Source organism: Cryptomeria japonica, chromosome 7 (assembly GCF_030272615.1).
Source record: "Cryptomeria japonica chromosome 7, Sugi_1.0, whole genome shotgun sequence".
Taxonomy (NCBI): Eukaryota; Viridiplantae; Streptophyta; class Pinopsida; order Cupressales; family Cupressaceae; genus Cryptomeria; species Cryptomeria japonica.
Window position 1 is genome coordinate 538,041,064 of NC_081411.1, and position 72,089 is coordinate 538,113,152.

General features: G+C 35.9%; 1 protein-coding gene across 1 annotated transcript; it reads right to left on the minus strand.

The window, feature by feature from the left end:
- Window positions 1–826: 826 nt before the first annotated feature.
- Window positions 827–60,078, minus strand: LOC131031127 (uncharacterized). Its single transcript, XM_057962165.2, has 4 exons — window positions 59,788–60,078; window positions 2,335–2,574; window positions 2,092–2,212; window positions 827–1,794 (listed from the first exon to the last, which is right to left on the minus strand). The coding sequence occupies exons 1-4, from the start codon at window positions 60,076–60,078 to the stop codon at window positions 827–829; spliced, it is 1,620 nt and encodes a 539-aa protein (XP_057818148.2).
- Window positions 60,079–72,089: the final 12,011 nt, after the last annotated feature.

Consider the following 72,089-nt stretch of genomic DNA (forward strand, 5'->3'; position numbering starts at 1 on the left):
CTTCCAATAGTAAGAGGAATACCCAAATAAACAAAGGGAAGAGACCCAACCTGAAACCACAGAATATCAACAATCCTCCTCTGAATGGATTGAGGAGTATTAAAGAAGAAGATGGAATATTTATGCTCATTGACTTTCTGACTAGAAGCAGCAAGGTAAATATCCAAGGTATGCCAAAAAGATTTAGCTTCCCTAATACGAGCCAAACCCATAAGAGTAGTATCATCTACAAATTGAAGATGTGAGATTTGTGGCAAACCATTGCCCCATTGCCAACCATGAATAAGGCCCTGAGAAGCACGAAACTTAAGAAAATGGCCAAGACCCTCAACCATAATAATGAGCAGGTAAGGTGAAAGAGGATCCCCTTGGTGAAGACCATGGGAAACCCCAAAAGGCTCTGAAGGTTCACCATTCCTAATAACCGAGAAAGATGAAGAAGTAACACAACTCATGGTCCAATTCACCCACTCTATGCTAAAACCAAAGGCTAACAGAATTTTCTAAAGAAAACTCCACTTAACTCTATCATAAGTTTTGGCCATATCCAATTTGATGAACATAGAACACTCCTTTGAGATCGTCATAGAGTGAATAACCTTAGAAGCCACCACCACCCCATCTAGAATTTGTTTACTAGCCACAAAACCCTCTTGTTCCTCAGAAATCACAAGAGGAAGATAAGTTTTGAGCCTCTCTGCAATCAACTTAGTGATAATCTTATATAACACATTACAGAGAGCAATCGGGCAAAAAAGTCAATTTTATCAGCACCATCCTTTTGGGGGATGAGAATCAAGAAACTAGAATTCAAAGCTCGGAGCATCTACTTACAACAAAGAGATTCCCGAACCACCTCCATTAAATCCAGATTAATAATATCCCAAAACTCTTGAAAAAATTCAACAGGAAAACCATTCGGGCCTGGATCTATACCTTTGTTCATTCCGAAGACAACATCCTCTAAATCAAGCAGTGAAACCAAATGAAAGAGAGAGACATTCATAGCATTGGTCACCAGAGAGGGAATACAAGAAAGAATCAAATTATCCTCATCCATAACAGGAGGGGAATCTTTAGTAAAAAGATCAGAGTAGTATTGACGAGCCTCACAAGACATAGCTGACAAAGATGAAATCTGAAGCCCTTCCGAGGTAATCAGAGAGGAAATATACCCCTTATTATGATGAGCCTGAACAGAGTGGTGAAAAAAAGCATAATTCCTATCCCCTTCCTGAAGCCAATCAAACCAAGCCTTTTGTTTCCAAAAAATCTCCTCACAAATCTCCCATTCCTCCACATTGCACATAGTTTGGGATTCTTCTTTTCCAAGAGCATTCGAGAAACCATTATCCCATATTTGGTGAGTAATCAGAGCAAGACGTTCCAAAGCACTCCTCTTCCTGGACTTAATATGACCAAAGCATGACATATTCCATCTCTTAAAGTGATATTTGACATATTGAAGCTTCTTGATAAAGAAATACATAGCTATGCCAAAAGAAGGGCCTCCCTCTCTCCACCACTTAGCCACTAATTCATGCAATGAAGAGTCCCAAAGCCACATAAGCTGAAATTTAAAAGGAAGATTTTTTGGAGCAGCAAAAGAAGAAGCAAAAAATTTAATAGGCCAATGATTAGAACCTTTCCAGTCTAGAATTTTGGAAATAGTAACCAAACCGCCGCCAACCCAAAAATAGGAGACAAGAAACCTATCCAACCATTCAAAAATCACTTCCTCCCCACTCCATCTATTATTCCAAGTAAAAATCCCATTAGAGGGCTTAACATCCACTAAAGAAAACCCATCCACCTGAGCTCAAAAAATATCAGAAGATGGACCCAATCTAGGCAACCCTCCTCTATTCTCCTCCAGACTCAACATAGAATTAAAATCACCTCCCAAGATCCAGGTAAGATAAGGAGTGCAAGAGCAAAAAAACCTAAGATGTGCGCAAAGCTGGATTTTACCTCAGATATCAATTGGAGCATAAAAATTAGTAATAAGAATAGTCCCCTTAGAGTCCAATGTGGAAGCAACCATGGAGATAAAAGAATGACTATAAATCCACCAAAGGGGAGAAATCTTACGAGGATCCCAAAAAAGAGCAAGACCTCCAGAATTAACGTGAGAGCCAATGGATTGACACTGACCAAAATACCAGATACGAGAAGCATACTTAAGCATGACATCAATAGAAACCTTAGTCTCCTAAACACAAAAGATGTCTGAACAATGAACATCAATCAAATTATGAATAGCCTTTTGACGGGAGGTGCTATTCAACCCGCTTACATTCCAGGAGAGAACAATCATGGGGGAGATGGGGAAACGTGAGCATCAATGGTCTTAACAGACCTAGACTCCACCAATAAATCTCTAGTAAGTTTAATCTTTTCAAGATCCTTCTTTCGCCCAACTGTAGAAGAAGGAGCAAAAGAACCTTTCTTGAGAGGGTGTTGTTGCACGCCAAGACTGTGAGAAGAACCCTTACTCCTGTCACAAACTGCCTTAGCCAAATCTGCAAGAACCATGTCATCTTTCAAAGGCTCCTCCATGGTCACATTTTGATCCTAAAAAACATGTGGAACATGAACCATAATGATATCCTATGAAATGTGGGAATCAAAACCTGAATCTTTATTCGGAACAACATCCACTAGAATTCCCTCCTCTAAGGCCAATGAATTCAATACCTCAAACTGATTGAGGGCCTCATCAGTTTGCCTATCTTTGAAAGATCTTTTCTACCCACGATTTGTTGCCCAAGATTTAATAGGAACAAATCCTTTGTTGTCGTTACCCAAATCAGTATCACTCACTAGAGCTTTCCATGTGTCTGCTTCAGCCTCCTTAGGTGGTGAAGAAGGAGAGGACCTATTAGAATGGGAATTTTTATTAACCTTAGGAAATTGTCATTGAAGATGTCCATATTCATGATAGACATGATAGCGGAAAGGCAAGGACTCATAATCAAGCGACTGAACCCAAAAAGAGGAGCCAAGACAGATTGCAAGAGAATCTGGCAAGGGGTTATTCAAGTCAATTTCCACACAAATAAGAGCATAAGAAATTACCTTATGATCAAAGGGTTTGTTGAGAAATCATAGCAAGCTTCTTAAGTAGGGCAACAATCCACTATAGAATATCATCCCTCCAAAACTCTAGTGGAAGTCACGGCAGGCGAACCCAAATAGGAACCCTAGAAGGTAATTCCTCAGCAAAATTAAAGCCCATATGCCAGGGTTTGATAAATAGCCCCACATGATTATATAAATAGGGTCCTCCCTCAAAAACTCAATTTCAACCAGCAAGGTTGGAAAAAGAGGCCATAAAGTAGCTATTCACAGTAAGCATAGTATCCATATCACCCTCCTACCATGATTGTCTTATCCAGGCTTCCAATGCTAACAGAGGAATATGACTGCCAAGAAATTTGCAAATGAGATAATGATGAATCCAATACGAGACATCATCCATAACTGAATCCAGAGAAATAACCACAACTAGATGATCTTGACATCTAGGGAAGAAACCATTAACTTTCTTCATTTTTGAACCCTCACCCTCATAAAAAGACTTTGGTTTTTGTGCATGCAAACCCAAAGAAGAACCATTATGGGGCACCTCAACACCAGCTACCACTAGACTGGAATATACCACTTGAATCGCCATGGACAAAACCACCAATAACCCACACACAAAACTTCTCACTCTCCACACCTATAATCAGCACACAAACCCCAATGCACAATAGTATAGATTAGGTTGTGCACATAGACAACACACATGATAGGAAGCATGGCTAGGGAAGCCCTAGCGCATGTAGGAAGAACTCCATCCTGCAATATTCATTTTACCTTCCATCTCACAACTAAAGATTGTTGATACAACCCTAAAGTAACTAATAATTATGATATATTATTGGCAAAGTAATTTAGATTTCTACAATAAATTATGAAATGTTGGAAAATCCGATCCAATCATGTATCGAATATTGTGGCAAATCTTTGAGTTAAAAAAATTAATAAAATAAATTCTTTGCTGATTTAAATAACATGAAAATAAAAATTTATAAAAATGCGGTGATTTAGGTCACCTTAAAAGTTGAACTTATTAGCCAAATTTTGATTCCCAAATTTCAAAAATAGCCAATTGGCTAATATCAGCCACTAAAAAAACCATTGATCTAGGTCCCAGTCCTATGATCATGTCACCCTTATCTTGTGTGTCAAAATAGAGAGTCATAACATCCAAAATAAAGTAATGAAATTGATCAATCACATACATGCAAGCTCTATTGGGGTATTCTATCATTTCACTAGAAGATGTAGGTTTGTTTAAACTTTATCTTATTAGATTATCGATCCAAGGGGGATTTCCTTTCCCTTGGATTTTAACTCCACCATGTCCCTTATTACTCCTTGGCAATTTATAGGTATGATTTCATAGACATCTTTGTCGCAATTTTATTAGGTGTTAGATGAAGTAGCTCAATCACGATGGCATAACCCATAAGCGCAAGCCAAAGGCATCGCATATACCAAATGTTTCTAGGGTTTTTTTCTATGTTTCTCCTCTTTATTTAGGTTTATTAACCACATAAAAAAAAATACAACAAAACCAAGCACTCAATTGGAAAAGAAAATAGAAAAGAAGTATAAGATTTAAAAAGAAAGGAATGATATCAATTATCATCATACATTCTCATACAACATGAATCATTCTAATCAATTATCTTTGAAAGATAACATTAATGAATGATAAATGAAACTCAATATTATATTATGAAAGGAAGACAAATTAAATGTCATGATACAATCTAGTATTAATCTTCAGCATCAGTAATTTTATCTATTCTAATTAATTTTGAGAGTTAAGAAAATAAATATAACTAAAGAAATGATTGACAATTTTTAAAAAAATAATAAATTTTCATTGTAATTAATTACAATGATTAAAATGAATAAATATCTAAATTATATTTTAAGGCACTCATAAAATAATCACTTCATTCTAGAGTTCCATTAATAGGAGGGGTAGAATATTGTTCTTAATTTACATGGGTTTTCATTTATACCATTACCACACCATAGAATGGACCAAGTATCTCCTAGTACATTATGTTGAATGGTTGAATGGACCAAAATAGTGAGAGGGGAGGTAAATCAATATTCCCACACATAAAACTTTTACTAATAAATAACCTTAGCAACTAATCTCATCAACATGAATCAGCAAATGTATAATAAGCAAACAACATAACAACAAAAATGAACACTGGATTTTATATGTGGAAAACCCAAATGGGAAAAACCACAGAGAGGGTTAGCTCTCAAGATAATATAACTAGTTATATTATTGGTACAAAAAGGGTAGCTCATTGTTAGATGGTTCACTACTAGATTATAAAGTGACTCACTGCAATCGAAATAAATGAACTAAGGAAAATTGGATCTCCAGATGCATGAAGTCAGTTCCAAGATAAGCTTAGATATCAACTCATAGAAACTCACCATAGATCTAGTAAAGGATCTTCCTAAACTATCCACAACTTCCTACAATAGATCTGGTAAGGGATTACTACATCACTATGATTGCACTCTATTATTCCAACTGCTTGTAGCAGAACCAGTAAAGGATTACAAAAATACTACTTACACTTTGTCTCTTCTTCACACAGCTTTTCTCATATATCATATTCCACTTGTCACATTGTATACTGCTCTCATACTACTACTACTCTCCTTGTCACAACTCTATCACTTGCACACTTCATACTCTATTCTAGATCACGCACACACTCTCGCTGGTCAATTCCACACTCATGCATATCTGCTTCTTAACATCACATACAAACATATCTTCTATATATATATATATATACTAATAAAGACAAACTCCAATATAATATGTCGGCCAAGCATAAATGATTTACACAATAATAGTTTGCTTGGATCAACACATTATCCAAAACATGCCTTTACCAAAATTAGGGTAACCAAGTTGGCCTTCACTAATATTTGGCACACTTCCTTCACATACTTCATTTACCAAAACATATGCCTCAATTATCGGAACAAAACAAGGGTCTACCAAACCTAAAGATTTAGACTGATAAACATAAATTCCAAGCACAACAACTTCTATTTTCAAGATACAGATGGCATAGATTCTGAATAATAAATCATAATGCAATACAACCATTGAGATAACAATAAAATAGATACAATTGAAACCGAAACTTGATACAAACCATGATAAGTAAAACACAAGATTTTAGAGATAAGGATCTTCTAGAAATAACTCCAGTAGCTCATACTTACCTTGTTGCTTCATATCACATTCATACCTATCTTTCACTATTTCTCAACATCACATACATACCTAACTTCCATTGTTACTTGATATGCCACATTAACCAGATTATCGAGTTTTTGACCAATGAAAACATTCACACAAATACAACAATCTCCCTCTTTGTCATTGATGAAAAAACATCTCAAAAAGAATAATAAAAAAAAAACATATAGGCATGAATATCTGCATGAAACTCCCCCTTACTCATATCTTTTTATTTTACATTTCTTCCTATTTCTCCACTTACCTTTCTCACCCTTTGACATCAAGGACAAAGGTTTCCTTTGATGAAAAATAAAGAAAGAAAAATAAATGTGTTTAACAACAAAAGAATGTCAAAATTGTATGTCAACCAAAAAATGATTCTTAACTACTTTTCTTTTGAAAAATATGCTTGTATTTCGCCTTAAGCTTCGAAAGGAGAACCTTCTACATATGCACAACCAATTTGATGCTAACAGATAAAAATTTGCATTTGACCAACACATCAATAGTATGAGATAAACTATCTAGAATAGATGGATTTTTCTCATACTCAACTACATAATCAAGAAATACTAAAAATTGTTCCAATTTGGCCTCATCAATCTCCTTAACTTTTCTAAAAACACTCGCATGGTCTTCTTTCTTCCTTTGCAAAGATAATTATTCAAACTACAAATAATTTACCCTCTTTCTTTGCTCACCATCTTTGTCACTCAGAAAATCAAATGACTTACCCATAGAATTTAATTTTTCTTCAATAGATTCAACTTTTTCTTTGAACTTCACCATAGCAGCCGACCATTGTACATAATTTGTAAAATTTGTTGACACTATTGATATAGTCTTTCATTTCATTTATACATTCTAATAATTTCATTTTAGCATCATCACACTTCTCCAACATATTCTTCATATTATCATCTTCAGCTTCTAAATCACCTTTCTCTTTCTCTATAACCTCCAATTCTTCTTTAGCGAGAGGGGATTCTGGATCATCCAAATCAATTACTTCTTCCTATCTTAGGTATTTCCATATCTTCTCAAATTCTAGAGAACCACAAAACACAATCTCTTTCAGCGTCCTCTTTCTAGTGTTCAGACCCTCCTTAGCCGAATCAATAGAAGGGGATATCAGTGTTGGCATTATACACTCAAATGATAATGGTTGATGTTTTCATTGATGGAAACCAACTAGTAACAAGGTTCAACAAGGTTTCATAGGTTCTACCAGCAACAAACTTCATCTATCGGCACCGACAGTCACTACAAGGGTTATTCACACTAGCATGTGTCTACAGCGGAACAGATTATACCGACAATCCAAGCCGATTTGGAAATAATATTGTTTATGCAAAATGTATTGTAATGTAATATTATATTTGTGTGAATGACATGGTGTATTGTAAATAATCATATATGTATGAGATCTTGTAGGTCATTTGGTTAAGGAGTAGTAGTATGGGAAGTAGGTAATGAAATGTATGTATGATACTGGATAATTGTATATGCACTTTGATGTATTTATTTTAAGAGTGAATAAGAACAAGAGTAGAGTGAAGACTATTTACCAGCAAGGTTTTGGTAGAGGTATCAGACAAAGCTTAAACTAGTACTGAATCCAACATTGTAGATGCTATTTTGAAGTAATACATTGTTATTGGATTTAACCATCCAATTGTAGTCAGTGGGACTCCATTTTTGTTGAGAAGTGAGCTCTAGGCAATTGGCCTTCCTGCATGTGCAGGCCCCTATTGTACTAAGTAATATTTATTCATATTGGCCAGTGAGTAAATATTGTGGGTCACAAATCCCACCGAGGTTTTTCTCTTACCGAATTTCCTCACCAAAAATATTTGTGTTATGGTGTGCATTGAAGCCCATTATTTTGTTTCTCTTTATTACATTATTACTTTCTTATCGGTATATTAATTTGGGTTGTAAAGTTGCAAATAAGTTTAAATCTTTCATCCAGCAGTTAGACACTGATTCACCCCCCCTCTTAGTGTCTTTGGGACTAACCAAGTATCTAACAATTGGTATCAAAGCCTCATCCTCTATTTGTAGAAGCCTAACAGCTTGAGGAAGATTCTGAAACCAGTACCGATGGAAAGTTTGAGACAATAGTTGAAAGGAGCTCTTGAATATTTTGATGCAAAAAAATTGAAGAATATCAAACAAGACAATGAACTCATATCAACTCAGGAATTCATCAAAGCACTTCAAGAAAACCTAGTCATAGCAAAGAATAAGAGAAAATAATTGTATGTGCAACTGTAAAACCAAGATGATGAAGAAAAGGAAACTCTCAGAGATATTGCAGAGAAAATGAGACAAGAGAACAATAACATGAGGAATGAGATGCAAGATTTAACCATGAGACTATGTAAGGATATTGAAGATAGAAAGAAGAATAAGGAAGATTTGGCCAAAAGACTTAATGAAAGATCAGATGAATCTCTAAGGCTTAGTTATGAAAATGATATGCTTAAAACAAATTTGGTTCACATGCAACATGACAAAGAACTTATGAGACAAGTTAGTACTTTGGAAAGTGAGTTGGTTGCTGCAGATGAATACAAAGACAAATTCAAGAAGAGTTCTGACAAGCTTGATGATATGCTAAAAAGTCAATTTCCTGATGGAGAAACAGTTGGACTTGGATTTGAACATGGAGAAAGTTCTAGAAGTGCAAATAGTCATGATCACAAAAAACTGTTAAGGAATCCTAATGCTTATAAATTCAATGGCAAATGGTTTAATTGCAACAAATTTGGTCATAGAGAAAATCAGTACAAATTTAGGAATAATCAGAATACAAACTTACCCACTGGTCAATATTCCAAATGTAATAGAAATGGTCACAACTTAGACAATTGTAGAATGAATGTGAAATGCTATGTTTATGGTAGATTTGGACATCTATCTAATCAATGCAGAACTCAAACTAGTCAAGGTTATGGAAAAGTTATTCTAAGAAACAATGTAACCTATTATGCATGCAACAAGATTGGGCATATTGCAAGATTTTGTAGAAGTAAGATTGTACCGAAAAACAACAAAGGATCTAATGACAATGGCAAAGAAAAGGTGAATGAAATCAAGCAAGAATTCACTAAACAATGGTTCAAGAAGAGAGATCAGAGGAATGATGAATCTGTCTCTATACCGATAGAATAGAGTAATCCTGCACCGGTAGGAGATTCTTCATCTAGCTAAGGAATAATCCTTAGGGGTAAGATAACTAATTGACGATCATGCATTTACCCTAAGTTGGTGGTAAGAAGTCATATTTCTTCTTTACCGGCTTATATGTTGAGTATTCACTTCACATACGAGGCATTTATTTTGGTTGTAAGTTAACTTTTTGGTTATAAAGCACTTCAATTTCTCATTTTGAATTACCAAGCATTCAAGCATTTGAAGAGCATGAAAATTGAGCACCAACATTCTAGAGGTGAAGCAGCAAAGGTTTTTCAAGGAATCCAAGGTTTTCACTTGCATTCGACAATCAAAGGTATTTATCTTATGAAATGGCTTCTTCATTCTCCATTCCTAAATTCATTGAAAACCCTACTATTGTAGAAAATATCAAGCGTCCTAGACCTATCTTCAAGATAATCCCTAAGATAGAAAAGCTGGATGACTCCATTGGTGCATTTTCCAAAATTCTGAAGGGAGTCACATTTGCTGAAGACCCTAGGGCATACATTCACTGTAACATTGAATATTTAGGGTCCGAGGATTTAAATAACATGTTCATGAATGTTATCAATGACAAAAAAGGTATAGTCAAACCAGAAAACAAGGTTATTGAAGATTTAGGGTTCATTGACATCCTTCACATGCTTGAATTTTCAGATGAGATTGTCCGTTATGTTCTTAGCAGAGTACACGGTGAATTTTTGCAGCTAGACTTAGTTTTAAAAATCACTAAAGAAGCAATTAGGGCTGTTACTAGTTTACCTTCTACCGGCACTAGGCCTGATAAGAAAAAGAAAATTCCAAACAAAGAAGTTATGAACTTAACTAGCGTAACATCAGATAATATATCACTTAGGGTTAACGATATAACTGACAACAATGCTAAATATACAAGTATGGTTATTGGATACAAAGTTTCTCATACTAATAGGCTGAATTTTGTTTCAAGTTTATGCATTCATAGTGCCTATGAGATGATTATGAATAATGCTAAAATTGACATTTGTGAATGGCTGAAAGATGAACTGTTAGAAAATTTGGATAAAATTAAAGGTGATAAGAAGGGATCATTCAAGTTTGGGAATTTGATTGTATGCTTAATGCTATATTTCTCAAAGGAGATTCTTGGTATTAGACACAAGGACTTTGCCTATGATATTTTTGTTGCAAAACAGATTAAGGAGGCAATTACTGACATAGGTTCAGATGGTGACAAACAGGTAAAAGAATACTTCAAGGACTTTCAAGCTAAAATAAGGCAAAGGGTTCTCCAAAGCATTGTTGACAAATATGACAAATAGATATGCTTTGTTGTAAAAAGAGATGAAGTATGGATGGAGGTAGTTAGACCTAGAACTATCTAGATAACTGAGATGGGTTATGAAGTTGATTCAAACATTCTAGAATCTTATGCCAAGATACTCCTAGATGCTCCACCAGAACCGACAGAAAAGATCTTTGGCCTTGCAAAAACTATAGAGAGTGATGTTACTATGGAAAAGTAGAGGAAGAAAAGAGACAAAGTAATAAAAGATGCTTTGAAGTTTGTTGAAGTTGTTAAAAAGGGATTGTTGAAACTTGATCCGATGAAAGGTGTTGCTGAACAAGAAAGAAAATCAGAACAACAACTGGTAGCACATATTTCTCCTATGGATACCTCATCCAATTATGACAATGACAAGGCTACAAAATTCAAAAGGGTGGAAAGGAAGAAAAGAAAACCCTCACCGATACCTACTCCATCAATGAAGAAATCAAGAACACTTAGAAAGAAACAACAAGCTGTGAGAGAGCACAGTGGTCAGAAGAAGAAAGTCACAACAAAGAAGCAACCAGAACAAAAGGTATCTGATACTCTTTGACCAATAGAACTTATAAATGAAACAACTTAGGAAGGAAATCTCGGTAATGTTAGTAAGTTCTATCATTATGAGCATTATTTTGTATCTAGATATATATAAGAAGGTTCTTATTGAGGTTATAGATGTTCTTCCTAATTATCTATACTTGAGACTCGAAGCAAAGAGAATGTCTATTATGGAATTAGATAAGAAAATGAAGGTTGAGGCACTTTTAGTGGTTCATCCTTTTAATTCTAAGAAAGAAATTGATGATTTAATATCTGAAGCTAATAGGACTATTTTTTTGAGTGGTCACCGACAAGTTAGTCTTATGGCCGACAGAGTAAAAGAGATTGCAGATGAAACAACAGATAAGTGGCATATATTGTTTGTTGAGAATGAGAAAAGGGAAGAGAAAGATAGACAGAAAGTTGATAAATCATTTACTAAAGTGTATCAGAAAGAAGATAAGGGTAAGATTAAGGTTGGAAGTGTACCTAACATCGCACAGTTAAGGACAACTTACCACCACCGGTACAGGAAACCCCGCCAGTAGTAGTAGAGGCACCGATAGAAATGCAAAATGAGCCTGAAAATATATCAGAAGAATTGAAAGAATATGATATTGATCCCGAGTCAAACATTCTATTCACAATGAATGTTGACACTCAATACATCAGTATTATAATGGATAAGGAAGTTGCAGAGGAAAATAAATCTGAAGCTATAAATGTTGAGATCTCTGAATCATTGGTCAAGACTATTGACATAGCAGAATATTGAGATACCGACAAAATGAGAAAAAGAATTAGAACAGACACAATCTGAACCGACAAAGAATAAGAATGAGGATAAGAGTAAAAATAAGGAAGAGAAAGTGGATAAAGAAGAGGTTAAGGTAATTGAATAGGTATTTGGACAAGAGAAGAAAATTATTACAGAACCTAGCACTCCTTCTAGTACTTCTATTTTGGATTATAGACCGACAAATGTCACTGATGTATTATTAGATTCCATAAAGAAAATAAAAGAATGTGATGCCTTATCATTTAAGGCTATTGATGATTCTTTACCAGTTTTGCAGTTGATTGCACAGGCTTGCAAGGTTGATCACATTGTTGGGTCTATAGGTAAATTGGACACATTGTCAAAATTCATTTCTTCTAACATTCAAACTATAGATAAGATAAATGAGGAGACCATTTAGGAAAGAGTTAATAAGGAGAAGGATGAATTCTTTCACAAAATAATAAAGGATTGTACAAGATAGAATGATTCATTGCTACCGGCATTGAAATCCACCATTTTGGAATGCAAGGAATTGTATCAGGAAGCCTACAAACCTCACCATCTAATAGATGATATTGATGAACACTTAAAGAAAACTTAGAATGAGATTGATGACATTGCTGACAATATGATTGGTTCTTCAGAACTAACATAAGTTTTGGATCAAGAGATGGCTATTTATGAAGAGAAGATTGAGAAATTGGAAAGAGAGAAAGCAAGGTTGAAGATGAATACCCGGGAGTTAAAGAACAAACTTGGTCCTAGATTGGATAATTTGTTAATAGACCAAAATGAGCTATCTAAGGAAACTATTCAAGGGGATAGATCATTGGAGCAACAGATGCATTATCTCACCAAGATGATCCGACAGAAAGAGACTATAATTTCTGACAATACAAAGTTTTTGCAAAGTCTTAACTTGGTTTTGGAAGACATTTTTCAGATTGTACATAACTGGCTACAGGTTTCTAAGTAATTTTTTAATTTTTCATACTTTTGACATCCTTTTTCATTGATGTCAAAGGGGGAGTGGTGTAATGAGAAAAATATATAGAAGGAAATCACTTGCTCAGAGGGAGCACTTTCAGTTTTTGAACTTCAAATTTTGGATATCAGTTTTGATTTTTCTCATGAGTGTTGCCATCAATGCCTAAGGGGGAGATTGTTGGCATTATACACTCAAATGAGAATGGTTGATGTTGTCATTGATGGAAACCAACTAGTAACAAGGTTCAACAAGGTTTCACAAGTTCTACTAGAAACAAAATTCACCTATCAGCACTAACAGTCACTACAAGGGTTATTCACACCGACATTCATCTACATTGGCAACAAATTATACCTATAGTCCAAGCCGACTTGGAAATAATATTGATTATGCAAAATTTATTGTAATGTAATATTATATTTGTATGGTCAACATGATGTATTGTAAAGACTCATATATGGATGAGATCCTGTAGGTCAATTGGTAAAGGAGTAGTCGTATACAAAGTAGGTAATGAAATGTATGTATGAAACTAGATAATTGTATATGCACTTCGATGTGTTTATTTTAAGAGAGAATAAGAAGCAGAGAAGAGAAAAGACTATTTACCAGCAAGGTTTTGGCAGAGGTATCAGACAAAGCTTAAACCAATACTAAATCCAGCATTGAAGATGCTATTTTGAAGCAATACATTGTTATTGGATTTAACCATCCAATTGTAGTTAGTGAGACTCCATTTTTGTTGAGTAGTGAGCTCTAGGTAGTTGGCCTTCCTGCATGTGCAGGCCCCTATTGTACTAAGTAATATTTATTCATATTGGTCAGTTAGTAAATATTGTTGGTCACAAATCCCATTGAGGTGTTTCCCTTACTGGGTTTCCTCACCAAAAATATATATGTTATGGTGTGCACTGATTCCCATTATTTTGTTTCTCTTTACTGCATTATTATTTGCTTATCGGTATGTTAATTTGGGTTGTAAAGTTGCAAATAAGTTTAAATCTTTCATTCACCAGTTAGACATTGATTCACCCCCCCCTCTTTAGTGTCTTTGGGATTAACCAAGTATCTAACAATTAGACCATTACACCACACTTCCTAATATGATTTAAAGTAAACACCACAAGATTCTTCTCTCTTTCCAGATTGTTTAGATACCAAGATATCTGTCTAGAAACTAGGACTTGAGATTCCCACGACAAATTTTCCTTCACTAACAGAGATCTCAGATGGTATGTTGTCAAACTTACTAGCAACGATCCAAAATAGAAGGGGTAGCCTTTATCTTTTGTCATTCAGATGTTCTCTAAGAACTAATTTTTCAACAATTCACACAAATCAAATACAACATCTTCCATAGCAATCATGTGCACAACATATACAACATTATCCAAAGTAGAACTTTCCCTATTTCTGAAATAAATCTTGTAAGGTATACCATACACAACATACCTCACCAGAGGACTTGATGATTTTGTTGATCAATAGTGTTCTCTAATCTCCAATCACATTGGTCAAGGTTTAAACCTCCTTCTTCTTTACAATCTTCTAACCAATACATTCTCTTTATCACATAGACTAGTAACAATTGAAACGATGTCCTTGGAAATCGGATAGGGTTTTTCCAACACAATACAATTATTCTTCACTCAACTTAGTATTAATTTGATCACTTCTTCATTGTCAAACCAAGGCAATTCACTCCACAATTCCAATCCTTTACGCCCTAGCTCCTTAACCTTCTACAAATTTTCTTACTTAAAGTTCTTTCCATCTTTCTAATCTTTTCAGTGTTAAATTCATCCAATTGTACCTTTTCCAAAGTCCAAAACTTTTTGATACTCAATTCTCTAATGATCATCTTTGATTCCATGATATGAACTTTTTCTCTACTTCTTTGCTCTTCTCTCTTTAACTACTACTCCACTCCTTAAACTCTTTTCTTCAGACAATGTAGAAAATTATCTTAATTTCCAAAATTTATCTTCCCAATACCTTCTAAGGTTTTGCTGCCAAAAAGTGTCTTGTCAATGACACCAAAATATTCATTGAATTACTAGATTGCATCTCAAAATTAGTCATGTCATACCCACAACATGAACTATCTTAGAAGAGGGGATCAAATGATTTTCCTTGATAACTCCCCCTGAGCCAAAGCAATAAGCTTAGTTACTGGAGGAAGAGGTGTCTACACCAGATTCTAGAACATCAAGATTTCTTTCATTGTTCACCTCCTTTCTCCATACCATGATTTTCTTTTTCTTTTATTCACTAGTTTTCATCACATTCTTCTCTATAGGCTTCTCCATACCAACTTCATTTCTGCACTAATTAGCATAATGTTCAGATTGCTTGCACTTGTAACAATTATTTTTCCTTTGCACTGAGTTTGTTGAATGTGTTCTATATCTACATTGATTATCTTTGTGACCATAACCATTGCATAGATGACAATATCCATGAAATTTACCATTCATCTTATTCATTCCAACTAGATAATGATTCTGACCCACCACATGATTTTTGCAGTAATTTGCTTTATGACCAAACTTCTTGCAATTATAACATTGAATGATTCTACAATCTACAACCTTATGACCAAAAATATTGTATTGAAAATAATACCATTAAATGATGGGTACTTTTGCACATTTGGTTGACAAACCGATAGTCTTCTTTGATTCTGAGTTTTTCTTAAATCTTTAGGTTTCTTTTCTTCTTCTACCTTGACTTCCTTGTCTTTTATTTATCATTTTGATTTGAACATTTATTGGTTTAAAATCCTAGTCTGTTCTTGTCTAAATGATATTTCTACATGTTAATCAAATTTTCCAGCAGTTTTCTACTGTCAAGAGCTTTACTTTCTACCTTCAACTTCTTCACTTCTTGTTCTAGCTTCTCACTTTCTTCGGACTTTAGCTTAATTGAATCTTTTAGGGTTTCTTCTATCTTGTTCTTCTCCTCAATTTTCATCATCAAATCTTTAACAATTTCATTCACCTACTTCAACTGATTGTTAAATTCCTTGTGTCTCAACTTGAACTTTTGGATCCATCCTCACAGTTTTACCAAAGACTCATTTCCTTTGAGTTTTTCTTTTAATTCTTGACTCTCAGATTCCACACTTTCTAGATCTTCAAGAGATGTCTTCAATTCTTCATCTAGATGATACTCTTTGTTCATACTCATAAGTTCCTTGATTCAACCAACAAGGATCTCCCTCACGGAGTTAAGCTATCTAACAAGGTACCAAGCTCTGACCCCAATTGTTGAATGGTTGAATGGACCAAAATACTGAGAGGGGGGTGAATCAATATAACAACCCTTATAAAACTTTTACTGATAAATAACCTTAGCAATTAATCTCATCAACATGAATCAAAAAATGTAGAATAAGTAAACAACATAACCACAAAATTGAACATCGAATTTTATACATGGAAAACCCAAATGAGAAAAATGACGAATAGGGTTAACTCTCAAGATAATATAAATAGTTATATTGTGTTTACAAAAAAGTGTGGCTCACTGTCAGATGGATCACTACCAAATTACACAGATGCTCACTGTCGGAATGCTCATTACAATTGAAATAAATGAACTAAGGAAAATTGCATATCCAAATGCATGAAGTCAGTTCTAAGATAAGCTCATATATAAACTCACAAAAACTCATAGCAGATCTGAAAAAGGATCTTCTCAAACTCCCCACAACATCTTGCAACAAATTGGGTAAGGGATTATTGCATCACTATGATTGCACTCTACTATTCTAACTAATTGCAGTAGATTTGGAAAAGGATTATGACAACATTGTCTACATTGACTCTTCCTCAAACACCTTTTCTCATATACCATATTCCACTACTCACACTATATACTGCTACTGCTCTCCAGTCCACAACTCTATCACTCACACACTTCATGATAAAAATAGGGAAGCCAACTGAGAGGGGGGGATGAATCAATTGTCACCACATTTTATATCAAATTACTTTAATCTCAGATCTAATAATTAACATTGAAAGCATAAATCAACAACACAACATGAACACACATAACACCAATATTTTTGACATGGAAAACTCGGTCAAGGGAAAAACCATGGTGAGAACCTACCGACAATATGATGATACCTTGTTAGAAGTATATGAAATATTACAATGGGTAATACACATGCATTTAGGCACATGGCCTAGAGCTCACTACTAAAAAAATACAAAGGGCAACAACCCTAGGAAGGCTCACTTCTAGAAATAATGAACTGACAAATAGCATCCTCAATGCCTGGTTATAGTTATGATTAAGAAAATAACATCTCTCACACTTCTCCATATTTTTTCTCTACTTCTGAATGATTAATACATTATTCACACACCACAGTCATCCATGGAATGCTCAATTATGAAGATATTACATTTATTTATACATGACATCACCTTAGATTAACATCATCTAGGTCGACTCAACACATATCTCCTAATTACAAAAATATAACCATACATGATACAATATCACATGTAGAACAAAACAATGTCGGCTAAGACATAGCATGGACCAAAATCACATCAAAGATAAAACACCTCCAAGAATTATGCATTAAACATTTGCAACACCCTACAATCATCATGCCAACCAAGAACATGAAGAACACCACCAGACTAAAGAAAATCATCCATAACGCACTCACCGATCAATGCAGACCACCAACACGAATAACACATTATCTAGAAACATCCACAAGCATCAAGAATTACCACAACAACATCCACACTCAAATTACTAGAATCATTGTTATCATCATACCAAACTTTAAGAACAATAACTGAACTAACTATTGTGTGTGTGAAAAAGGGTCTGTAGCTATAAGCACAACACTTCAATTAAGTCATTACATGTATGGTTAGTAAATCAATAATCAATAAGTAATAAACCATAACTAAGTGACTAATTGCCTTCTAAAAGATGCGACTATAAGATTGCTCTCAAATTTTTATAAGCAATACAAGTGACTAGACTACACCAAGATGAAGGATTTAATCTATATGATATTAACTATATGGATGCAAGATGGATGAATAATTCAAGCAATAACGAATTCAAGCAATATGGATTCAAGCTATATGGATGCAAATAATCTAAAAAAAGTACAATGATCTTCAATGACTCCAGAGTGAAATTAGCGTCATAATAATCTCCAAGCATGTTCTCAAAAATCTCTGGGGTGAATTGGATTGAGAGCTGAAGGCTGAATTTATAGAGAATTACAAGAGAAAAGCTCAATTTAGGATTAATTGAAAATAATTGAGAAATCAGGTTTAGTTAACCTTGAGATAGATTCCAATTATAGTTTAATTGAAATGCATTTAAATTAGAAGTCCATGTTCCATTGGAAATAATAATAAATTAATTCCATGCATTTGTGATAAAAATAGATAATTCTTTTATTTATTCAAGAAAAGAGTCTTTTTAATGCAACTAAACTTTTTTTTCTAAAAAGCTTTGAGGTCCAATTTTAGAGAATAATCAATAATTCAATTTAATTGCTTTTATGATTTCAAGTTCTAAATTTAGAAAAAGAAATAATATCTCAAGTTTGATTTGTCTCTCAATTCAATTCTTTTATTTTATTTTTCAATTCAACTCTTGCTTTATAATTAATTCCTTTTTTTTGTAATGAATTAATTCCCTTTTTATGATTAAATGGCAAATTTATTAATTAATTAAATATGCAAGGATATTTAATAAATTAAAATAGGATAATTTGATCAAAATGATATTCTTGGAAATGATTCAGTTAATTAAATAAATATTTAATTAATATTGAGTAATTGATTTGCCATGTGATAATTGATGATTAAAGAATTAATAATGTGCCCAAGGTTGATTTGATTGCTTTTGGTTAGGACCTTGGTGATGTTGTCGAGATTAGGGGCCCATGGTTTTGGTGACCATTTTTAGGGTATTACATTTGCCCCTCTTTGAATTAATGTGCGATCAACGCATTGGTTCAAAGAATATGTGATGTCTAGGAGATGCCAGTTCTGAACTTGATTGATCACAAACTAGATGAAGAGCAAGGTGTTTAGCTTGATTCAAAGTGATGAAGTTGAATGAAGTCTGATTAAAGCGATACTGATCCCAAACTTGATTGAACTGAGGAATGATAGAAACAAAAAGATAATGAACTTGAACTTGACTGATCAAGAAGCAGATCTTACTGATCTAGAACTTGATTGATCTAGACACAGCGAGCGAAGATAAAATTCGATCTTGAACTTGATTGATCAAGATACAATGAGTGAAAAATAAATTGTCCAGCTTGATTTGAAGCGATGAAACTGAACACCTGCTTAGATTTAGCGTGTGATCAAAGATACTCTTTAAACTTTTGATTAAGTTTAAACGAATAATCAGATTGATGAAAAGCGATGAAACTGATTAATGTTAAGAGACTAATTCAGATGAAGAAAAATATCAACTTGATTTGAAGTGATGAAACTAATATGCCCCTAGCAATTGATTCGATTTAGATGATCGAGAGATCTCAACTTGATGTGAATCGATGAAGTTGAGATTCCCTTTAGCAATAAGAATTGATTTTTTTTAGTTGAAAATATTTGTGCTCAACTTTTGATAAAGATTAAAAAAAAATTCTCGACATGTGAGATGTGGGGTCATAAGGTCATTAAGGTCATGAGTATGCCCCCTCGAGAACGAAATCAAAAGATAATGAGGGTACACTATAGGAAATTGTTGGCTATGATAAGTTATTTGGGCACAAATTGATCCTGAGGAATTTGAGAAAATTTGGCGTTAATTGATTTTGAATTGAGCATAAAGTTGTTGTGTAGAATAAAATTGAGATTCAACGTTGATTCATGAGAAATTGAGCGCAATTTGAAGAAAGAATGTGTATACACATAAAAATTGGCTATGAGCAATTAAATAAATATTTTATATTTATTTAATAATGATTCTTCTATTGAATAGATAATTTGAAAAGATTAATTTATTTAATTCATTTTCGTGTTTTTCTGTTAATTAATATTTTATTAATTAATTCATCGATCCTATTCTTCTAATTAATTAAATATCTCCTCCAATCAGTTAAATATCCAATATTTAATGGTTATTCTCCTATCTTATAGTCTCAAATATTAAATAATTCTCAAAATTATTTAATCCCTTTTCCAACTCACCTTCCATCTCCACTTCATCTTCCTTTTGCCAACCCATCAAACATGTGGCTAAGGAAATTAATATTTTTAAAATATTAATTCATCATTTATCTTCAACTTCCAAACTTAATGAATATTGTGTACGTACACATATTTCATAACCATTTCCTATATTCTCTCCAACACCCTCTACATCTTAGGAAGGACTTGAGTCCACTTGTCCTATCATGCCTAAATCTCCTCCAACCATCTCTAGATTCCCTCAGTCAGCAACCCAGTCAAGGTGAGATGAGTGACACTTGTCTTTTCCTTCCACCTTTCTCTCAACCTTCACCTTTGCTCACAGCCATTCAAATTAGTAAATCTGATTAGGACCTTTGATCTATGCCACATCATCTAATCCTCTCAAGGTCTATAAAATCAAGAGCTTCAGTTGAGAGAGATTTAGTTTTGAAATCAATAATATGCATTTGTGATTTTTTGAAGCAATAGAAAATAGCAAATAATATCATTTAGCATAATCATTTTAGCATAATCATGTAGTATTTACATATCATAGTATCAGTTAACTACAAGTTATCAGTCCATTTTTCATATGCCATCTTGGAAGCCATCAGTGCATTGTCTGAGAGCACACCATCTGCAACCAGGAACAGTGGAGTTAGGACACAATGAGACATAAGCCATGAAGGTAGTCATTGGTTGAGTTTGGATTTCTTGTAGCATTTCCATTAGTATTTTGTGAAACTAACTTATTGTAGGTAACATTCTGAGGATGAAATTCAAGTCGACACCATTTTGGCACCCACCGTGGGGATCATAGACCTCGCATATACCTTTAAAAATCTCACAAAAAGTTAAATTAATGCATTTGTAATGCAGATTCACACATGTGTGAATTCTGACTATGCTTTTATTCTGTAGGTTAGCAAATTTGCATTCTAGGTTAGTGTATTTACACCATAGGTTAGCGCATGAGCATTTTTAGTTAACACTTTTGTCTTAAAGTTTGTGCATTTGCATTGCAGGTTCACGCATTTGTGTCCTAGTTTAGCATATTTGGCAAAGAAATCACGGTTTTGTATCCATAGAGCAACGCTTTTGTAGTCTAGGTTAGCATTTTTTACTTGCAAGTTAGCGCTTTTGAGAAAAAAGATAGCGCATGTGTTAGATTAGCGCTTCTATTTACAGACTGACAAAAAATTTCTTGCAAGTCCGAATGTCCAAGAAATCAGATTTTTCAGACTACTAACATGCATGTGCAAGATGGTGTTTAAGGCAAATTTTATGCATTTCCTCATCTAGTTAATTAAAAGTCTTTATTTGGGAAGTAATATATCATATCTTGTTCATCTAGTTTAACTAAGAGGATGAATTGACAACATGCAACTTGCATTTTTAGTATTTTCTCTAAAATAGTTGCAAATAGACTTTTAAAAGGGCTAAAATGAACACCATGCTTGTTGGAGCAACATCTCCAAATAGGACTTAGCCAATAATTGCTTTGAAAAGGTTAAAAAGAACACTTGTATTCCATGTCTCAAAAGTGGTAGGTATATGCTCTCCCCTTAATTGGGTGACCTAAAAGCCAAACCCACTCTTTTAAGCTTTCTTTACTTTCAATCAATTAAATCCTTTAGAGGGTCTGCCTTCTCGAGCTACCTTGAGGGGGCTAGTGAGAGGGGAATGACCTAAAGTGGAAATGGGCTAATACCGAGTCCTTCCAATCCACTATAAATAAATCATGTTTGTGACGAAAGTCCCAAACAACATGTGTTGATAAGTTCATACCGACACTATGTTTCCCCATAAACCCTATGGAGCGTAACCTCTATAGGCTGGGAACCTTATGTATTTAAAGAGTTGAAAGTGTCGCATGTATGGCCACATGACTGGAAGCCTTTACTAAAAACCACTTGTACTAGTTGCCAAAATCCTTCTAGTTGTTGGTGAAGGAGGTCGCACCTCTGAAGCGACTCACATACATATGGTTCCTAGTAGAGATATAAAGTTTGCCATGTTGAGTTTTCATGGAAATTGGTGCTTGGCTACCCCAAAGAAGTGAGTTCTGAGGGTGGAGCTAGTGGGGTCAAGCATCTAAATATCTTCTTTGAATAGCGTAGCCTCGGGGGAAACCCCACATGAGATTCAACAACTATTGTCTCAACCTGCCATAGGGATTGTACTTTCTTGTGCATTTTGTTTATTAAACATTGTGTCTTATATGTCTATAACATGCTCCAAATGGTAAAAAATTGAAGAAGATTATCATATACGACTGAGCAAAAATCCAACAAATTGCTGAAAAAAATTGATCAAAAGGGTAATACAAAGGGTTTCCAACATTTGAAACACTAGATCAAACCAAGTGATCAAGAGTATATCATCCAACTATCTCAATGGCAACAATACCTAGATAGGTATTCAAGTTAGTCAAGTCAAGTTTTCATATCAAGAGACTTTATCCATATCATTTGACATACTCTGTCATAGGGGCCTATCGAACAAACCCTTTGTTCGACTTAGTGAGCTTGAGTATCCAAAATGAAGTATCCATCAAGTCAACAACATCAACCTATTTAAACTAAAAATTTGATCGCTCATGTGATCATCCCTTGTCACTTGAAAAAGAAGAAGATTATTCAAAGGAAATGAGTCCTAGCCTAAATCAAGATCAAGATATCATGGCTCTCCAATCTAATCCCATTTTTGATCAAGATCCTACCTATCAAGAATCTTATGATGATCCCCTAAAATTCTGGTATTCCATCCACTATGATCCCCTTTTATTTCAAGAGAAGAGTCCCATTCAACATCCACCTCCTGAGCAAGAGCATGATATCCCTTCCATCTCCTTCACTAATCTAATTCAAAATCAAGTGGAAAACACAAACTCAAATGATCCCACTCCAAGTCAAGATCAAGAAAAGTCTTCATCCTCCAAATCCATTTTAGGTCGTTTCGTTCCAAAGTCAAACTCTTCATCCTCCAAATCCATTTTAGGTCCTTTCATTCCAAATTCAATCTTTTTATCCTCCAAATCCATTTTAGGTCCTTTCATTTGAAATACAAACTCTTCATCCACCAAATCCATTTTAGGTCCTTTCATTCCAAAGTCAAACTCTTCATCCTCCAAATCCATTTTAGGTCCTTTCATTCCAAATTCAATTTCTTTATCCTCCAAATCCATTTTAGGTCCTTTTGTTAGAAATTCAAACTCTTCATCCTCCAAATCCATTTTAGGTCCTTTCATTCCAAAGTCAAAATCTCTACCCCTTCCATCCATATTGGGTCCTTACTTCCCTCCATCTACCATTCCATTACCTCAAATGATCCATAAGAAAGATCAACAAAGGAATGCATCTTTGAACTTGTTTCAAACATCTATCTAAACATCTTTTCAAAACTATTCTTCCATCATTTACTTTATCTATTTTGGGTTCTTATGTCCCAAAATTCAATTTTCCTCCATCTCTTCATCACTTCTTAAGTTGTGTTCCAACGCTCATCTTGAATACATTTCCATCTATCCTCATGCAAATCTTAAAACATTATATCTATTATGCAACACATATTTTCTATCCTTCCATCCCTTTCATTCAATCCTTTGCATAAATTCATCATCTGTGAAATAGGCATTTGTGTCATTTTGTCACATGCTTGCCCATGCTCGAATCTCATGTTCGGTCCTTTTCCTAAATATCTAATCATGATACACTTTAGAATCCAAGGTTGTTCTTCTTTAACATTATCTTTTGGTTGGGATACACACTCAATCCAGAAAAGAACCACTTATCGTATCTTGGTAGAGACATCTTTTGATTACTACATCTCACACACTTAATCAATTTCTCTAAATCATTGTGATCTCTTAGTTGAAGACAAGGTTAGTGAAAAATCTTAATTCTTGCTTCAGTGCCACTGTAATTATCAAACCCATGTAAGTTTCATTACTTACAAGCCAATGCAATCAAAATAAGAAAAGAAAAAGACACTATCAAAAGATCCAAAGCATGATCAGGAAAAGAAATATCCAGAAAAGAAAAGAAAAAAATCAAATATCAAAAGCTTGGCTATGGGAAAATGCGAGTAACTCCATCAGGGCTATGGACATCTAGCTGGCAATGGAGCAATATTTGTGATATTATAGCGATAACCTCATTGGTGCTATGGATTCTTTCTGGCAGTGAGGCTCTATCCACAATGCTTTTGAAGTCAGGATAACTCATGTAGCTAGCCACGTTGGACTCTAAAGATTAGAATGATCATATGAGCCAAAATGAACCCAATTACACACACATGGGTAATCAAAGACTAAGTTCCTTGATCTAGTTTGGGATTCTTCTTCCGTTTTGAGTCTACTTCCTAGTTTCTAGATATGTTTGGTTGAATTTTCTAGAGGTTCTAAGTGTGGGTTGGGTCTCTATCTTTGAAAAGTTCAGGAACACTTAGTTAGGTGGTGCTAAATACTATGACAATCTTACATATCACCTCTTCACAAATGGAGACATCTATACTTAGGGTCAAAGTTCATCCAATCTATTCTTCATACCACATCTCCCATTATCCTTCCTCTAGTATCCATTATCCTATCTAAATTCATCTATTTCTATCTACGATCTTGCTTCATACTAATCTATACCATCTATCCTAACTATTCATTTCTTCCACCATCTATCACTATCTATGATCTTGTTTCACCTATCCATAAACTATCTCCATCCATATCCCCTTTTCCATCCTTGATCTTGATCAAAACTAAGGACAAAACCATGATTTTAAAAAAAGCTCTTGACATGTCTCTTCATCTTCCATAATAAGATGCATCCATCTTTCACCCATTCATCTTCATCTCATCTATTCATCCATTCCTTGTCTTTCTATACATTGGGGAAACCAAATACATCTTTCTTCTAATCCAAAAAGCTCAAAAAATAAAAAATAAAAAAATGTCTCAAAAACTAAAAATTAAAAAAATCGACAAAATCAAATAAAAAATTGAAAATCAAAGCATAAGTGCATGGCCCATCTATCAAATCAACAACAAGAAAACTCTCAAAATCTAAAATCACACTGATCACATGTCTTTTTAATCAATTCATCCATCAAATCATATCAATAACAAGAAAACTCTCAAAATCTACAATCAAACTAATCACATGTCTTGTTAATCAATTCATCCATCAAATCATATCAACAACAAGAAAACTCTCAAAATCTACAATCAAACTGAACACATGTCTTGTTAATCAATTCATCCATAAAATCATATCAACAACAGAAAAAACTCTCGAAGTCTGCAATCAAACTGATCACATGTCTAGTTAATCAATCCATTTATCAACTTCAAAATGTCTTAGACAGGGATACGTACACTTGAAACCAGACAAATTGGTCTTATGTGGGGTACTCACTCTTTGAAACCAGACCTTATCAATCATCAAACAAATCAAAACAATGACATAGATCAGTATGACTACTAGATTTTGTTCTCGGTAGTCTTATCTTTATCAATTGATGGTACAACATGTTTCATCTCTCAAAAATTAGGAAAGAAAAAAAAAAAAATCAAAATATGCAATAAATTTAGATGGTGAAAACCTGGTAAACAGGCACTATCTACAAAGTGGGTTCCTCCATCTATGAGATTACTTTACACACCTATCCACTCCATCCTATCCAATCTATCATTTCCATATATACTAGCTTATCCATTCCATCTTTCGCATCCATTGCTCTGAACTATTTAGCAAGAAATATGCAACTTATCAACAGTTATCAATCTTTGACATACTTGTCATAGTCACTATCTTAGATTTTATCAAAATCAATCATATCTGCATTTGTATCTCGCCATGGTTTGGATCTTGATCAATTCATACATTCAAAATAATTTTTGTTTCCACTGCGGGCAAAATCCTAATTTCTTTTTGCTAAGGTGATCTTTTGAATCTTTGAAAATCCCAAAACATTCAAAAAACTTAGAAAAACCAAAAACACCTAGGGTTTGTAAATAGATAATGAGCAACAAAGCAACGAATATCAAGGCATTTCATCAATAATTGAATCATGACACTCATAAAATCAAGAATCAACCAGCAAGTAATAGAGGACTATCAAAGATCATTTATCAAGATGATTATATCAGTTAATGACCATAAGAACATGTGACTGACATGCAAGATTCAATGTTTATATCTTGATTTTATTACTAATCATGTACTCTATGGAACTCAAGGATGTCCATGACTAGAGAGGCTATGATGAGGAATGATTATTTTCTTTGATTATTGTTTGTGGTTTATCTCTTACTATGGTATGAACTTGTCTCAGGATATGATCCACAAAAGATCAAGGAAGACATTCCAAGTCATGCATGAAAGGAGATAATCCTCGTCTATTCTACAAGCAATACTCAGGTCAAATTGATCCATTATATCAAGTTGCTTGTATTAACTTGCTATATCAAAATCCATGTAAGGAATACTTAGGTCATCTTGAATCATTATGTCAAGTTGCTTATATTTTCTTACAACATTTGGAAAGCTCAATGATGAAATCATTGCACTGTTACAAGATAGCATATGAAGAATGGTAGTAAAATTTTTAGATAGATCATTTTAGATTACCTCATTCTTTTCATTTGCATTATAAGAATTCATTGTCAGTTGCATTATAAGCATATTATTTCATTAATAGATCAACGGTCATGTTGGTCACCAAAACTGGTTAACCCAGGTACACCTACAACTGATCTATGAGAAAGCCAATCTCAATCAATGAAAACACTTCAGGGCTTGGACAACATAACATAGGATCATAATGATCCTCCTGCACTTCAGGTTTTGCTAGACCTAGGGGGGGACACCCTTTTGATGCATAGAATTCAGACTCATTACCCACATATGAGAGCATCAACAAAGAAGACAAACCATTCCACAAGCTCACCCAATTTAGAAACACACTACAGATTGGCTAAATCTGTATAAACCATAAATGAAAACAGAGCTTGGAATGAAAAGAACACAAACCCCTAAACATAAAGGGAAATGGATTTGTCTTTGATTTGTATAAATCTGAAAACTATCCCCAAATCTGCAAGACCAGTGACTTGTTCATTGGGCAACAAAGTCACACAAAGAATTGCAAAAGTGTATCCTAGTCACAAATTGGTTTTCCTTAAACAATATTCCTGCATTAACACCTTATACTAATGCATTACTCAATTCCATTCACAGAATTATCAGATATAGGACACATTCCATTTAATCATGACTAATTATAGAGTTTAAAACCTTCATTGAAGGATACCTATAGACAATCACACAATCTCCTTGAAATTGACAAATTTCATCCTCCTTAAGGATTCAATTCATAATAATGGGAATACATACACAGAGACAATAATGTAGGAAATTTACTCATGCTTGACACAAGTAGATCTGCAACTAGAAAACATCTCCAAGACTGCAATGTAATCTTTGTACCCTGAAAAAAACCAAAGAATTTTATAAATTTGGGTCAAGAAGTTCAGAGCTGGAAGCCATGAAAACTGGAGCACTTCTTCCTAGAATTCTGGAACCCTTACAATTGAGAAGAATTGAGAATAAGAAGAGGAGGGAAAGATCAGATCTGCAACCGAAATTGCCAAGTGTCTCTATTTCCAACTGAATTCACATCCTTCATATTTCCCATGGAAATTGCTCCCAAAATATCCAAAATTTGTTAAAAATAAATTCCTGATTAGATTCCTTATCTCGATAGCTTTCTGGTGATATATGATACTTGGCATTTCAGGCAAAAATGGGCCTCTGAGTGAATTAATTCTTTATGTGTGCACAATCATTTAAATTTTTCAATTTTTTTATATAGTTTGCACTATACAATTTAACTTGATTTTGCCCTAATGCCCTGCCACGTGGCAGCCTCTGATTTGTCGATAGGATCCACTGGGTGCCATCTCGGATGACACTTCATCACTCTACCACATGTCTGCCACCAGGCTGCTTGCCCATCACCACATCATCGCCACGTGTCTGCCACCTGTGCACCACGTCACTGCCATGTCACTGGGACCCGCAAGCTGGACCTCCACCTAGACCTGCCACTTGTCTTTCGCAATTTTGTGATGGCTAACGAGCTTGCATCTTTCCTTCACGAATCCATGCGCATCGTCAGATCATTTGGAACCTACAGGGTCTTTAACTTTGGTTTTTCGTACATGTTTTTTCGCTATTTCACAAACCTTAACTGGCAAGCATCTTTCCTTCGCAAAGTCGCGTTGAGCGTCGATCTCCTCGGAACCTGCTCACCAGTTAATCTACCCTTTGTCTGCCTCAAGAATTATGCCTATGTGGGGTACACACATCACCATTTTTCATCCTCCTTGGTCACCTCGGGAAGCACTCCCACGTGTGTGGGGTCCACCTTGGGCACCCATCAGCACCATTTGTCAAAAGCCTCTTGAGGCTTTGACATTATGAATGAGTGTGGCTTTGCTTATAAATATTGAGAACTTTGCTCCCCCACCAATGTGGGATATATGCATTTTCCTGAGAATGCATTTCCGAAGGTTTTTTCCTAAGTTTTAATGGCGTTTTCTACATTTTCTTGGAAGTTTTAGCACCCGAACACCATTCCCACATAGGAGGATTACAGGTATAGTCACGTGGAGCTGCCATTGGCGTTTGCATGCTATTTGCATCTGCTAAAATAATTCAACTTGCCTCTCCTCCACCATACCACACAGAGGATCAATTGCTTGAAGTTTAATGCTATATGAATTGTATTTGTAGAATGGCTAGGTTTATCTCCTGGTATTACACCTACCAATTGTCATTTGCTTGAAGTTTTTCCTACTGCTGAACATTGCCCATTTTGCCACAATTTCCAGCTATTTGCATTTGCTATGGAGGTTTCCACATTGTCTCCTTCAAACTCCTTCTACCACGTAGGATGTTGGCTTCAGGCTTGCGAGACTTCACATGGAGGGAGAACTGGCCTCAAGCCTATCAATTACATTGGCTTTAAACATTTAAAAAACTTTTCATTTTACTTCCATGACATAGGAGGGAATTTGCAAGTCTAACACTTGTAGATTACATTGCAATTCATTTAAAAATTTCTGCTGCCTTTTAAATGCCATTGCCACCATTTTCGACCTTGCTTGTCAGAGGGAAAACACATGCCATGAGACTTGCTTGGAGGTTTCACGTGGGGGAGGAGGGAGCTATTTGCTCTACTTGCATTTTCTGCTTACTTTGAATGCCCTTTACTTATGCACGCAGAGAGGAGGCCAACAAAGGTCACGTTGGAGCATTTGCAATACACATGCCAATTTCCATTTGCTGTTTGAAGTTCATTGCCTTTGCTAAATCCTTAACTTCAGTCTTTCACCATGCTATGGTAGAGACCTACTGGTTAGACACCTGCCATAGTGTGCATTCGTTGATTAGTTTCATTTGCCCATTCTTGAATGCATCACTATCATAGACATCGTTGGCTATCATGGCCCTCTTATGAACTTTAGTCTGCAAAATTTGTATCATGTCATTGACCTCTTATCTTTAATATTGGTCAATTGTATTTCACTATAGCTGCTCTAAGACATTATTCACTTGTTATAAGAATGTTCTTACATAGTGGTCTTAATGACTGGTTGTCTCGGAGGGCTGCACTGTTATTCATGCTTAATGTAAAGCAATGTATTTTAAGACATGATCTCCTTCATTTGAGTTACATTGTTAAACCTCAAATTCACAGTGTCTTTAATCTTTAATATTCAATGGCTGCTACCCATATGAACTCCACTTGATTGTGACTTGTGAATTGCATCATTATTTGAATATTCTGAAATTCGTCCAGTAAACAAAAATCGCCAATAAAATTAATGTATAGGCATGAGCCAGGTCGGGCCCCAAAAGTGGGTCCGACTAAAAAAAAATTCATTTTCATTCAACTAACCTTTTAAATGACTTACGGACCTCAAACACACCTCTGGAAATGATCAGCACCATTTTCGGATCACTAGACTGAGTTTTGCAATTGTCAGGCACTTACGCCACATTTTTGCATTTAATTGCGAAGACGTAATTTTTAGACCTATCAATACACCTTTTTGGATCTTGCCATCTAACAGGCATGTACTCTAATATCATGAACTCTACCAAATGGTTTTCCAAGATGAATTTTGAGCGAAGAGATATTAATTATCGAAAATGACCAACTGGTTTTGTCGATACTGCAGACCTAATGAAGTCAATGTTTGGCAGCACATGATGCCTTTCTTTAAAATATCAAATGACCTCTTTAGACCCTCACATTTGAAACATAGGTACCTTGAATTACATATCAAAACTTAGAATTCTCAGTTTCACCAAAAGTCTGACTCGGTGCAAATGGTGTGCTCATGAAAATGACTACTTTAACTGATGTGGCAACAAAAGTACAGATCACTGAAATAGATGGCTCAATAGACCCTTTTGAAAACCGATCAAACGGATTGGAAGAGGCTTGAAATTTGAAACATGACTCATCCTTTATACCAAAAATATCTTGGAACAAACATTATGGCATAACACTCACTGAGGCAACTTTTAAAATGCGAAACAGGGCCTCGACTAGGTGCTGAAATAGGGACTTGTCAAACCATATAAACTGCAAATAGTTTGAGCTTGGTAAATTGAGCAAATGGATTCATGAAGACTTTAAATTTTACATGCTGACTCACATTTATACATACAATTCAATCCATTTTGAAATTATTCATGATGATCAACAAGGCAAAAGATGTAAACACCCAAAGTAGGCTACACAATAAAATCTGCATTTGTGCCTAAAATGCACTTTCAGCTCACTCCTCGAAATGGGTACCTAATAAACTTATCCAAATTAAATTCTAAAAGTTGCACATCACTTCATAGGCCAAATGAAATGTGTAGGACACAATTCCCAAGAATTACCCCTTGAAAATCAACTAGCTCTATTTCGCCCTCTTTCTAATTAGGCCACCTGAATGAGATTAGGTGCCTTTTTGAAAATGCAATATCAAAATTTTGAAATGGGGCTCAAAACTTGACTCAATTTTAATCAGTCTTAATAGTGGCTCTAACTAGCGATGGTTGATTGCAAGATCAACACAAGAATCCAGATATCTATGGTTAAGCAGACCACCCAAAATGGATCACTCTCTTCTCCTCTCAAAAACAAGGCTTCCTTATTCTACCCAAACAACATGGCACTTTATTGAAAACCACACAAATAAAGCAAAGCAACTATAAAATACATACAAACATACTCACAACTGATCATAAACTGCTCCAAACAACTTTAGCATTTGCCTCTGTCAAAAATCTGATTTTCATCACTTGACATCATGATCCAAACAAAGGAACCTTTCAATAACAACTTAGCATAATCCTTATAATCAACCTCTTTTGTCTCATTACTGTAATAGCTGGTGTGCATACCTCTTGTCTGATTCTGAACTTTGTAATCACACACTATCTTAACTAAAGTAAACTCATTAGACAACTCACTATAGAGGCCTTCCCACAAGCTGCAATACACTTCACTATCCCAATCAATTCTACTATTTGAAAAGGCATCATCATACTGAAATTGAAAAATAAAGCATTCAATCTCAACATTATAATTCCCATCAGCACATGCCTTATTACCATTTAAATTCATAAAATGAGGGACATTACTAGCCAATTGATGCAAACAAGGAACATAAATGTTACAATCCGGATGTGATACTTCACTATGCTAATGACACTCCATACTATCCTTGTTTATCAAACTCAAAACCTTTGCATTCTCAATATCCCATTCATGGAAAATAATGCATACCTCTAGCTGAAGCAAATCCTCAGCTAAATCTTCTTCATTCAAACTTATATCCACCTGAAAAACTTCCATTTGTGGTCTGAATAAGTCATCACACAACCCATGCCTCTTATCTTCATCATGAAGTAAAATTTGACAACACATGCTACTACTGTTTAGAATGTCACCAACATTAAAAACTTGTTCAAAACAAGGGAAAACTTCAGCATTTTCATCAATGAAATCAGCTCCATGAACATTTATATCAAAGACAAAGAATTCCATATCCGGTTCAAGCATACTATCAATGTTCACATTCTCTTCATGGTACTTCAAATTCTGAAAGCATTCAAACACTGGTTCATTTAAATCCGAAACTAGAACATTACCAGCACTTTCACATATGTTCTTATCTTCAAAGACACTTTCATTTTCAGATTTCTGATTGAGGTATATAACTTGGTCTCCTCCTATATCATCTTCACAAGATGAATAATAAGAATTATCATAACCATCATCAGTTGCATAACTGGTATTCATTTGCTCATCATAAGGAAGTGAATAACTTGTGCCAAGCTCATTCCCATTCTGAAACTGATCTTCATTGTTCCTTTGTATACATTGAAGGTGCTGGGAATAGAACTCAATGTCCTCATACTCAACAACACCACTCCATTCTTAAACACATTCATCACTGGGTATACTTGTATTGAAAACACTATCAGCATCATTCAAAATTTCATTTTCAGATTTATCAGACTTAAACAAAATCTTATTTTCATCATATTGCACATTTTCACTTACATAATCAACAACATTTGGTGATCCTTCAGTATTTGGTAATGCAACATTAAACACATCAGCAGTATGTAAAGATCAATGGTCATCACCATCATTGTTTTCATTTTCATTATCCTTGAGAGATACATAATTAACTTTAGAGTTTGTAGTCACATAATCAGCATAACCGACATACAAATCAAATGGTACATATTCCTTATATATGTCTATCTTTGTATCAGCATTATCACAACAATTCCCACTGATCATTCCATAATTACTTTGAGAGACAACTGGCATTAAAAGTAGAGTTTCGTGACTCTCATCTAAAATTGAATCATATGCATCAGCAAAACCACTTGGAACTATAGAGCTTAACATATTCAGAAAAGAAATGATTTGATCAGTTTCAAATGGTATTTCACCATTGGAGGTGCTTTGACAAAAAACAACAATAGACACAAACCTCTTGGAGATCCCAATTTTTAAATTATTTTTGATGTCCCTAGCTATGTTAAAAGCTTCATACAAGGTTTTGGGTTATTTGTTTCTCAATAAGAAACCCATCTTCTCATTAAATGCACTCATATAAACATCCAGACATACTTTATCATCAAGTTTATACTTTCTAGAAATTTTAGACAAAGCTTGTGAAAATCTGATATTAAATGTTGGTACCAATTCATCTTCCCTGATTTGTATATATGTGAACTCTTTCAGCAAATCACAATCACTCACTTTTTCATCAAATTGGTCTATGAAATCTGAAATCAATTCCTCCCATCAAATCTGAAAAATCTCTTCAAATGTTGACATGCTGATTCTGATTTTCTCCCATTGAATATGGGCAAATATTTTCTAATTTCTGTGGGTATGGGATTTGGGTAACCCGGAATATCTCTGAAATTTAGAGCAGCATAGTACTTCATACTGAAAGCTTTGCTATTACATGGTTGTAACATTTCACTAGGCATGGCTCTATGTGGAAATACACAAGGCTGAAAAACTTCACTACTCATTTTCCTTCTTACTCCCACAATTACCTTGGATGAATAATGAAACACTTCCAGCACATATCACTATTCAAATCTATTCATAACATTGCTTGACACAAATCTTTCTTCAAATTTGCATAGTACAACAAAATATATATGCTGGAACTTCAGCAAAATAGATATGCAAATAAGTTTGTAATTCCTCTTTCCCTCTTTACTAGTGTTGTTAACTTAATGGGAAAACTATTTTACTCATTCAAATTTTTAGAACAAACATCTTGCATTGACACTTCTAAAAATACCTGGGTGTTTGCAGCTGTAAACCCTTGTAGATCTAAAGATTGATTTCAACTTTCAGTTGTCTTTTATCATAGAGTCGCCACCTCTTACATAGAGGACATTTTGAACACCAGAATGCCATTCAATGCATATTCAAATTCTTTATTGCCTCCTTCAATCTCGCTATAACCAACTCTCTTCTAGGCTATTTAACATATAGATCCGGGAAAAACAACACCAAATCTATGTGTCTCTTTATACTACACTTTCTTATCAAGCTTTTATGATGAAGAATTCATGTCTGAGCCTACAACTAATTTAAGCATCTGCATCTCAATGTGATTTATCAAATCATCCACTAATCCCTCAAACATAAAAGACATCTTCTACTTTGTGCAATCTCAATGGACTGACTAACTGCATGAAATTAGGCAATTTCTATTCAACTTCCCCAGCAGAGTCACCATTTTTGTTGGTCACCAAAACTGGTTAACCCAAGTACACCTGCAACTGATCTATGAGAAAGCCAATCTCAATCAATGAAAACACTTCAAGGCTTGGACAACATAACATAGGATCCTAATGATCCTCCTGCACTTCAGGTTCTGCTAGACGTAGGGGGGGACACCCTTTTGATGCATAGAATTTAGACTCATTACCCACATATGATAGAATCAACAAAACAGACAAACCATTCCACAGGCTCACCCAGTTTAGAAACACACTACAGATTGGCTAAATCTGTATAAACCATAAATGAAAACAAAGCTTGGAATGAAAAGAACACAAACCCCTAAACATAATGGGAAATAGATTTGTCTTTGATTTGTATAAATCTGAAAAACTATCCCCAAATCTGTTAGATCAGTGCCTTGTTCATTGGGCAATAGAGTCACACAAAGAATTGCAAAAGTGTATCCTTGTCACAAATTGGTTTTCCTTAAACAATATTCCTGCATTAACACCTTATACTAACACATTACTCAATTCTATTCATAGAATCATTAGATCTGGGACACATTCCATTTATTCATGACTAGTTACAGAGTTTAAAACCTTCATTGAAGGATACCTATAGACAATCACACAATCTCCTTGAAATTGACAAATTTCATCCTCCTCAAGGATTGAATTCATAATAATGGGAATAGATACACAGAGACAATAATGTGGGAAATTTACTCATGCCTGACACAAGTAGATCTGCAACTAGAAAACATCTCCAAGACTACAATGTAATCTCTGTACCCTGAAAAGACCAAATAATTTTACAAATTTGGGTCAAGAAGTTTAGAGCTGGAAGCCATGAAAACTGGAGCACTTCCTCCCAGAATTCTGGAACCCTTACAATTAAGAAGAATTGAGAATAAGAAGAGGAGGGAAAGATCAAATCTACAACCGAAATTGCCAAGTGTCTCTTTTTCCAACTGAATTCACTTCCTTCATGTTTCCCGTGGATAATACTCCCAAAATATACAAAATTTATTCAAACTAACTTCCTTATTGGATTCCTTATCCCGAGAGATTTCCGGTGATATATGATACTTGGCATTTCAGGCAAAAATGCACCTCTGAGTGAATTTATTCTTCATGTGTGCACAATCATTTCAATTTTTCAATTTTTTATATACTTTGATTTTTGGCCTGATTTTGCCCTAACACCCTGCCATGTGGTAGCCTCTGATTCGTCGATAGGATCCACTAGGTGCCACCTCAAATGACACTTTATCCCTCCGCCACATGTCCACTACCAGGCTACTTGCTCATCACCACATCATTGCCACGTGTCTACCACCTGTGCGCCACGCCACTGCCATGTCATTGGGACCTGTGAGCTAGACCTCCACCTGGAAGTGCCACTTGTCTTTCACCATTTCGTGATGGCTAATGAGCTTGCAAATTTCCTTCCTAAATCCACGCGCACCGTCAGATCATCTGGAACCTGCAGAGTCTTCAACATTGTTTTTTCGCACATGTTTTTTTGCTATTTCGTAGACCTTAACTAGCGAGCATCTTTCCTTCACGAAGTCGTGTCGACTGTCGATCTTCTCAGAACCTGCTCACCCGTTAATCTGCCCTTTGTTTGCAAAATTAGTCCGCCTCGAGAATCATGCCTGTGTGGTGTTCAGATGTCATCATTTGTCATCGTCCTTGGTCACCTCAGGAAGCACAGCCATGTGTGTGGGGTCCACCTTGGGCGCCCATCAGCACCATTCATCAAAAGCCTCTTGAGGCTTTGACATTATGACTGAGTGTGGCTTTGCTTATAAATATTGAAAACTTCGCTCCCACCACCAATGTGGGATATATGCATTTTCCTGAGAATGCATTTCTGAAGGTTTTTTCCTGAGTTTTAATGGTGTTTTCTGCATTTGCTTGGAAGTTTTCACACCCGAATACCATTCCCACATAGGAGGATTATTGGTATAGTCACGTGGAGCTGTCATTGGCATTTGCTTGCTGTTTGCATCTACTAAAATATTTCAACTTGCCTCTCCTCCACCATACCACATAGAGGATCAATTGCTTGGAGTTTAATGCTTTATGAATTGTATTTGCAGAATGGGGGGTTTATCTCCTAGTATTACACCTACCAATTCTCATTTGCTTAAAGTTTTTGCTACTGCTGAACATTGCCCATTCTGCCACAATTTCTTGCTGTTTGCATTTGCTATGGAGGTTTCCACATTGTCTCCTTCAAACTCCTTCTACCATGTAGGATGTTAGCTTCAGGCTTGGGAGAATTCACATGGAGGGAGAGCTGGCCTCAAGCCTGTCGATTACATTGGCTTTAAACATTTTAAAAACTTTTCATTTTACTTCCATGACATAGGGGGGAATTTGCAAGTCTAACACCTGTAGATTGCATTGCAATTCATTTAAACATTTCTGCTACCTTTTAAATGCCATTGCCACCATTTCTAACCTTGCTTGGGAGAGGTAAAACACATGCCACGAGACTTGCATGGAGGTTTCATGTGGGGGAGGAGGGAGCTATCTACTCTACATGCATTTGTTGTTTACTTTGAATGCCCTTTACCTATGCACGCAGAGAGGAGGCCAACAAAGGTCACGTTGGAGCATTTGCAAAACACAAGCCAATTTCCATTTGCTGTTTGAAGTTCATTGCCTTTGCTTAATCCTTAACTTCATTCTTTCACCATGCTATGACAGAGAGCTACTAGTTTTACACCTGCTATAGTGTGCATTCGCTGATTAGTTTCATTTGCCCATTCTTGAATGCATCACTGTCATAGACATCTCTGGTTGTCAGGGCCCTCTTATGAACTTTAGTCTGCAAACTTTGTATCATGTCATTGACCTCTTATCTTTAATATTGGTCGATTGTATTTCATAGTAGCTACTCTAAGACTTTATTCACTTGTTATAAGAATGTTCTTACACAGTGGTCTCAATGACTGGTTGTCTTGAAGGGCTGCACTGTTATTCATGCTTAATGTAAAGCAATTTATTTTTAAGACATGATCTCCTTCATTTGAGCTACATTGTTAAACCTTGAATTCACAGTGTCTTTAACCTTGAATCTTCAATGGCTTCTACCCATATGAACTTCACTTGATTGTGACTTGTGAATTGCATCATTATTTGAATATTCTGAAATTCCCCCAGTAAACAAAAATCGCCAATAAAATCAATGTACAGGCATGAGCCAGGTCGGGCCCTAAAGTGGGTCTGACTAAAAAAAAAATCATTTTCATTCAACTAGCCTTTGAAATGACTTAGAAACCTCAATAATACCTCTGGAAACGATCGGCACCATTTTCAGATCACCAGACTGAGTTTTGCAACTTTCAGGCACTTACACCAAATTTTCGCATTTAATCGTGAAGACATATTTTCAAACCTGTCAAAACACCTTTTTGGATCTCACCATCTGATAGGCGTGTACTCTGATATACAAGCATGAACTCTACCAAATGGTTTTCCAAGATGAATCCCGAGTGAAGAGATATTAATTGCTGAAAATGACCAACTGGCTTTGTCGATACTGCGGACCTGATGAAGTCAATGTTTGGCAACACATGATGCCTTACTTAAAAATATCAAATGACCTCCGTAGACCCTCAAATTTGAAAATAGGGTACCTTGAAGTACATATCAAAACTTAGAATTCTCAGTTCGACCAAAAGTCTAACTGGGTGCAAATGGTGCGCTCATGAAAATGGCTACATTAATTGATGCGGCAACAAAAGTACGGATCACTGAAACAGATGTCTGAAAAGACCCTTTTGAAAACCAATGAAATGAATTGGAAGAGGCTTGAAATTTTAAACATGACTCATCATTTATACCAACAATATCCTAGAACAAACATTCTAGCATAACACTCACTGAGGCAACTTTTACAGTTATGCGAAACAGGGCCTCGACTAGGTGTTGAAACAGGGACTTGTCAAACCATACAAATTGCAAACAGTTCGAGCTTGGTAAATTGAGAAAATGGATACATGAAGACATGAAATTTTGTATGCTGACTCACATTTATACATATAATTCAATCCATTTTGTAATTCTTTATGAAGATCAACAAGGCAAAAGATGTTAACACCCATAGTAGGCTACTCAATAAAATTTGCATTTGTGCCTAAAATGCACTTTCAGCTCACCCCTCGAAATGGGTACCTGATAAACTTATCCAAATTAAATTCTGAAAGTTGCACATCACTTCATAGTCCAAATGAAATGTGCAGGACACAATTCCCAAGCCTTACCCCTTGAAAATCAACTAGCTCTATTTTGCCCTCTTTCTAACTAGGCCACCTGAATGAGATTAGGTGCCTTTCTGAAAATGCAATATCAAAATTTCAAAATGGGACTCAAAACTTGACTCAATTTTAATGAGTCCCAATAGTGGCTCTGAATGGGGATGGTTGATTGCAAGATCAACACAAGAATCCAGATATCTATGGTTAAGAAGACCACCCAAAACGGATCACTCTCTTCTGCTCTCAAAAATAGGGCTTCCTTATTCTACCCAAACAACAAGGCACTTTATTGAAAACCACAAAACTGAAGCAAAGCAACTATACAATACATACAAACATACTCACAACTGATCATAAACTGCTCCAAACAACTTTAGCATTTACCTCTATCAAAAATCTGATTTTCATCACTTGACAGCATGATCCAAACAAAGGAACCTTTCAATAACAACTGAGCATAATCCTTATACTCAACCTCTTTTGTCTCATTACTGTAACAACTAGTGTGCATACCTCTTGTCTGATTCTAAACTTTGTAATCACACACTATCTCAACAAAAGTAAAACCATGAGACAACTCACTATAGAGGCCTTCCCACAAGCTGCAATACACTTCACTATCCCAATCGATTCTACTATTTGCAAAGGCATCATCATGCTAAACTTGAAAAATAAAGCATTCAATCTCAACATTATAATTCCCATTAACACATGCCTTATTACCATTTAAATTCATAAAATGAGGGACATTACTAGCCAATTGATGCAAACAAGGAACATAAATGTTACAATTTGGATGTGATACTTCACTATGCTGATGACACTCCATACGATCCTTGTTTATCAAACTCAACACCTCTGCATTCTCAATATCCCATTCATGGAAAATAATGCATACCTCTGGCTGAAGCAAATCCTCAGCTAAATCTTCTTCATTCAAACTTATATCCACCCGAAAAACTTCTATTTGTGGTCTGAAGAATTCATCACACAACCCATGCCTCTTATCTTCATCATGAAGTAAAATTTGACAACACATGCTACTGCTATTCAAAATTTCATCAGCACTAAAAACTTTTTCAAAACAAGGGAAAACTTCAGCATTTTCATCAATGAAAACAGCACCATGAACATTTATATTAGAGACAAAGAATTCCATATCCATTTCAAGCATACTATCAAAATTCACATTCTTTTCATGGTACTTCTAATTCTGAAAGCATTCAAACAGTGGTTCATTTAAATCTGAAACTAGAACATTATCAGCACTTTCACTTATGTTCTTATCTTCAAAGACACTTTCATTTTCATATTTCTGATTGAGGTATATAATTTGGTCTCCTCCTATATCATCTTCACAAAATGAATAATAAGAATTCTCATAACCATCATCAGTTGCATAACTGGTATTCATTGGCTCATCATAAGGAAGTGATTAACTTGTGCCAAGCTCATTCCCATTCTGAAACTGATCTTCATTGTTCCTCTATATACATTGAAGGTGCTGGGAATAGAACTCAGTGTCCTCATACTCAACAGCACCACTCCGTTCTTAAACACATTCATCACTAGGTATACTTGTATTGAAAACACTATCAACATCATTCACAATTTCATTTTCAGATTTATCTGACTTAAACAAAATCTGATTTTCATCATATTGCACATTTTCACTTACATAATCAACAACATTTGGTGATCCTTCAGTATTTGGTATTGCAACATTAAACACATCAGCAGTATGTAAAGACCAATGGTCATCACCATCATTGTTTTCATTTTCATTATCCTTGAGAGATACATAATTAACTTTAGAGTTTGCAGTCACATAATCAGCATAACCGGCATACAAATCAAATGGTACATATTACTTATATATGTCTATCTCTATATCAACATTATCACAACAATTCCCACTGATCATTCCATCATTACTGTGAGAGACAACCGGAATTAATAGTAGATATTCTTGACTCTCATCTAAAATTGAATCATATGCATCAGCAAAACAACTTGGAACTACCGAGCGTAACATATTCGGACAAGGAATGATTTGATCAGTTTCAATTGGTATTTCACCATTGGAGGCGCTTTGACAAAAAACAACAAAAGACACAAACCTCTTGGAGATCCCAAATTTAAAATTATTTTTGATGTCCCTAGCTGTGTTAAAAGCTTCATACAAGGTTTTGGGTTCTTTGTTTCTCAATAAGAAACCCATCTTCTCATCAAATGCACTCATATAAACATCTAGACATACTTTATCATCAAGTTTATACTTTCTAGAAATTTTAGAAAAAGCTTGTGAAAATCTGATATTAAATGTTGGTACCAATTCATCTTCCCTGATTTGTATATATGTGAACTCTTTTAGCAAATCACAATCATTCACTTTTTCATCAAATTGCTCTATGAAATATGAAATCAATTCCTCCCATGAGGAAAAACAATGTATTGGCAAAAAGGAAAACCAATCCCTTGCATCCTCTTTCAATGAATGTACGAATAACTTCATGCACACATCCTCGTGGCAAATTTCAAACTCTCCCATCAAATCTGAAAATCTCTTCAAATGTTGACAAGCTGATTCTAATTTCCTTCCACTAAATATGGGCACATATTTTCTAATTTCTATGGGTATGGGATTTGGGTAACCTAGAATATCTCTGAAATTTAGAGCAACATAGTACTTCATACTGAAACCTTTCCTATTACATGGTTGTGACATTTCACTAGGCATGGCTCTATGTGGAAATACACAAGGCTGAAAAACTTCACTACTCATTTTCCTTCTTACTTCCACAAATGATTATATAACCTTGGATGAATAATGAAACACTTCAAGCACATATCACTATTCAAATCTATTCATAACATTGCTTGACACAAAGCTTTCTTCAAATTTGCATACTACAATAGAATATATATGCTGGAACTTCAACAAAATAGATATGAAAATAAGTTTGTAATTCCTTTTTCCCTCTTTACTAGTGTTGTTCACTTAATGGGAAAACTATTTTACTCATTCAAATTTTTAGAACAAACATCTTGCATTGAAACTTCTAAAAATACCTGGGTGTTTGTAGCTGTAAACTCTTGTACATCTGAAGATTAATTTCAACTTTCAGCACTGTCTTTTATCACAAAGTCGCCACCTCTTGCATAGAGGACATTTTGAACAGTACAATGCCATTTAATGCATATTCAAATTCTTTATTGTCTCCTTCAATCTCACTACAACCAACACTCTTCCAGGATATTTAACATATAGATATGGGAAAAACAACACCAAATCTATGTTTCTCTTTATAATGCACTTTCTTATCAAGCTTTTATGATGAAGAATTCATGTCTAAGCCTACAACTAATTTAATCATCTTCATCTCAATGTGATTTATCAAATCATCCACTAATCCCTCAACCATAAAAGACATCTACTCTATGCAATCTCAATGGACTGACTAACAAGATGAAATTTTGCAAATTTCTATTCAGCTTCCCCAGCAGAGTCACCATTTTTGTTGGTCACCAAAACTGGTTAACCCAAGTACACATACAACTGATCTATGAGAAAACCAATCTCAATCAATGAAAACACTTTAGGACTTGGACAACATAGCATAGGATCCTAATGATCCTCCTGAACTTCAGTTTTTGCTAGACCTAGGGGGGGACACCCTTTTGATGCATATAATTTAGACTCATTACCCACATATGATAGCATCAACAAAGCAGACAAACCATTCCACAAGCTCACCCAATTTAGAAGCACACTATAGATTGGCTAAATCTATATAAACCATAAATGAAAACAAAGCTTGGAATGAAAAGAACACAAACCCCTAAACATAAAGGGAAATAGATTTGTCTTTGATTTGTATAAATCTGAAAACTATCCCCAAATCTACAAGTCCAGTGCCTTGTTCATTGGGCAACAGAGTCACACAAATAATTGCAAAAGTGTATCCTAGTCACAAATTGGTTTTCCTTAAACAATATTCCTGCATTAACACCTTATACTAATGCATTACTCAATTCCATTCACAGAATTATCAGATCTGGGACACATTCCATTTATTCATGACTGATTACAGAGTTTAAAACCTTCATTGAAGGATACCTATAGACAATCACACAATCTCCTTGAAATTGACAAATTTCATCATTCTTAAGGATTCAATTCATAATAATGGGAAAACATACACACAGACAATAATTTGGGAAATTTAATCATGCCTGACACAAGTAGATCTGCAACTAGAAAACATCTCCAAGACTGCAATGTAATCTCTATACCCTGAAAGAAACCAAAGAATTTTACAAATTTGGGTCAAGAAGTTCAGAGCTGGAAGCCATGAAAACTAGAGCACTTCCTCCTAGAATTCTGGAACCCTTACAATTAAGAAGAATTGAGAATAAGAAGAGGAGGGAAAGATCAGATCTGCAACTGAAATGCCAAGTGTCTCTTTTTCCAACTGAATTCACTTCCTTCATCTTTCCCATGGAAAATTCTTTCAAAATATCCAGAAAAATTTAAAACTAACTCTCTGACTGGATTTCTTATCCCGAGATCTTTCCGGTGATATATGATACTTGGCATTTCGTGAAAAAATGGACCTCTGAGAGAATTAATTCTTCTTGTGTGCACAATCATTTAAATTTTTCAATTTTTTATATAGTTTGCACTATACAATTTAACTTGATTTTAACTTTGATTTTTTGCCTGATTTTGCCCTGACACCCTGCCATGCGGTAGCCTCTGATTCATCGATAGGATCCACTAGGTGCCACCTTGGATGACACTTCATCACTCCGCTACATGTCCGCCACCAGGCTGCTTGTTCATCACCATGTCATCGCCATGTGTATGTCACCTATGCACCACGTCACTGCCATGTCACTAGGTCCCACGAGCTGGACCTCCACCTTGACCTACCACCTGTCTTTCACCATTTCATGATGGCTAATGAGATTGCATCTTTCCTTTGCAAATCCACGCGCACCATCGGATCATCTGGAACCTGCAGGGTCTTTAACTTTGGTTTTTCATACATGTTTTTTCACTAATTCGCAGACCTTAACTGGCGAGCATCTTTCCTTCATGAAGTCGCGCTGACTATCGATTTTCTCAGAACCTTCTCACTGGTTAATCTACCCTTTGTTTGCAAAATTCGCCCGCCTCAGGAATCATGCCTGCATGGGGTCCACATGTCGCCATTTGTCATCCTCCTTGTCTGCCTCGAGAAGTGTGCCCATGCACGTGGGGTCCGCCTTGGGCACCCATCAGCACCATTCATCAAAAGCCTCTTGAGGCTTTGACAGTATGAATGAGTTTGGCTTTGCTTATAAATATTGAAAACATTGCTCCCACCACTAATGTGGGATATATGCATTTTCCTGAGAATGCATTTTTGAAGATTTTTTCCGGAGTGTTAATGGTGTTTTCTACATTTGCTTGGAAGTTTTAACACCCAAACACCATTCCCACATAGGAGGATTACTGATATAGTCACGTGGAGCTGCCATTGGCGTTTGCTTGTTGTTTGCATCTGCTAAAATATTTCAACTTGCCTCTCCTCCACGATACCACACAGAGGATCAATTGCTTGGAGTTTAATGCTTTATGAATTGTATTTGCAGAATGGGGGGTTTATCTCCTGGTATTATACCTACCAATTGTCATTTTCTTAAAATTTTTGCTACTGCTGAACATTGCCCATTCTGCCATAATTTCCTGCTATTTGCATTTGCTATGGACGTTTCCATATTGTCTCCTTCAAACTCCTTCTACCACGTAGGACATTGGCTTCAGGCTTGGGAGACTTCACGTGGAGGGAGAGCTAGCCTCAAGCCTACTAATTACATTGGCTTTAAACATTTTAAAAACTTTTCATTTTACTTCCATGACATAGGGGGGAATTTGCAAGTCTAACACCTGCAGATTGCGTTGCAATTCATTTAAAAATTTCTGCTGCCTTTTAAATGCCATTGCCACCATTTCCAACCTTGCTTGGCAGAGGGAAAACACATGCCATGAGACTTGCATGGAGGTTTCATGTGGGGGAGGAGGGAGCTATCTTCTCTACATGCATTTTTTGTTTACTTTGAATGCCCTTTAGTTATGCATACAGAGAGGAGGCCAACAAAGGTCACGTTGGAGCATTTGCAATACACATGCCAATTTCCATTTGTTGTTTGAAGTTCATTTCCTTTGCTGAATCCTTAACTTTAGTCTTTCACCATGCCATGATAGAGAGCTACTGGTTTTACACTTGCCATAGTGTGCATTCGCTAATTAGTTTCATTTGCCCATTCTTGAATGCATCACTGTCATAGACATCTCTAGCTGTCATGGCCCTCTTATGAACTTTAGTCTGCAAACTTTGTATCATGTCATTGACCTCTTATCTTTAATATTGGTCAATTGTATTTCACTGTATCTGGTCTAAGACTTTATTCACTTGTTATAAGAATGTTCTTACACAGTGGTCTTAATGACTGGTTGTCTCGGAGGGCTACACTGTTATTCATGCTTAATGTAAAGCAATGTATTTTTAAGACATGATCTCCTTCATTTGAGCTACATTGTTAAACCTCGAATTCACAGTATCTTTAACGTTGAATCTTCAATGGCTGCTACCCATATGAACTTCACTTGATTGTGACTTGTGAATTGTATCATTATTTGAATATTCTAAAATTCCCCCAGTAAACAAAAATCGCCAATAAAATCAATGTACAAGCATGAGCCAGGTTGGGCCCCAAAGTGGGTCCGACTAAAAAAAAAATTGTTTTCATTCAAATGACCTTTGAAATGACTTACGGACCTCAAACATACCTCTAGAAACGATTGGCACCATTTTCGGATCACCAGACTGAGTTTTGCAACTTTCAGGCACTTACGCCACATTTTCGCATTTAGTCGCGAAGATGTAATTTTCAAACCTGTCAAAACACCTTTCTGGATCTTGCCATCTAATAGGCATGTACTCTAATATAGAAGCATGAACTCTACCAAATGGTTTTCCAAGAAGAATCCCAAGCAAAGAGACATTAATTGTTGAAATTGACCAACTGGCTTTGTCGATACTGCGGACCTGATGAAGTCAATGTTTGGCAACACATGATGCCTTTCTTAAAAATATCAAACAACCTTCGTAGACCCTAAAATTTTAAAAAAAGGTACCTTGAAGTACATATCAAAACTTAGAATTCTCAGTTTGACCAAAAGTCTGACTGGGTGCAAATGGCGCGCTCATGAAAATGGCTACTTTAACTGATGCGGCAACAAAAGTACGGATCATTGAAACAGATGGCTCAATAGACCCTTTTGAAAACCGATCAAACGGATTGGTAGAGGATTGAAATTTTAAATATGACTCATCATTTATACCAACAATAGCCTGGAACAAACATTCTGGCATAACACTCACTGAGGAAACCTTTACACTTATGCAAAACAGGGACTTGTCAAACCATACAAACTACAAACAATTCGAGCTTGGTAAATTGAGAAAATGGATTCATGAAGACTTGAAATTTTGCATGCTGACTCACATTTATACATACAATTCAATCCATTATTAAATTCTTCATGAAGATTAACAAGGCAAAAGATGTAAGCACCCAAAGTAGGCTACTCAATAAAATTTGCATTTGTGCCTAAAATGCACTTTCAGCTCACTCCTTGAAATGGGTACCTGATAAACTTGTCCAAATTGAATTCTGAAAGTTTCACATCACTTTATAGGCCAAATGAAATGTGTAAGACACAATTCCCAAGCCTTACCCCTTGAAAATCAACTAGTTCTATTTTTCCCTCTTTCTAACTAGGCCACCTGAATGAGATTAGGTGCCTTTCTGAAAATGCAATATCAAAATTTTGAAGTGGGCCTCAAAACTTGACTCAATTTTAATGAGTCCCAACAGGTCATAAATAAAGATTGATTATACTTGGACAAACAAAAAAAAATTGCATTTAATCATTATAGGTGCATTCATTTCAGAATCATTTAAAACATTATCCATTTCATTTAGTTGCATTTCAAAAATTGCATTAGGTTGCATTCAAATAAGTGCATTTTATTCATCATATAGTGTATCATCATTATAGTTTGCATTATAATTTCATTTAAGATCATTTAGTTGCATCTTTGCACTTAGATTCATAATCATTATAAACATTACATATATAAAAATACAAAAACATTCCAGATAGATCATTGCATTTGCATCATTTAAGATAGTGATCATAATCATTGCATCCATATCATCATCACATAGAATAACATGTATAAAGAAAAATCATCCATATAATCATTGTGTCCATAAAATCAAAGCATATAAATCATCATTATCAAATAGAATAGCATGCATATAAATCATCGTCATCATATAGAGTCCATGTCTGCATATAGATCATCATAAAACAATAAAATTCCAAGTATACAATGATATCAGATAAACAATACAAATGGCTCATCAAATACAAATCAAGTCATGGCTATCATGTACCACTACCACCTGACTCTGTCTGTCTCTATGGTTGTGGGCAAGAAGATCCTCCAGATGTGTGCCACCCATGATCACCACTCCTCTTAGGAGGTCCCAAGACCCCACCACTGCTAGTATCCATCAACACGGTGGTATGATAACTACCCGCTCTCTAGATCTCTATAACTGCCTCCTCATATCATTGTCACCAGTAGGAAGTCTCCTTCCCAGCCCGAAATAATGCTCTAATAGTGTCAGCCGAGAGAGTACCTGATCCAACCTGCTGAATGTGATCAAGAAGGCCCTAAGTATCCTGTTGTCACCTAACAGCTCTAACCCTCTCAGTCATAAAAGTCTACACTTGTACTCAAAGCTGCTCAATCTGTGCTCTTAGACTATCAATGGTATCCTGCCCTAGCACATCATGCTCTGGTGCATCCTACTCTGGCATATTATGCTCTGGTGCATCTTGCTCTGCTAAATCCTACTGTGGTGCATGAACCCCAATCCCCTCCTCACCACCAACCTGTCCAACTACTGGAATCTTGATTCTAGTAACTCTCTAAACCCATCATCTAATCAAGGGAACATGATCCTCAGGATCCTCATCATCTCCACCATGCTCTGCAATAACCCTAGGATCTAGCCGAATCTAACCAAAATCAATACCTCTCCGACAATCCCCATCTAGTCCAGTCACTCTGTGGTGCAGAGGCACAAGACTAAAATTAATCATTTCCTCTTCAATGAATTTCATTTTTTTGTTTCAAGGTGTTGTAAGGGATCTTAGAATCCCATGTTCATGTTTAGTTTTGATAATAAAGTCCTCATAGTCCATTTTTGTAAGGCCTAGTGGCCTAGGGTGCTTTATAAACCCTATGGTCAACTATGGTCAAAAGGACTTAGGATGTGTGGATTTAGTGATTCAAGTGTATTTTGGTCTGATTAGGTCCAAAATAATATGTTTAGGCTCCTAGGTCTATGTTTGAAGATAGTTTGTTGGCAAAATACAAAATTGTCAAAAATTGACAAAATGTTGTCAATATTGGTGAACAACTTTTTGAAAAGTTGTTAAAATCAGTTCTTAACATTCACAAACACCTGATTTCAGTTGGAACATGTTGGGATGGCTATATAATTCCTCAAAAAACCAATTTGGAGGGTTGTTGGGCAGATATTGTGAAAGTTGATAATTTGAAGCAATAAAAATTATGTATTTTCCTGCACATTTGCTGTTATTTCAGTTGGTACAGGCTTGTATGATATAAAAACTGGAAAATTCTTCCATGGTGAGTTAGAGGGGTGAAATACCATTTTTTGAGTCCAACTAGAGTATTGGAAGTGGAGAAATAAGCGAGATATTGAAGTTTTAGTGAAGACAGCCCGTGAAAGGGCATAAACCTAGGGTTTCACTTTTCTTTTCCCTTTTCTTCCATTTTAACCATGGAAAAAATCCAAAACTTGGTTGGATGGAAGATTTGGGACTATAATTTAAGATTTTCTTTTTTTCAGACCTAGAGGAAGTGTTTGGAAAGAGGATGAATTAAAAGAAGCCAGGCATCTCTTTGTGGCTGGCAATGCAAAAGTGGTAAAAAGACACTACATACCCCATAACTCTTGGTGAATTGTAAACCAGTGAATAAAACCTTGGAATTGGTATTATTTTGGATTCCCATAAATTCTCAAAGTCATACTTTTCTAACATGGTGTGTAAAAATGGTACTTCCTTCATTAAGTGCTTGAAATAGTCCTTGTTGTCATCATTGAGGGTTTGGTAGAAATGTGGTTTCTTGAAGCCTTCAAGACCTTTCCTTTTGGAAAAGGTGCTATCTAGGGGAGTGTAATTGAGGTGTGCAATAAAATCTAGGTTTCCTTTGGAGATTTTGTGTTGTAAACCAAAAATTTGTTTTTGGAGACTAGTGCGCCTAGAGAGCCAAATTGGGCTTGGATACCTTGGGGACTTGGAGGAGAAAACCAAAGGGTGGATCTAGATATTCTATGATACATTAGACCTATCAAACCTGTACAAGACCTTGGGAAGCATATAAATCTGATTTGGAGGGGTGCGAGCCATTTGAACACTTTTTGAGCATTTTGCCTATGGGGTTGTTAATCCATAATTGGTGACTTTTGTGAAATGTCTCAATTGGGGGTTATGGGGAAGGAAAAATATGTGTTGAGATGTTAGATTTGTTCTTGTAAGGTGTGAGGTCTAGTTGGGAGAGCCTCTTTTCCAAAGGGGCAGTGTTGCCTATTGAGCAAGTGAGCAATTTGGGCTTTTCCAAGTTGTGTAGACCATACCTCTACATCAATTGGTATCAGAGCAAGTGTGATCCTTAGGAGAAGGATTGTTTTAGTTTAGCCATGTCAGGGGAAGAAGAAGAGAGTAAGTTGTCCTCAAGTATGACTAATGCATAGATAGTGAAGTTTTTGAAGGATCAAAACTTGGTTACAAGATTGATTCCTTGCAGAAGGAGGTTGATAGACTTAATGGGGAACTTCGTAAGAAAAGTGGTGGAAACTCTGATGTTGTTGAAGAGGGGAGTGATGAGGAACCCCTTGAGTAGGATGAAGAAGAAGAAGTGCCTGCTGATCAGAGACTACTTGTGAAGACCCTGAAGGCCATGGAGAGAAGGACCATGGACGTTAGGTTGGACCTACCTTCCTATGATGGAAACTTGAATCCAGATGCTGCTGTGGATTGGATTGATGCCCTCACAAGCTTCTTTGAATGTGAAGACATACCTAAAAGTTAGAGAGTTAAGATTGCTAAGTCTAAGTTGAAGGGACCAGCCCTTACATGGTGGAATTTCACTCAAGATGATAGGGTGAAGGAGAAGAAGAATCCAGTGACCACTTGGAAGAAGATGGTTGTATTGATCAAGGATGCATATGTACTTGATGATTATGAAGTCCAACTTCATAAGAGGAGAATAAGTTTGAGACAAAAGGAGATGAGTGTCTCAAATTATACTCAAGAGTTCCATAAATTGGTGATGAAGTCCAAGGTAGTGGAGCCTGAATGTGTGAAGCTTGCAAGATATTTGCAAGGGTTGAGAATTACCATTCAAGATGAACTCAATCTAAGCAGCCCTCCCACAGTCCAAAAATGCTTTCAACTTGCTTTGAAGGTTGAGGAGAAACTCAAGAGGAAGAGTGATCAAGGTGGAAGAGGGAGAGGGCAAAAAGACTTTGGAAATAGGGGCAGAAATATGTCTCAAGGAAGAGGACAAGGTTCCAAAGACCTTAGTGAATCAAGTCAAGGAAATGAACAAGGGGAAGGCAGCTCTTGAGGATCTTTCAGACGAAAGAGAGGTAGCTTTAGAGGAAGAAGTGGTGGAAGAGGCCTAGAAGGCATCAAGTGCTATAGGTGTCATCAAATGGGACATGTTGCATCCAAGTGTCCTGAGAAGGCAAACAAGCAAGGTGAAAGGAGAGGAAATTTGGTGAGAGATGAGGACACCCATAGTGTTCACTCTCATGGATCCTTTGTACAACCTAAGAAAGGATAAATCATGATGATGAGGAAGACCTTGATAACAACACCAAGTCCACCAGAGCCACACCAAAGGAAAGCACTATTCAGGACTACTTGTAGAAGTGGTGACAAAGTGTGTAGTGTGGTGATTGATTCAAGTTCTACTGATAATTTTCTGTCCATTGAGGCAGTAGAGAAACTGAAATTGAAGAGGATTAAGCATCCAAGACCCTATAAGGTATCATGGCTTACAAAGGGGCAACAAACCATCATTGAAGAACAAGCATAGGTGGAGTTTTCTATTGGCAAGTACAAGGACAAGGTACTTTGTGACATTGTACCCATGGATGCATTCCATTTGCTGCTTGGAAGGCCATGGCAATATGACATGAAGTCAAGGCATGATGGAGAGAAGAACACATACACCATCTGGTATAAAGGTGAGAAGGTAACTTTACTACCCCTACCTGATAATGGTGAAGAAGCAAAAGACTCTAAAATCATGTTTGTACGTGAGAAAGAGTTTTTAGAATGCTTGAAAGAGGAGGATACTCCTTGTTATGCTTTGGTTGTGTTGCCAAAATAGAAAGAAAAGAAGGTGCACAAAAAGAAGGAAGAATCTAGGAGGGTAGGACCAAAGGAGGTGGCTTATTTGCTTGAGACCTACAAAGACATTGTAACCAAGGAGTTACTTGATTCCTTACCTCCTATTAGAGAGATTAGCCATAACATTGATCTGATTCCAGGGGCTACACTTCCCAATAAGGTTTCCTATAAGTTAACACCCCAATAGAATGAGGAAATGGCAAGACAAATCCAAGAACTCTTAGATAAGGGTTTGATTTCTAAAAGTATGAGTCCATGTGTTGTTCCAGCCATGCTAGGACCTAAGAAAGAAGGTATATGGAGGTTATTTATGGACTCAAGGGCCATTAACAAGATCACTATCAGGTATAGGTTCCCTATGCTTAGGATTGAGGACTTGTTGGATCATCTAGGGGATGCAAGGTGGTATTCAAAGGTGGATTTGAAGAGTGGATACCATCAGATCAAAATAAGGGCTAGAGATGAATGGAAGACAACATTCAAGACTAATGAAGGCCTCTATGAATGGAGGGTTATGCCCTTTGGTTTGTCCAATGCACCTAGTATATTCATGAGACTCATGAATGAGGTCTTGAAACCTTTTCTTGGTAAATTTGTCATTGTTTACTTGAATGATATTCTCATATTCTGTAAGAATAGAGATGAACATGTGCAGCATTTGAATTTGGTCCTTAAAAGATTGCAAGAGGCTAAGCTCCTAATCAATATAGACAAGTGTCTTTTCATGCAGGAAGAGTTGGTGTATCTTGGTTTCATTGTTTCAGGTGGAAGTGTCAAAATGGATCCTAAGAAGGTGGAGAGCATCTTGAATTGGCCTTCTCCAAGGTCAATGACTGAGGTTAGAATCTTCCATGGCTTGGCTTCCTTCTACAGGAAGTTTATAAGAGGATTTAGTCAAGTGTGTGCACCTATCCTAGATACAATCAAGGGAGGACAAAAGTGCAAGTTTGCGTGGACCAAGGAGGTGGAGGAGGATTTTCAAAGTCTCAAACAAAAGGTAGCAAAGTAGCCTATACTTGCTTTTCTAGATTTTCAAAAGGTTTTTACTATTGAATATGATGCATCTAATGTTGCAATAGGGGTTGTTTTGAGTCAAGAGGGTAGGCCCATTGCATTCTTTAGTGAGAAACTTAATGAGGCAAAGAGAAAGTATTCCTCATATGATTTGGAAATGTATGCACTTGTAAAAGCTTTGAAAAAGTGGAGGCATTACCTCCTTCCAAAAGAGTTTATTGTTTTTACAGACAATCGGGCACTTAGCTTCTTGAACATCCAGGAGAAGTTGAGTCACAAGCACATGAAGTGGGTGGAATCTATCCAAGCATATACCTTTACCATAAAACACAAAAAGGGAGTTGCAAACAAGGTGGCAGATGCCTTGAGTAGAAGATCCTTGACAGTGCAAGAGGTGAAGTTACAGAGTGTGGGGATTGACTCCTTGAAAGGTATGTATGAAGGTGATGAAGACTTTCATGAAATCTACAAAGTTTGTTCTGATTTTTCAGAGGCTTACCATGTTGAATATGCTGATTACTTGATCCAAGATGGTTTTTTGTTCAAAGGACATCAATTGTGCATTCCTAGGTGTTCTGTGAGAGATAACATTGTGAAAGAAAAGCATTGTGGAAGCATGAGTGGACATTTTGGTTTGGATAAAACTCTTGAGCAGGTAAGAAGACATTATTATTGGCCTAAAATGTAGGTTGATGTGAGAAGATTTGTAGAGACTTGCAGCATTTGTCAAAAGGCTAAGGGTACTTCCACCAATGTTGGTTTGTATCAACCATTACCCATACCTACAAGGCCTTGGGAAAGTTGTAGTATGGATTTTGTAATGGGGCTGCCTAGGACTCAAAAAGGATTTGATAGCATCTTTGTTGTTGTTGAAAGGTTCAGTAAGATGGCACATTTCTTGCCATGTAAGAGCACAAGTGATGCAACTTATGTAGCCAATTTATTTTTCAAGGAAATTGTGAGAATTCATGGACTTCCACTAACAATTGTGTCTGACCATAGTTGACCTAAAAATTTTGACCTAGAAGCCTAAACATATTATTTTGGACCTAATTAGACCAGAATACACTTGAATCACTAAATCCACACATCCTAAGTCCTTTTGACCATAGTTGACCATAGGGTTTATAAAGTACCCTAGGCCACTAGGCCTTACAAAAATGGACTATGAGGACTTTATTATCAAAACTAAACATGAACATGGGATTCTAAGATCCCTTATAACACCTTGAAACAAAAACATGAAATTCATTGAAGAGGAAATGATTAATTTTATTCTTGTGCCCTTGCACCACTCTGCCTCCTGTCAATGACAACCCTCTCGGTGATCTCATACCTACCCTACCATGCTCCCTCCCAATTCATCCAACATCTCTCCCACCCATAAGACGTGCTCTCTTAATCCTACCAACCGATCCAAATGGTCCTCCATGGACTCTCAGTCGACCTCCCCTCTGTCCAGGTCTCCTACCACCACCACCTCCATCCCCACCCTCATCTCCACCTCCCCCAACCTCATGAGAAGCTCTAAGCTCGTGTCTCCATCTCTATCTCCTAACAATCAGATCATCTAAATCATCATCACCATCTCCTAAACTAGAAGGAGGATCTACTCGATTAGTAATGCAAGGAAATGGATGAGCTAATATGTATTGAGCATAATCTGTAGTAACCCTAGGATCAAGAATGTGCAATCTCATATCATAGGCCACTCTCGGAGTAGCAACAAACTCTACATGAGCAATCTCAAATGACAAAGAAGTTCCCCAATCTCACCTATTTCTGTACCATCGAGCATATATTGTCACACTAGTAAGCATAGGCTGAATGATACCAAATTGTCTCATAATGCGACTAATCAACTGTCGCTCAACAATATAAGGAGTCCGACCAATGAGATATCTACTCTACATGATAAATGGTAAGGTCTGTGCATCATCCATCCATGGCTCACAATCAACATATGCTCCAAGTAATGCTATCCAATGAATCAAGCACCCAACACCAATACTCCATCTTACCCAGCTTATGCTGAGTAAGGATACCTACATAGAAATACACATATGGCTACCTCTCTACATGAACTCTGTGATGGATAGGTTGCATAATAGCAATGTGATCCCAACACTAGATCTGCAATAAAGTGCATCCTGTAGACAAAATCGTAGTCTCATCATACACCACTTGATGCAGATCGTGATATAAATGAGACAACATACAAACACCCCAAGCATATTGAGTACAATGATGCATCATACTCAGGAGAACCTCCCCCCATCCAACGGAAAAACCTCATGATCTCCTATCAAGACATATAAATCCTCCAATCAGACTAGCAAGAATAATGGGAAGAGCCTCGTAATACATCACCATATCAACCCATCAAATCTCTCCTCTACCAATTCTCTCATCAGTAAACATGACTATGCAAGCCTCTGTCCCAATCCAATCCTAAAAATCATACTGCACTAGCTCGCCAGTCACTAGGATGTGCAGAATCCTGTAGACATCTTCAAGAGTCATGCTAATCTCACCCATAGGTAGGTGGAAAGTGTTATGCTCACTGTGCCATCTCCCATAGGTAGGTGGAAAGTGTTATGCTCACTGTGCCATCTCTCAGCTAACACTGTCAACAATCCTCTATTATGCGTAATCTCAGGCATATATAGCAAATGGCATAATCCACAGGCATCTATATATCTAATCTCAACTTGTGTCAACTCTGGAACTAAATGACGCACTGCTGGTAATTTCTCCCGACACTGGAGAACATCAAGTTTCTCCTATTTTATCAAGAGAAATAAATCAATCATCAAATCATTATCTATCTATCAAATCAAACTGAAGCAATCTATGCTATCTATCTATCAAATCAAACTGAAGAAATCTATGCTATTTATCTATCAAATCAAAGTGAAGCAACTTACACTATCAAATCATTTTAAAACCTATCAATCATGGTTTTCTATCAACCACTGAGTTCAAACAAAACTCTGCTAAGTTCTTGCATCAAAAATTGATTTCTTAGAGCTACTCTATCAATCTACCAAATCTATTGATCAACAATCTATCAAATATATTGATCAACAATCAATCAAATCTATTGATCAATCAAATCAATCAATCACGTAATCACAACAATCTTATCAATCAATACAAAAATCAAAGCTATATATCAATCTATCAAGCACAAATCCCTCAATCAAGTCCCTATTGCATCATCAATGCATATTAAACATGTTAAATCTAATCATCAAAGTGATTTTTAGCCTTTGCACTTATCAAAAACATCAAATCTGAGCAAAAGTGCTATTCTATTGAGCATTTGCACTAAACTACAACAAATCCACTAAATATAAAGGCATTTGTACTAAACTAGTGCATATGCGCTATCCTTTTGAACAAATGCGATAAATATACAAGCATATGTGCAAACCCATGCAAAAGTGCTACCTTATTAAGCAAAAGCGCTAACAAACGAAACATTTGCGCTATCCTACACATAAGAGCTAACATTCTTAACATATGAGCTAACAGAAAGAGCATATGCACTAATCTATGCATTTGTGCTAATCCTAATTGCATTTGTGCTAAAAAATATTGCAAAAGTGCTAACCTAACACCGAAAAAATCACAAAAAAATTGAAAATTCAAAAAACGAGTGAAAAACATGAAAAGTTGCTCGAAAACTTGAAAACAAAGCTCAGGATAAGTTACATACCGGATACCCATACTCAATAGGTCATTGATATCACCGCACACGCTCAAATCAATGGTTCTCCACAGGAATCACCATTTCACCACCTCAACAATAATATTTTCTCCACAAGATGACAAAGATAACAATGAAATTAAAATTAGCCTTGGTTAATTTTATATTTACTATTTGAAGAGTAATTAATTTCAATGGGGCAATTTAATTTATTTTTTCCAAATGAATTTAATTGACTAAATTTTTATCAATTATCATGAGATCAATCATTCAAACAAGAATTTTTGACAATTTCACAATCAATCTCTTAAGGGGGCACACAATGAGGATTTTTATCTCTATTAGGTGCATTATCGAGACTTGATTTAATCTTTGAAACAATGTTGTCTTCACATCATTTCAAAGAGGGGCAAAATGTATACACATAAAAATTGGCTATGAGCAATTAAATAAATACTTTATATTTATTTAATAATTATTCTTCTATTAAATAGATAATTTGAAAAGATTAATTTATTTAATTCATTTTTGTGTCTTTCTATTAATTAATATTTTTTAATTAATTCATCTATCCTATTCTTCTAATTAATTAAATATCTAATATTTAATTATCTCCTCCAATCAATTAAATATCTGATATTTAATGGTTATTCTCCTATCCTATAGTCTCAATTATTAAATAATTCTCAAAATTATTTAATCCCTTTTCCAACTCACCTTCCATCTCCACTTCATCTTCCCTTTGCCAACTCATCAAACATGTGGCTAAGGAAATTAATATTTCTTAAATATTAATTCATCATTTATCTCCAACTTCCAAACTTAATGAATGTTGTGTACGTACACATATTTCATAACCATTTCCTATATTCTCTCCAACACCCTCTACATATTAGGAAGGACTTGAGTCCACTTGTCCTATCATGCCTAAATTTCCTCCAACCATCCCTAGATTCCCTCAGTCAACAACCCAGTCAAGGTGAGATGAGTGAAACTTGTCTTCTCCTTCCCCCTTTCTCTCAACCTTCACCTTTTCTCACAGCCATTCAAATCTGCAAATCTGATCAGGACCGTTGATCTAAGCCACATCATCTAATCCTCTCAAAGTCTATAAAATCAAGAGCTTTAGTTGAGAGAGAGTTATTCTTCAAATCAATCATATGCATCCATGATTTTTTGAAGAAAATAGAAAATAGCAAATAGCAAATAATATTATTTAGCATAATCATGTAGTATTTGCATATCATAGTATCAGTTAACTACAAGTTATCAATCCATTCTTCATATGCCATCCTGGAAGCCATCAGTGCATTGTCTGAGAGCACACCATCTGCAACCAAGAACAGTGGAGTTAGGACACAATGAGACATAAGCCATGAAAGTAATATTAATATTTTATTTCATATATATTTCATGCAGTTTCATTGGTTGAGTTTGGATTTCCTGTAGTATTTCCATTTGTATTTTGTGAAACTAACTTATTGCAGGTAACATTCCGAGGATGAAATTCAAGTCAACACAAAATGTGTTAGGATTCCGAAAGATACTGAGAGGGGGGGGGGAGGTGAATCAGTATCTGACCGGTATAATAATTTTCTTAACTTATAGCATGAAAAGCATATAAAAACTATGTACCAATAAACCAAAAATAATGCAGTAAATAAGAGCAATAACCACAACATAAGAGACACATCATAACACAATATTTTTAATGAGTAAACCCAATGTGGGAAAAACCTCAATGGGATTTTTGACCCACAATATTTGCTGACTGGCCAATAAGAGAATATTACTATTTACAATAGGGGCCTGCAAATGCAGGAAGGCCAAGTTCCTAGAGTTCACTGCTCAATTACAAAAGGAAGTCACACTGACTTACAAAATGGATTATACAAATCCAATGTCTTGTACTACTTTAGATCAGCATCTACTATGCTAGATTTAGTACCAGTTTAAGCTCTGCAATATACATAAACCCTTATCCAATATCTGCCTTACAATTCACATATTAGGTCTGTATTAATCCTTCATCTTCTATCATTTCCTAAATGATCTACAATGATCTCATACATATATGAGTCATGTTACAATCCACCAAGTCATCCTACAAAATATTTTATAATTAAATACAAAATATATTTAAACAAAATTCTTGTCAGCCATGGTGTCAGTGATCAATCTTTTTGGTGTCGGTGATCTGTGTGTTGGTGTTGAGTCTACCAGTGTCGGTGTCTGCCGGTATCATAGGATTGCAAGGTTGCCATCAATGACAATACCTTCAATCACCTACACTTTCTCATTGGAGTGTGAATTTTCTAACAATCTCCCCCTTTGGCATTGATGGCAACACTCATGAGAAAAATCCAAAAGTGTCCAAAAATGTTGTCCAAAAAGAATCTTCCAAAATTGTCTTACCAAAATAGTGTTGTCAAAAATGTATGCTCCCCCTGAGCTGATGATGTCTTTGTCTCAATCATTTTTCTCATCTCACTACTCCCCCTTTGACATCAATGACAAAGGTTGTCATTCACTATTAGTGGAGTGTGGTTCCTACCTAGATCCTTGTAACCGGTGGGTTACAATCTAAAAAAGGTTTGCCAAAACCAAATTTAAACTGTCATTGAATCTTTTGCTATCTGTTAGTGCTGCTTGTGTTCTCTAAACTGTACCGGCGAGTATGTGCATTTTCTCTTCTAGTGTCTTTAGGTCCTTGAACAAGTTCCTCTGAGATCTCTTTGCTCAAAGAGATGAGGTAGTGAAATTTGGGACTAAGTTTGCATTTTAAGTTCTTTGCCTTATCCTTTATCTTTTCTTTGTCTTTTTCCAACTTCTCAATTTTCTCTTCAAGATCTGTAATGTTCTTATCAATTTCCAAAAATGAATCTGATGATCCTATTAAATTGTCAGCAATATTGTTAATGTCTTCTTGAGCTTTGCTGATCTCTAAATCTATGTTCTTTGTCAAAATATTAGTTTGCAAGTATCTCTGTATAGTTTCTTGAAATCCAAAATTGTTTCTCCTAGTATAGGTAATAAGGTTTCTATTTTCTCCTTATTCTTCTTCACTAATTCCTCAAAGAATTTGCATTTCTCCTTAATCATTCTCTCTCTGAATGTCTCCTCATTTATTCGATCAACTGTCAAAATGTTACCGGTGATGTATTTAGACAATGTGTCTAGTTGACCCAAAGAATCTTTATTATCCACAATGCACTTGGGTGCTATCAATTTAACAATAGGAATAGTGTCATCAATAGCCTTATAGGCTTGTGCATTACATTCAGTGATCTTCTTAATAGAATCCAATAATACCTCTATCATGTTCATTGGTCTGAATTCTGTCATTGAAGCACCAGATTTTTGCCCAACTGTCTTCACAATTTCCATGCTATTCATTGTAGTAGTAACTTTTCTTGTCTCGACCTCTGGTAGGTTAGTTTGTGTTTGCATTTCTATTAGAAAAGGTTTAGGCTTTTTAGCTATTGCTAGTGGCATTGTCTCTGTTTGAATCTCAGCTTGTTTCTCAACCTGTGTCTCAACCTTTTTCTCAACCTGTTGGTGTTCCTGTTTCTGTTCCAGTGCCTCAGAGAATTTCTCTGAGCTCTCAACTACCGGTTTCTTAGATGTAGTTTTTGTATGCATTGTCAGTTTCTCTGTATTCACCTCTGATTGTTTTTTAGTTTCATTTATCGGTGCTTCAGATGGTTTCTGAATGGTGTCCTCTGCTGATTTCTCTAACTGAGTAGGTTTTTCTGTGCTTATATTTATAGTATCACTAACTCCAACCTCAATATCTGCAGCCGGTGGCTCAGTAGCCATATCTTTCTTCTTGTCCTCAGTGGTCCCTTTATCTACCACAATATTCACCTCTTGTGTATCTATATTCATGGTATACAAAACTTCAGACTTAGGATTTGTATCCTCCAAAGGAGTCTCCATACTCTCTATAGCCAGTTGTGTGTCAACTGATTCTATCAGTGGAGTATCAAAAAGAGGTGGGGGTAAGTTATCAGTTATTTTTAGGTTCAGAGGTCCACCTTCCTTACCTTTCTCGTTATCACTGTCCTTTTGATATACTCTGATAGTCTTGGGTCTTTTGAGTTCTTCCTGTTTCTCCTTTTCAACAAAGAATATTTCTCATTGGTTTGCAGTCTCTTCTGAAATTTCATTCATTCTTCTTGCCATCAGTGCTACATGTTAGTGACCGATTGAGAATACTGTCCGGCTGGCTTCACTGATTAATTGATCTATTTCTTTAGGTGAGTTCACTGGGTGAACTACAAGTAATTTCTCTATTTTTATTTTCTTATCCAGTTCAACAATAGCTACCCTTCTAGCTTCAAGTCTTCTGTAGAGATCAATGGGTATTTCATCAACAATTTCCATCAAAAATTTCTTGTAAATATCCAAGTGTAAAATTACGCTATTTTCTATTCTTTCTTTATCATCAGTGGAAAGTGTGTTATATAGTTTGCTAATGTTTTTCAACTTTCCATCCTCTATTATTTCACTAAGAAGTTTATCCAGTGGAGAAATATCTTGTTTTACCTTCTTCTTTGGAGTTAATTTCTTAACTGGAGGCCTCACTGCTTGTTGCTTTTGCCTTGTTCTCCTAGGTGTGGGTGAGGGTACCGATGAGGGTTTTCTTTTCCTTTCTACCCTTTTGAATACTGCCAGTATATCACTTTCAGAGGAAGTTGCAATCGGTGAAAAATGAGTTTTTGGTTGAAGTCCTCCCAACTCACTTTCCTTGATACCAGTTTGCTTCAGTACATTTTCCTTAATTGCTTTAGCTTGTCTATTTCCCTTCCTCACTACTTGTTCAACTTTCTTAACTCTTTTCTATGACTGAATACCACTCTCAATTATTTCTGCATTTCCAAAGACTTTCTCAAGTTTTCCATCTCTACCGGTGTCAAGATCTTCATCAAGTTGTTAGGATTTTGAAAATAGAGGACTAGGCTCTTATACCAATTGTTAGGATTCCCAAAGATACTGAGAGGGGGGGATGAATCAGTATCTGACCGGTATAATAATTTTCTTAACTTATAGCATGAAAAGCATATAAAAACTCTATACCGGTAAACCAAAAATAATGCAATAAATAAGAGAAATAACCACAACATAAGAGACACACCATAACATAGTATTTTTAATGAGGAAACTCGATGTGGGAAAAACCTTGGTGGGATTTGTGACCCACAATATTCACTTACTGGCCAATAAGAGAATATTACTATTTACAATAGGGGCCTGCACATGCAGGAAGGCCAAGTGACTAGAGTTCACTGCTCAATTACAAAAGGAAGTCACACTGACTTACAAAATGGATTATACAAATCCAATGTCTTGTACTGCTTTAGATTGGCATCTACTATGCTAGATTCAGTACCAGTTTAAGCTCTGCAATATACATAAACCCTTATCCAATATCTATCTTACAATTCGTATATTAGGTCTGCATTAATCCTTCATCTTCTATCACTTCGTAAATGATCTAGAATGATCTCATACATATATGAGTCATGTTACAATCCGCCAAGTTGGCTTACAAAAGATTTTATAATTAAATACAAAATACATTTAAACAAAATTCCTGTCGGCCATGGTGTCGGTGATCTGTGTGTCAGTGTTGAGTCTTTTGGTGTTGGTGCCTTCTAGTATCATAGGATTGCAAGGTTTCCATCAATGACAATACCTTCAATCACCTACAATTTCTCATTGGAGTGTGCATTTGCCAACAAAATGAGCATTTGATGAAAAACACTAAGTGGTTCAAATTTTGAAATTGACTAGTAAAATGATCTCAAATTTTTATTTCGATCCCAAAAATGGAATCAAAATAGGCAAATTAGCTAAGGGTACAATTTTTATGTCCATCAGAGCAAGTTGAAAAATCGGGTTTTTGGCTATAGGGGACAAAAGTGTCATTTTCAAATCATTTTAACCCTCCAAGTTTGAAAATTCAAAAAGCCTTCTGCAAAGAAAATGGTGGTCCCTACTCGTGAGCATCGATTCGAGTGCCAGAGATGACATAATTGACCCCAAAACTATGAGCCAGTGGTAAGTGGTCAATCTTAAGCCTCTTTATGTTCTCAATTTTCAATTTTTTTGTTCCTTTTTCAAGTTTTTGGCATGTTTGAAGTCGGGTTTCACATTTTGTCATGTGAGATAGGATCTTGTCTTGTACGACAAACTATTGAATTATTTTTAATCATTTGAGACTATTAGATTTGTCATTCAGACCCTACCCATGTATCGTACGACATGATTGTAAAAAGACCATTTTGTCGTGTGGGGTCTTATATTTTGTCGTATGGGGATTTTTTGTCGTACGAAGGTCAATCCTGACTCGTATGAGATGCTGCCCTTTTGTGTTTTGTCATTTAAGAAACAGTGGGCATTTTTGAAGATCTAAACTTGAAATTTTGACTTTGCATGATGTTTCATTTCTCTTGTAGGCTCATTTGGAATGTTTTTTGATGCTTCATTGTTGGGTTTTTGCAGGTTTGATTACCTCCTATTCTTTTCAGATGTGTTTATCCTCCCACCATGGCATTATTATGACATTTATCAGAGGTTGATCAGGCTCATATTGACCTGTGCAGTTTGACTCATCTTCTTGGTTTACCAAATATCCGTGTCAATCACGGTATGCTCACAACATTGGTTGATCATTTCCATTTAGAGCATAACATGTTTCATTTGCTAGTGGGGGAGATGACCATCACTCCAGAGGATGTATATAGGATCCTTCGTATCCCTTTTGCTAGGGATAAGGTGGATTATGATGCAACATTGTTACCTAGACTACATGAGTTCCTTAAGCTGCATCTTGATGTCATTAAGCTCATTTGTGGTCATCCTATATGGCTCTCTTGAAATCTGCTTGGCTCCTGGTACAAGATCTCTGTGAAAATCAATCTCTTTGCTAGGTGGCATACCAGGTAGCTCAAAAGGAAACACATCTACAAATTACTCAAGGATGGGATGATCATCAAGGGAAGGCTCCTTCTCATTCTCTTCCTCTCTATGATTGATGGTGATAGCAAACAAATGACATCCCTTTTGCATGCTCTACTTAAGCTACATAGCAGAAATCATATGAAGTGACACGAGCCTCTGAATCCCTAAAATAACTATGGAGGTACCCTGATTGTCAACACACTCAATCTTCTTCTGGAGATAATCCATCTTGGCTCTATGGGTGTATAGCCAATCCATGCCAAGAACAATGCCATAAGATCCTAGAGGTGTGACTCGAAGGTCTACTAAGGTGGCCGTACTCCCAATCTGAAGCTGACAGCCCCTAATCAATGACTCAACAAACACTCTAGCTCTTGAAGCCAACTCCACATCCCAACTAACACCTTGCCTAGATGCCACTAGCCCGTAATGCTCCACTACCAATGGAGATATAAAATAATCAATATCTCCTGAATCAAACAAGATAGAAGCACTGCTACCTCTTATCATACCTATGACCTCTATGACTATGGCCTGATGCTCTGCCTGGTAGTTGTCAACCGCTGTGAAGACTCTATGGGACTTACCCATGTCCCCAACTATAGGCTTTGAACTTGCCATCCTCTGATTACCTGCCATCTGACCCTGTGGACACTCTCTCACCATGTGCTCCAAGGCCCCACAAGTGAAGCAAGCACCATGTGTCTAGAACTGTGCACCCTGTGGCCTAGAGTATCCTTGTCCTCCTATCCTACTCGAACCACTGAAACCATCCCTGGAGGACTGTTGAGTCCGTGCCAGAGGTGTGTAAGGACCCTGTGATCTCTAGTCATGCCTAGGACCCTATGAATGCCACTGCTTGAGCTTAAAGTCATGTTGTCCCTATGGAGGCCTTTGCCTCTAATTTTGCTATGACTACTATGGAGGAGGGGATTTAAAGGACCCCGATGAATTCCTATGGTTACCCTTCTAGTGGGGCTTCTAAAACCCAAAAGACTACAATTTAGGGTTTCAGTTCTTATGCTGATCTTGCGTGTCCTGCGATCTACCCTAAATCTCCTCTAATACCAAGGTCTTCTCCATGGCAACCCCAAGGCTTCCTGGAGCTGCCATCATAACAGGTCCTCCTATCCCAACATTCAATCTTCTGATGAACCGGTTGACAAGTAACTTCTCATCTTTCAGGTAGTCTATGTAGGGTAAGAGCTCAAAAAACTTGCTCTCATACTAGGACACGGAGAGACCCTTCTACTGAAGGTCATGGAACTCATCTATCCTGCACTGTCTATAGTGCTCTGACAGGTACCTATCTTTGAATCTCTTTGTAAAGATGTCCCAAGTAATAGTGTCCCCAGATAAATCATTCTTGTACTCCTCTTGCCTCCACCATGTGTAAGTCATCCCTCTTAGAAGGTGAATGACAATCCGTGCCTTCAGATTGCTCTCATAGGGATGCAATCTGAAGCACTTGTTTAAACTCAAAAGCCAAGCCTCAACCTCTACCCCATCGGTAGATCCTACAAAGGATGGTGGTTGAAGGCGTAGAATCTCTTTGATCTGATCCCCGAGATCACGACCTACTCTCTAAAATTATAACTAGTGCCACTACTGGGGGTGCCTTAGGTAGGTGGACTGACTCAGGCTCATGCTTAGCCTAGACCTCTATATGGTTAGGAGGTGGACTCCTACTGCGCTCTCTAGCTACAGATCTATGACTCCCACAACTCTGGTGTTCCGCTTGATGATCTATTGCTAGGAATCTATCCTAAACTATGCCTATTAGGTTCTCGACTGCAACCAAAATATCTCTATTGGGGTCAATCAGTTTCTCAGGAAGAGCTTCTCGATCCCCTTTCGAATATGGCTCATCTCGCACAATGTCCTCGCGTTCCATGTGAGCACGTCTAGGACCCCTACTAGGCTTACACGCTTGTCGCATAACCGGTAACATCCTTAATGATCAATAAAATAAAATAAAGTAAATAAATAAAATTAATAACAATTCTTTAAAGAAAATAATATTAAAAGCGAAACGTAATAGAGAAAGGTTCCTAGTGTTGGAAACCTGGCTCTGATACCAAAATGTCATGCCCAAACTTTTGGGCAAAAACGGAACAACAATTTAAAAAAAAACAAAACATAAATACATTAAATAATCTACATTGAAAAAGGAATAAATAAGTTTTGTCTTAACTAAGGGTTAATCTCAGGATTAAAGAATGGTTTACTAAAGTTGATTCGATTATCTAAATCAATATGGTGACAATAATTAGAGAAGACTAATTATTCCATATAAGAGGTCAACTCAACTTAATTAATTAATCTAAGTAAACTAAGTAATCTCCCCTAAGTAAAATTCTCCAACAAGAATCGAAAGGTATTAATTATCTCAATAGAATTTGAAATACTTAAGGCTAAATAAAATAATTATAATGTCATCTCATATTAAAATAATTAATTGAACGAACACGAAAATGCCTTTAATTAAATTAGTAAAGTTAACCTAATTCAAATATAATATCAAACTAATTAATTTATTTTATATTAAATTCAAATTTAAATCCCCTTGGATATTTAAATCTCGACTATTAAATATTTGGCAATCAATAACCTCATGGGATGAAAATTTTACATTATGCCGTTAATAATTTCTATTAATAAAATCCCCCAAAGGAATTTTAACCTAACATCCATATTTCATTAAATATGAAAAATAACTATATAATATTTTCATTAATAACCCTTGTTAATAAAATTTAATCAATTATGCGAATAATATAACTATATAACAATTAATCCTCAATTTTAAATAGACCTAGATAATAAAGACTATATTAAAGAAATCAATTTTCACCCTAGTCAATATTAGGAGTTAAATTAATCCCACATATGGCTATAGGAAAATGGGGGGGAATTCTTTTTCAAATTTTAAAAAGAATTCTCCCTTCTCTCATTTTATTAATATTTAATTTCAAGCCCTCATTACGGTTGATTTAACCCCTTTTTTTTATAAGCTAACCTAATATTTTATTTCCTTATTATTAAGCAAACCCTAACCCGGAATAGGTTTAGGGTTGCTTATTAAACTTTTCTCTCTTTATTTTTTTTAAATGCTAACCCTAACCCAAAAAATGGGTTAGGGTTTCTTATTCCAACATTTCATATTATTGTTTTTTTGGTTTTGCCCATGGCGTGTGTGCGTGCAGGTTTAATGGCAGCAAGGAGGGAGAAGGGAGGCGACGACTCACACAAGTCCACCTTGGTGGCGGCTACTGTGGTGGCCACCCGCATTGGCGGTCGAGGCCACCACTGGGGGTCGCCACCCACGGCGACGCCGCGACATCCCTATGGAACATGACCGGCAGTGGTGGCCGAGGCCGCCCCTTCAGGTCGTAGCTTGTAGTGGCGCTGCGGGTGCCCCTTTGGGTCTTGACCAGCAATGGCAGCTGAGGCCGCCCTTGTGGGTCGTGGCCCGTAGTGGCCCTGTGGTGCCCCTATCGGTCTTGGCCCATAGAGGGTGCCCGAGCCACCCAACTGCAAACTCGCGAGGGCTTCGGCTCCGAGGGGGTTTGAGCTCCCTTTTTTTATCAATTTTTTTTTTGTTATTAAATTTTTTTTCTTATAAATATGAAGTTTAAAATTATATATATATATATATATATATAACCTGTGAATACATGCATGGTTTCAGTAAATAAAATCAGGAAGTTAAAAAGATATTTTACAATAATATTTCATTTACAGCTTATATGTAACAAATAAAATCTATAAATATATATATATATATATATTATATATATATTGTACATGAGCATATTTTCTTTTTGCAAACTATTATTAGGATTTTAATATAGAAAACTCAGAATACTGAAATAAATTAGCATTTCCTCTAATTTTCAGGTTTCTCATATTTACTAAATCTGTATTTTTTTTTTCAATAGCAGCAAGAAGTGAAATAGATTTATATTAACTCCAAAATGTCTATTTATTTATTTCAAAAATGCCTATTCATTTATTACCTACTTAACAAGCATTTTATAGAATAGAAATTTATTTTATTTACAGCTACAACTAATTATTTCAGAATCCACTAATACAGTAAGATAAAATGCAGTATTAACTCTAAGATATCTATTTTTTTTTGTATCTTAACTATTGACTTGAGCAAATATTTCATTTCTATATTAAAGTGACTACTTTATTTTTTTTTTATTGATAAAGTGACTACTTTATTAACATTTAACTCTGCATTCTTTTTTTTTATATCACATAGAAATAGAAAATATTTTCATTCCTTTTTGCATTTAAATATTTAAAACATAATAAAACATCATTTTCTAGCAACTATAACAATACAAAAATAGTCCAAAAATGAATTCATCTCATTTAAAGCATCAATACTTCAAGTTAAATACAATGCCTTTTCTTTATATTTCATGACAACTAAACATTTAGTCAAATAATTACATTTCCTTTTTTCTTTTGCAACTTAAATACAATAAGAACTCTTTTTTTTTTCTGCAACTAAATACAACAATAGGATCATTCCAAAGCTTTGTCTCCAATCTTTTCCCAAGCAAAACTTGCAATAAAACTTGAAGGTTGCAACCATGGAGGCTCACCTCCCAACCTAGGCTTACTTGAAGCCACCCCCGAGCTAGGAGAATCAAGGCTAGATAGGAAACACACAATCAAATACATATAAGCAGTAAACTCATAACAACAAAAGACACTCCCAACCCAAGGATTACACAACATCACATATGTGACTTTTCAAGTGGGGTGAAGGTGGACTATGTACCTTGAGAAAAATTCTGCATATAGAGAACATAATGCCATAACAAGGTTGCAAATAACACATCCATAACTTCCAAACTTGTCCCTATAATCCCTTATGTCTCCCAAGACATACAAGCCAACGAAACTCCCCTTATGACCCCCATTGCATTAAGAAATCACAATGTAGCAAGGGTCACAAAATCCCTTGAGAATCACTCTCTTCCAAAGAGAGCCTCTCACTCAAAGCTTGTCAAACAACCCTTCCCCCCAAGGCCACTCTACCCTCCCAAGGATGAGTTTGGCCTTGAAAACTCCCAAAACAAAAAAAACATAAAAACACAACCAAAACACATAAGGGAACTCTACATCTTCCTACACATATAAAAAAAAAAAACAGTAATGGAAAATAATTACAACCACAATCTTTTCAAAAGAAAACAACATCATACAAGAGATAAGAGTTCAACCAACCTTAAATCTGCCAAAAGGGTAAGAGAAGTTGTAGGAGAGCTTCCCAAATCCACAACCTTTTTCTCTCAAGACTTAGCCAAAAATCCTCCAAAACTTACAGAATTTTCTCAAAAATCTAAGACTCCCAAATGGAGAGTGGGTGATCAAACTTCTCCCTCCCAAACTATTTCTTATGAAGACACTCTTCACTCTTTCCAACCCACTTGGGAGGGGTGAAGGATGCTCATTGGTTGGTCTTCCCAATACCTTACACACTCCCTAACCAAGGCACCTAAAAAAGGCTAAAAGGAATGGGGAAGAGCAATGCTACTCATGAGGAGGGTTATCTAACCAAGGAAGGCTCTTCTAAAGATGAAATTTGGCCAACTTGGGAAACTTAATTTTTGGGGAGGTTAAAAAGGCCCTAGGGAGTGGACACAAGGCTAAATTTGGCCTTCATCCATAGGTACATCATATGGCCCACTAAAAATGCTCCTAAACTAACTCTGGGAGTTGGTTTAACCCCTTGAAAGCCTACCCAAAGTTTACCTACGGGTCAACCCTGAGTTGACCTTACTTATGGCATCCTAACCAAGGCATTCTTGGGACCATTTTAGGATAATTGAAAATATATGCATTGGTAAAATAAATTTTCTCAAAAAGAGACATGACAATGCCAACTCATCCTACAACACGTGTCAAGTGACATTGCAAAAATAATTACACATCACTAAATCACACATGGAAAATGTCCCTTTTTTTTGGAATTTATAAATTAAACAATTTCCAAATTAAACACACATCCAAGTATAACATTTACAAATTAAAACACGTTTACAAACAAAGGGTTGTCTCTCCAAATAGACAACCCTTGGCTTCACAATCACACATAGGCCTACACTTGATTCTCTGAATAATTTTCATGGTCACATGTAATAATTTTCCTGCACATCTCACTTGCACATTAGTAATTCCAAAAATCACATATAATATTATCAAAAGAATACAATTCAGACATCGCATAAAAGTTTAATTATAAAAATCAAGTATCCAATTATCTGATAATATCCACATACAATCATCTACTAAATGGCATCATCCTCATAAACATGGAATTAAATCATTTTTAGATAATGCATCCATAATTTCTAGTATAAAAATGAAGTACTCCAAATCAAAGTAACTGACATAATCATATCAATGTTATCCATAACATGAGATCATATAAAATCTATGTCCATAATGCATCACAGTATAGTATCAATAATAGGTCCAACATGAAAATAACTAAAATGCTATGACGGCTTGGGGTAGGGCCTCACATTATTCTTATTGAGGTTTGTTTAAAATAATGTACAAATATCTATAGAGTGTGTTGTAACATAGAAAGTCTTACGACTAATGTAGATAGAAGATTGAAGGAGTTATATGATAAGATGGCTAACATTGCCAATTCTTTTGATGGATTGACTGCACTGACCACATCTGTTGATGGACAAATTTTGTCCTTAGAGAACCAATTTTTTTCTTTTGAGAAGGAGAGAGATAAAATCATGCGAAGAGAAAGAAGTCTAAGAGGATTGGTAAGTCCTAGACTAGATTCATTGGGTGTTCATAAGAAAGAGTGCATGGACATGATAGCTAAACCCACACCAATAGATATCCAAGAGAAAGAAACACTTGCCCACTTACTAAGTGGATTTGCATCTATTTCTGATACTTTCAAATCCACCTGGGATACATATCTTCAGTTATTGCAAAAGGCATACCCAGAAATCTTGAAGATGACTAAGCTCTAGTGAAACTAATAGTATTTCTTTTATTCTTTCAATTCTGTCACCGGTCTTTGGCATTAATGTCAAGAGGGAAGTATACACATATGTGAAAAATATCAAAGAAACAAATGGGAAGGATATCAGATGAAGTGTATTACTCAGGGGGAGCATACCGGTAGGGAATCCATTTTTCACACGAGTGTTCCCATGAATGCCAAAGGGGGAGATTGTTGCAATTGACGCTCATTGGATTAATTTTGTTGTCATTTATGGCAACAACATCATATGGAACTCATAAACCAACACTAGGAAGCATATACCAGTAGATATCGGCTTTGGAGCATTCAAGGCTACACCTACACCAACATCGGCACCAGCATTAATACTTCATTGGAGGCCGACATTGAGGAGGATCTACTCAATAAATCATTTTATAAATATTTTCAAGGCCAACATTGAATATCTTTTGTAAATGTATTGTAAGATGACATAAGGCATATTATTTGTAATAGGTATATAGGTCAATATGCTAGGTTATTTTTTGATATGATGAGAGATATGAAATGTGTGGATATAGGAGAATATAGCAGAACTGCATGATGCAAAATATATGTATAAAGATCATTTTGTATGTGAATTTTATATCATGCAATGATATGTAGATAGCTTGGAAAGCATTCTTGGAGGAGAAGTAATACTGGTAAAGGGTTTATGAACTGATACAGAGCAGAGTCAGAACCGAAACTCTATCTGGCATAGCAGATGCATTCTTGAGTTCATTTTCAGTAATTTATCGGCAAAACACTGATTCACCCCCCCCCCCCTCTCAGTTTTCTTGGATCCCAACAAAATCTAGTTACAAAGTGCATTGGTGAATCTTTTATATACATCAAAGAATACACTTGCATCTTCAGTTCATAGCATAGGATTTGAAGAGAAGAAGAACCATCCACCACACTCATGAAAAAACTAGATTTCTCAATGGAATAATTCATCAACCACTCAACCATGTAGAACTAAAAAGACCCACCTCCCATGCTCTAGAGAATGACATAAGGCCCCACACACATCACTTGACCTAAGCCAACACCTATACATCCAAGGAAATATAAACATTCACAAAGACAAAACATACTAAAGGACTAAAACACCACAAGACATAGGCTCAACCATAAGGCACAAACTCACCAGAGGCTTCTATACAATACAAGGCTTAAGGTCCTAAGATACACATAGGGAAGAGTTTCATAACATTCCATCAACAAGGGTTTCATTGGTAGTCTCTCTGTAGACCTCGGCGCCTAAGTACCACCCATGTAGAACTAATTCATTGTTTTATGATGTTAAGGAAGTATGGTCATGCCAATATACCTTCCCAAACTCATCTTGAGCCTGAACCAACACTCTAGGCAATGAGCAAGACAACATACTTATCTTGTTAATGTGATAACTACTCAACTCCTATATTTATTAATTAATTTTATCACTGATTAAGGAAACTTCCAATGAGATTCCCCTAGCAACCACTTAAGGCCTTGACGCCCACTTGGAAGCCACTCCCCCTAATATGCTCCTAAAACCTAGGGTTATTAAGATAAATCAAATCATACATGATATCATGAAACACAATTAAATCATAAATCATTAGCTCCATAACATAATCTAAACCATAACTCAACAAATTGATATATGGAACATTCATCTTTCTATTTTGTTTAAAGAAACTATGTATAGATGTCAAAATATAAAAGATACATCACCAAAACACATAAAACATAGAGATAATCATGAATAATCTCCATTTCAATCATTCCAACTTAGAAATTAAGACAAGAAGGAAAAAAAGCCTTTGGTCCAACC

Coding starts and splice junctions, on each gene's coding strand:
- LOC131031127 (XM_057962165.2), bottom strand. CDS start 60,078: ATGGCTACTGAGCCACCGGCTGCAGATATTGAGGTTGGAGTTAGTGAT. Junction 2,575..59,787: donor AGAAAAAGGTTGAGACACAG/GTTGAGAAACAA, acceptor CATGTTTTTTAG/GATCAAAATGTGACCATGGA. Junction 1,795..2,091: donor TGCTCTTTTTTGGGATCCTC/GTAAGATTTCTC, acceptor GGTTTTCTTTAG/TGGATGTTAAGCCCTCTAAT.